The sequence below is a fragment of the Thalassophryne amazonica genome, chromosome 20 (genome assembly GCF_902500255.1).
Source record: "Thalassophryne amazonica chromosome 20, fThaAma1.1, whole genome shotgun sequence".
Classification (NCBI taxonomy): domain Eukaryota; kingdom Metazoa; phylum Chordata; class Actinopteri; order Batrachoidiformes; family Batrachoididae; genus Thalassophryne; species Thalassophryne amazonica.
In genome coordinates, this window is record NC_047122.1 from 43,623,407 (window position 1) to 43,695,495 (window position 72,089).

At 40.6% G+C, this 72,089-nt stretch overlaps 1 protein-coding gene and 1 long non-coding RNA gene across 3 annotated transcripts in view; one reads left to right on the top strand and one right to left on the bottom strand.

Moving 5' to 3' along the window:
- dtnbp1b (dystrobrevin binding protein 1b) overlaps window positions 1-11,231 on the bottom strand; it is a 70,026-nt gene extending 58,795 nt beyond the window's left edge. The window contains exon 1 of one of the 2 annotated variants that reach the window (XM_034161108.1): window positions 10,932-11,231. In XM_034161108.1, the coding sequence (XP_034016999.1) occupies window positions 10,932-10,977 (46 nt within the window). In that variant the 5' untranslated portion in view covers window positions 10,978-11,231. The remainder of the gene's footprint in view (window positions 1-10,931) is intronic. The other variant, XM_034161109.1, reaches the window with a different exon arrangement.
- A 21,344-nt stretch (window positions 11,232-32,575) lies between these two features.
- LOC117502455 lies at window positions 32,576-54,114 on the top strand. The gene is made up of 3 exons (XR_004558301.1): window positions 32,576-32,588; window positions 34,480-34,482; window positions 54,050-54,114. It is a non-coding gene; the product is annotated as an uncharacterized LOC117502455 (long non-coding RNA).
- The last annotated feature ends 17,975 nt before the right edge of the window (window positions 54,115-72,089 follow it).

Here is a 72,089-nt window from a genome sequence, read left to right on the forward strand (position 1 = left end):
GGTCAATTTCAGTTTGTACAGGGGTCAAAAGTTAAAGTTGCTCCAGTCTTTGTAAAATGTGATGCAAATTATTGGTTGCATACTTTTGATTGAGGCAGTACTGTGGAATCATTTGAGAAAAGCCTACATCATATGTTTACGTCTTTCAATGGGCTGCATTTGGCAGAGAGGGTGGGAGGGACCCAGCTGGTCAGACTTGATTAGTTTGATATGTTATTGTTACAGACTTTTTTTGGTTGGGGGGGGGGGGGGGGGGGGGGGGTACACACAACCTACTGATTGCATAGCAAGCCGACCCATCAATAAATGACTGGTGTTGCTGTCAGCTGGACAAATGTTACCTGACTCCAATTCATCATCAGGACAAGGGTTCAGGGTTCTCTTCAACAGTCTGTACAGGCAATCAAACGAAGTGTGCAGCTGCCTTTTAATCATCTCCACCCTCTCTCTCCCTAACAGTCTCTTATTTCTCCTTTTTGTTCTCTGCTTCTGAATTCTTTGCAACCTTTGATTCCAAAAGCCTTGGCTGGGAGACTGCCTCATTCCCTGCATTTCTGACGGCACAAAGATGGTTTTGGTGTGAAGACACAGAACAGTCGAGTGAGCAGTTTGAGCTTTAGGAGAGGAGACAGCACATGCTTCAGCTCTGCCAACAACACCTGTTAGCCAGGTGGACACGGTTTGGAACACAGTGGAAAGAAAGGATAATAACAGAGAAAAAGGTGTAACGGAGAGAAAGCAGGGATGAAAGTGAGTAAGCGAGTGGTGTAGGGGAAGATGAACATAAACTGAGTTTAAGTTTCTGCAACACTCCAAGATAAGAATGTGTTACATTTTCCTACCCCAGTCATGAACTCATAGATTAAAACCTCTTAAACCCTAGAGTCCCCAAATTTGGGGACTTGCCCTGTTTTGAACACTGAACACTCATAACTAACCAATGCTGACACCAACATACACTTATTATACATCAAAATGTCAAGCTGAAGTCTCTTCTACAAAAGTATCCACTTCAATCACATATCAACTAACCACAGCTGAAACGCCAAGCAAATAAAGACATAAATCAAAATTCACTTTTTGGGGGAAAAAACCTAATTAACTCCTACCAAGTATTATTTACTTTCAATTTTTTGGCATCCACAACATCCCCTAGGACCTGTCTTTTAGCTGATCCAAACTTTTGTATTTTTGACCTTGTACAAGCTGAGAAATAAATCATAATTTATGGGTATGTGATTTTGGTGAAATAGGCTCTAGGGCTTAAGGGGTTAATGTGCTTTTCTTTATCCAGTCCCACGAACTGCCGTGAGACTGGGTTGGTACAATGTAAAGAGCAAGTTAACTGGAGCATATCCAACTCCTTTTTTTCTATCTTGAGGGTGCACAATAGTTTGCTGGGTGCAAAGGGGTTGGATTTATTCTCTAAATTAGTCGTGGTTGTTTTGTGGGCATAACATGAACTAGACCAATCAGAATGTCATCCGTCATCCACGTTACAAGGTGTGGTGTACAAGGTTCACAACGCTTTGCTACTGATAAAGTCAACTGAAGTGAGAGGTTTTTGAGCGAGTTAACAGATCTGTGCCTTCATGTTTGTGCACACCAGGGGATAGAGGCCACCAAAGCACCCCGAAGTGAAACAGTAAGGTGAAGTATTCTGTTTTTCCATGAGTGTATTCACTGTTATTTCATTTAATGGTTGGTTTCAGTTCCATTTAGCCAGGTATATAACCAAGCAGGTTGTATGTACGTCACAAACCTTTTATAAGACGCGTCTGTGGATTAAATACAACAAATACACCACGCTCGGCTTTCGACCAGGCTTTTGCAGGTGTATGATGCAGTTACTTACGGCATCAACGTCATGACACCAACGTAATCTTGAACAATAAATGTTACCATCGTTCCAACACAAACAGTTTCAAAGGGTGTGAGCTCATCGCAAAAGAATGACTAAATTAAAACTCTGCATAGACACCATATGTATTTATGAGCACAGCCAGTAATGTTGCAGCAGGCCAATTAGCAAGCTAAATACAGCTTGGTTTTGTGACACTGAGGTGCACTGAAAAATGTATGCACGTGCAGATGAAAGCACTCATACGTGCAGTCTCTCAGCGACAGGAGACGCTGATAATTTCTCAGGAAAAGCAAATCTTAAAAGCTAAAATGATATGCAAGATTTTCGCTGCAGTTTCCTAAATGTCAGTTCGGATACGATTATCAAAGTGTTGTGATTTCCGTTGAGGTATCTTACATTATATTGTACAAATGCTAAACACAATAAACAGTAGGATCATTATTATGAGTGCCATTTTAAAATGTCAAACAAATGTCACCCAAATACGACGATTCAGTGATGAAGGAATGTAACACCCCATTTATAGTAATTGCAGCTTTTCTCACATTGAGCTTCATATTTGCACAGATGTTGTGAAGAAGCTATATAATCCTTCAAATCCTATATAAACCCTAAGGCCCACTGGTGATGGCAGTTAGCCCCAGATTCAGATGACCACTCCTACTGGACAGAACACCAGTCTGAGAAAGGTTACTTCCACAAGTGTGTTGTCCAAGGACATAAACAGGCAACATAAGGTCATTCAAATCTATAGGTGCAAGGACAAACTCAAGCTTCAGAGAAAGCACATTAAACAAAAACATGCAGAGATTGGGCAGCTTCACCTGCATCAGCAGACACAAACCCAAGTTAGGGTTGTTTGATATAAAGCAATGCAAATTAAATCACACATCATCCAATGTTGCCAGATCTAAAAAAAAGACAAACTCTAGGGTTCCCGCTTCCATGACTAAAGAGAGGTCTGTCTGATATAACATGCTGTAATTTACTCCAGTTGAAGGGTTTTTGTACACACAGAGGTTTTTTAGTGGGTTTGTGTTTTTCCCTGCTAGTGAGCAACGTTGCAGACGTTTCAAATCAAGTTAACCGCAAGCTGTCACAAACTCCTGATGCTTGTCTGAGCCCATCAGTATTAAACTGTGTGGAAGGAGCTTCCTCGAAATGTGACCCTGTGTGACAGCAACCACACGAAACCAACCTCAATGATATTGTAAGCTGTTTTATTGCGTTGCCTTTCAGCAAAATGCACTGAGCTGGTGAAATTCCTGCTGATCAGCAGGAATTATATTTACGACTTTTACTGTGAAATGACAGAACAGAAAAAAAAAATATTTCCTTTGTGTTGTACTCGAGTGTGAACGGAGCTCGTCTCTGTCTTATCTTCTGCAGTTCTCAAGCAAACGCCACAAGAATCAACAAAACCCACTTTCATACGAGAGTTTTAAAGGCTAATTTCAGATGTGATTTTAGCCACAGAGGACAGCGGAGGAGCTTCTTACTGTGCCATATTTCAAAAGTCCAGGCACACTCATTAATGCAGAATAAAACATCTGGAGCGCTTTGATTGACATGCAATTAAAGTTTCATATGAACCCAGATACACCAAACAGGAGCAGAGAAGAGGAGATTAAGGAACACATGAGGCACCAGCAGATACATGCAGCAACCAACCAGGCCCAAAAACAGACATGAGAGAGGAAAGGTGAGGTGAGCCATCATTTGGTGGGAAAAGTGATGGCACACCGCATCCATCTCAGTGGCAGATGCCTGCTGTTGCACCTTCACAGAGGACACAAACCAACAGAGTGAGCGAGCCGCTTGACACCAACACCGTCAGACTGGGAAAAATAAAATAATAATCAATAATGCATCTGATCATTTTAAGCAAATATCTATTGTTTTAGAATGCAGGCTTTCAAACTGAAGTTGACAAACATCAGCAGTGGAAACAAATTAAATTTTTTGGTGGGGCCGAAGTGGTCCACTCACACGTCTTCAACCGCTTACTCCAATTAAGGGTCGCGGGTGAGCTGGAGCCTTTCCCAGCAGTCACTGGGCGTGAGGTGGGGTACTCCCTGGACAGGATGCCAGTCTGTCGCAGGGCCACATATAGACAAACAAACACATTCACACCCGCACGCACACCTACGGAGAATTTAAAGTTTCCAGTCCACCTAACCTGCGTGTCTTTGGATGTGGGAAGAAGCCGGAGCACCCGGAGAGAACTCACACAAACATAGGGAGAACACGCAAACTCCACACAAAAAGGCAGCAGGTGGGAATTGAATCCATGACCTTCTTGCTGTGAGACAACAGTACTAACCACTAATCCACTGTGCTGCCCGAAGTGGCAAGTCAGTGATGAAAACTTTAAATTTCGCCATTAGGTGGTGCATTCTGAAGCATGTTTTTGAACTTAGTATGTTTGATTTAATAATTTTTAATGCAAATATCAACAGCATAAACATTTATTTAGAAGGTTCCAGGTTCCTCTTCCAATGTGGTCCTTTACTGTATGGAGTTTCCATGTTCTCCCGTGTTGGCATGGGGTCCCCTCGTGTGCTCCAGCACCATAAACATGCAGGTTAGGTGACCTGTTGACTCTAAATTGACTGTAGGTGTAGGTGAGCGTGTATGTGTCAGCCCTGTGATAGACTGGCGGCCTGTCCAGGGTGACATATAATCAACTAGATATTGCCCCTTATTTGCCAGCCCCACCCCTTAATATTATTATTAACAAATTAACAAACTGGTCAAACTCTGTAAATGTCATTGACAAACCAAATATCTCCACTACAAGATTCTGGACTGAAACTATTTTCTTTTCGGCACATCATCATATGGCAGAGCGGGTAGCTCAGTGGCAGCTGGATTACTGGGTTGCTATCTACAACCCCTGGCAAAAATTATGGAATCACTGGCCTCGGAGGATGTTCATTCAGTTGTTTAATTTTGTAGAAAAAAAGCAGATCACAGACATGACACAAAACTAAAGTCATTTCAAATGGCAACTTTCTGGCTTTAAGAAACACTATAAGAAATCAAGAAAAAAAGATTGTGGCAGTCAGTAACGGTTACTTTTTTAGACCAAGCAGAGGAAAAAAATATGGAATCACTCAATTCTGAGGAAAAAATCATGGAATCACCCTGTAAATTTTCATCCCCAAAACTAACACCTGCATCATATCAGATCTGCTCGTTAGTCTGCATCTAAAAAGGAGTGAACACACCTTGGAGAGCTGTTGCACCAAGTGGACTGACATGAATCATGGCTCCAACACGAGAGATGTCAATTGAAACAAAGGAGAGGATTATCAAACTCTTAAAAGAGAGTAAATCATCACGCAATGTTGCAAAAGATGTTGGTTGTTCACAGTCAGCTGTGTCTAAACTCTGGACCAAATACAAACAACATGGGAAGGTTGTTAAAGGCAAACATACTGGTAGACCAAGGAAGACATCAAAGCGTCAAGACAGAAAACTTAAAGCAATATGTCTCAAAAATCAAAAAATGTACAACAAAACAAATGAGGAACGAATGGGAGGAAACTGGAGTCAACGTCTGTGACCGAACTGTAAGAAACCGCCTAAAGGAAATGGGATTTACATACAGAAAAGCTAAACGAAAGGCATCATTAACACCTAAACAGAAAAAAAACAAGGTTACAATGGGCTAAGGAAAAGCAATCGTGGACTGTGGATGACTGGATGAAAGTCATATTCAGTGATGAATCTCGAATCTGCATTGGGCAAGGTGATGATGCTGGAACTTTTGTTTGGTGCCTTTCCAATGAGATTTATAAAGATGACTGCCTGAAGAGAACATGTAAATTTCCACAGTCATTGATGATATGGGGCTGCATGTCAGGTAAAGGCACTGGGGAGATCATTACATCATCAATAAATGCACAAGTTTATGTTGCTATTTTGGACAACTGAAAGGATGTTTGGGGATGATGAAATCATTTTTCAAGATGATAATGCATCTTGCCATAGAGCAAAAACTGCAAAAACATTCCTTGCAAAAAGACACATAGGGTCAATGTCAATGAGCAGATCTGATTTGATGCAGGTGTTAATTTGGGGGATGAAAATTTACAGGGTGATTCCATAATTTTTTCCTCAGAATTGAGTGATTCCATATTTTTTTCGTCTGCTTGGTCTAAAAAAGTAACCGTTACTGACTGCCACAATCTTTTTTCTTGATTTCTTATAGTGTTTCTTAAAGCCAGAAAGTTGCTATTTGAAATGACTTTAGTTTTGTGTCATGTCTGTGATCTGCTTTTTTTCTACAAAATTAAACAACTGAATGAACATCCTCTGAGGCCGGTGATTCCATAATTTTTGCCAGGGGTTGTATATGTAAACCTGGGTTTGATTCCTGGGAACACTACCCATTTGCATCCAATTGGACAAGACACTGATTGTCTCAGTCCACCTAACTGTACATGGGTATCAGCCTTGGCTAGACAAGTAACCTGCGCCGAACTGGTGTCCCATCCAGGGGCTTTGTAGACTCTCAACCACTCCAATAATAAGCACCAGCACCAGTGGGTCTCAGGGTCAATATAGGACTTAAAGAAAGATATAGATGTCTTCATATGTTCTACTACTGTGTGAAAGTTCACTGAAATCCATAAACCAGTTTAGGAGAAGATGCGTATGCAAGACTCACGTACAGGTGGACACACAGACGAACAGACAAAGCGAGTCTGATACACACCAATCTTCAGTTTGCAGCGGGTAAAATAAAAAGAATCTACATGGTACCATAAACTATGGATCCATCTCTTTCAAGACATGTAGAGTGAAGGACTATTCATTACTCATGAAAACAATCAAAAAATGTTGCTCCTTTGTAATCTGTTCACACATTCACCTCTAATCTTCTATCATCAATGACTTTCAACTGCAAGGAACAATTTGGGAAGGAAACCAATAACTGTAGCCTGCAGCTACTTGATATTTACATTTGAAGGCACTTCTTGCTAAGATGTTAATGTGATGGATATGTGTTGACAAGGAACAAACTGGTGAAAGTATGAAACCAAGCAGCCAAGAACTCGAGCTAAACACACGAGAGTTATACAACATATTATGACCACATGAGCCGGTTATAACCACACATTAGCTATCCAACGTAGGTCACACGAAAGCCTTCCAGGCGAGTTGGGCAGTAAATGACATCCTGAAAATAACAGGAGGGAGAAAGGGGAATGAAAAGGAGAAGACAGAAGAGGAGGATGGTGCAATAATAATGAAAGCAATAAAAAGAAACCCATTTTTTTAGATGTAGGATCTGTGCCTCAGTACAAGCAGTGTGTGATTGTGTGTGTGTGTGTGTGTGGATGCATCAGATGAGTCAAAATGAGTCATCATCATGTTATCAATCACCCACTTACAGTACAGCAATCGCTCTTCTGCTGTCCGTGTGTGTCGCTCGAGGCCAGAATAAAGTCGAGCATTAAAACTGGATAGCACTCCCACACATTTGCACGCTATGACAGCGCTGTGCAGGGCCACAACAGCATGGTGCAACAAATATGCTACAGAAAGGCATGTGCACCGAAATCCATGGGACTCACTCCTCACGATCCATTTAAACACAAAACAGGACTTATTAAGACCAAAATCATTTGGCTGTTCCTGGTGTTTAATGGTTAAAACCATAAAAACTTGTGAAGTCTTTCCAGAATATCCACCAGTTTGCTGTTCATCGACAACAATGTCGGCTACAACTGGCTTTGTTTAAAGGTACTAAACCGCTCCAATACAGAAACCGCTGCCAACGCTCCAGGCACAATGCAAAAACGATCCTATTATGTTTACCATTATACTTGACTTGTTCTCTTAAAACATGCAGTTATGCAATCACATTCTTGGTATCTTCACACCTCCTCACTGCATTTTATCAGACTCCTCATTCTCTACTGTCGATATCGATTTCATCTATAGTTTAAAAAATCTTTTTTGTTATTATGCTGTTATTCTGTTTATTCTTCTCTACAAGAGTCAAGACAGAAGTCAGACTACCAGAGCAAGAATTTTAGCTGAGGAAGCTTCTGTGATTTGAAGCGAAACGTCCTCGTGTCAAGCAACCCAGTCCAGTCGAAGATTCAAGCTTCTCTACTAAGGAAACCACCTAGACAACTGAGAGCCTACACAGAAACAGAAAAAAGTATCATGGCACAAATGAAAAGAGCTCCCTCCACTGATTGCAACAGGTTTCCTATGTGTGGCTGATGTATCACAAGTTATTAGAGTGTTGTTCGTGTTAAAACGTATTTATTATTTATAGCACCATTTACCAAGCATTTTCTGTGTGTGGCTAGGTTCTGTGTTCTATCAGCCTGGAAAATTTCATGCCATTTGGTATTCCTATTAATGAGAAACCCATCATTAATTAAATAGCATCACATATGGTCAAACTGAAGATCAAGAAACTTATCAACAAAGTAAAAAAAAAAAAAAAAATTCAAGGTTTCTGGTCCAATTTTTCAGTCACACTCCAGAGAATGTTTTGACACCAATGCAGACTTTCTACATCAAAAATCCAGAGACAAATTCGTACCGGCCTATTTTGCACATTTTGCAAATTGCTAAAAACCTCTCTTGGCACAAAGAGGTGTGGGCAACACCATTGGAAAGAGATAATCCACAGATCAGAACAGTATAAAGATTTGTGATATGCACCTGATGGATCAGAATTTATTAGTTGTTTTTTTCAAAGCAGTTTTATTATTTATAGCACCCCCTAGCTTTTTGTGCTCTTCATACCACAAACCATATTCTGGTTGAAGCTGGCAAATCTGGCAGCATCCATTAATGAGAGCACATTTCGAGTTGTTTTAGCTGTTCTAAAATGAGTTTAAAATATATGAAATAATTTTTTTTAAAGAGGTGATTTGTCATCATCTTTGGTATCACAGTAAAACAGCACCTTGTGGGACTCTCAGGGAAAATCTACAGGAAATTCTGAGCATTTTGTACCTTTGAAATTCAAAGAAAATGTTCTTTACATTGCTATCTAGTGGCACAGTTCTACAAAATTTGTCACTGCAACTCTAACAGAGTAGAGAAGCTTGAATCTTCGACTGGACTGGGTTGCTTGACGTGAGGACGTTTCGCTTCAAATCGCAGAAGCTTCCTCAGCTAAAGAGCAAGAATTTTAGCTGAGGAAGCTTCTGCGATTTGAAGCAAAACGTCCTCACGTCAAGCAACCCAGTCCAGTCGAAGATTCAAGCTTCTCTACTATGGAAACCACCTGGACAACTGAGAGCCTACACAGAAACTCTAACAGAGGCCATGCATATACCTGCGTGGTTTCATGTCATTGGTGATCCCAGTAATGAGAAAATGCATCATTAAGTAAGGAGCATCCCACATGGTCAAACTCAAAGCCATGAAAATTGCAAACAGACCAACAAATTAAGGTTTCCAGTCCAATTACTGAGATTTGTGAACCAAAGAATGTTTTGACACCAATCTAGATTTTCTACATCTGAAAATCCAGAGACGAGTCCATTTGGGCCAATTTCGCACGTTTTATAATACAGTAAAACTCGCATATAATGGATTCAGGTGGATTCAGGTGGTGAATTTTGTCCGTTAAAATTGCAATTTGTTATATGTATAAAACAGATTAAATCCACTATTTTATAAAATGGACAAAATCTGTTATATGTATTAAAAACTGACAAAATCAGTTTTTCTAAGTCCGCTGCGGAGTGATACCTTAAAATACTAAAACCTGATTTATGCTTCTGCCACTCTGCAACTCCGTAGCCATGCAATGACATTGATGTGCATGTGACCCTTTTAAAGTTCTCTGTTGTGTCTTTATGCAATTTGTCACAAGAACAGTGTCTTTTTCTATATTAATTTGTCCCTCAACAAGTGGCACGTCTTTATACAATCATCAACTTCCAAACCAACGATATGGTACATACAATTTTCCTCCATGAATGCAGGTCATTTGAGCATCTTTCTCTGACTCTTTGTTGTAAAGTTGGTCATATTTACTTTTCTGACAAATGTATTTGATCCATGATTGAAATGTAATCGGCGGCCGCACTGCTTAAACTTTTAAAATATGACGGGAGAGGAAGGAGTGAAAACATAAAAGTGACAAATCACAGGTCTTGCCATGTCCGTCATTTAGCAGGTGCACGTCTGGCTCCTTGGAGGGCTCGCAGACAGGCAGAGGGCTCTGATCTAAAGCAGTTTGGTTCGTCACTCCCAGTGATATGTGTGAAACGTAACATCATATTACAGTGTAGGCAACAAGCAGCATTTTGTTAATAATCACCGGCCCTGAATTATGTCCTGCCTTGTTTAGGTACCGAGTCTGAGCACAGTTTGAAAAAACAAACAGCTGGGCTTTTAATCACGGAAATACGGTACCCTCTTTTCTCCAATCAGCTGGTGTCAGTGCTGAACTTCATTTCATACTTCTGTAACTGGGCACAACCAGACTGCTCTATCTGGTATATGTGAGGGGTTTTTAATGAAATTGCATGTGATTGGACAGGATGTTTTGTCCGATGTGGGTGAAAATCCGTTATATACGGTGTTTATTACATGGAAAACATACAAAAGCATTGGGGCTTTTGCTTTTGTCCAGTGAATGAGAATATCCGGTTTATACGATGACGGTTTAGGCGAGTTTAACTGTATTGCGAAAAAAAATTTCCAAGCATGAATGTGTGATTGTGCATGGCCTGCACCATTACAATGGGCTCACTCCACCGATCACAATGGTATAAAGCCTTTTGATCCACTGAATGACCCCATGGATCAAAGGTTATTACTGTTAACACATATTTGTTCATTATAGCACCACCTAGCATTTTTCACTGGCCATTTTTTGTATGCGGCAAGTTTTTTACGACTCTGTAAATTTCACATTTCAACTCCATCTGGTTTAGGCTGGCCAAACACTTTTTTTGCCAAGAAAAGAAAAGAAAAGAAAAACAACAAAACAAAAACCAGCACAAACACAATAGGGTCCTCCGACCATCTTTGCTGGTGCTTGGACCCTAATAAATAAAAGAAAAAAGTCACTTACAGGAGTTCCTCTGGCTTCCGTCTGTTGCACCAGGAGAGGTGGACATACCAGCAGGGTGCTTTTTGCTCTCACCAGAAAACCGATTTAGAGGAAGGGAGAGGACAACAAACAAGCCAACAAACAAAACAAGCTCAACGATAGTAGACCAAAAACTCCACCGGTCACAGCATCACCTGTGCGCCACTCATCCTCACGCGGCACACACACGCTCATCCATCCTAAAGATGCTCAGCCAAAACTCAGTGCCACATTCTCACGTAGATCAGCTCTGCAGATGCACACTTTCACTCGTGCACACACGAGGGATGTGCGTTGTCCTGCAGCTGGCAGCAGCTAAACGCACACATGCAGCGTGTGAGAGAAGCGATCGGATCGCCGCTGCACCAGTGTCTAGCTCCAGTCGCCGTGGAGACTATTGATGCTGACAGTAGAGAGCAAAGAGAATACGAGTGGAGCATACCACTCGCTGCTGAGGGGTGAGTGAGGAGGTGGGAGGATGAGGAGATGAGGGTGTGTGAGAGCGGGAGGAAAATGAGGAGCGGAGATGATTATGTGGATGATGCATGTTTCTATAACCCAGGAACACATTTGCCTCTGGCCTTTGATCACATACTAATGCCTTGTGACCCAGTCTGCAGACTTTACACACTCATTTGTTTAAACGTGGCTGGAAGGGCGAGCGAGCTATGTCACGAATGGGGATGAGTATCTAATTAAGTGGCAGTGAGCCAGCACATGTCAAGGCAATAAAACAAAATCTCGTTCATGAGGTTTCTCTAGTCGACTCTTCTCATACACACACACACACTAACGCCTAAATCCCACAGCCAAAGAAGAAACATATTAGTGCCCACGCCCACTTTGTCTGCCTACACTGCCTCAGGGAGGAAATAATAATCTTCCTCATTAGCATGATACTGTGGAGAGCATCACAGTTTCACCTAGCGCTGTCTCCTTAGCTCATGTCCTTCATCAACTCCTCCTCTTCCTCCTCCCTCTCTTCCTTGTTTGTGCCCTTTATTTTCTGGTGCATGTGAAGTGCATTTGATAATCACCATGAAAGACACAGTGCAAGCATCAACAATGAGCTGGAACTGCACAAAACAGTCTGGTTTGTGTGAAATCGGGTTTGCAAATCTGCACATTGAACAAGCAAAAGCTACAGCTACAATCAAAGTCTTGGGTTTTTCAGAGCAGACGTGCAGATTTCATTTTCACCGTCAAACAACGCACGATGCAGGAATCACAGAACAGCAGTGAGTCACTCTAGAGAGAATTTGAACCCTTAAGCTTTCATATACATACACGCACTGCTCATAATGTCAACTCCAGTCTTCATCCTAATGACACATCGCGGTTCTCAGTGCCTGAAGAGCTGTTAAAGAAACAAATACCAGCAACCACAATCAACAGCGTTTCAATGCTGTTGCATGAGTCTAACTGCAGACATTTAAACGGAGATATAATAAGCTCCTCAGTTAGCTACGGGTGATTATGATGAGCTGTGGCGGGGGGGGGGGTCAAAAGTGCATTGACAGGACTTTAGTGTCAACTCCTACAACATGGCATTATGAGATGAGATGAGCTATACTTTATTGATCTCACAGTGGAGAAATTATGTTTACACTCCAGTCACCTCAGACAGCAATTAGTCCACAATTATTACTTGTTTACCGTAATAATGACACACATCAGAATTAAAGACAACACATACACATTTGATATTGTTTATGTGCACTAAATTTGAAGAAGTCCGTTATCCGAATTGAGGCAAGTGGGTGAAGGTCTCGCAGCAACCCTGAGTTGCACCACCGTCAGCTTGGGGGGGAACGGGGACCTGCTGCAGCTAAATCCGCGCAAGGGATGACGTGAGCAGAAGCCGGAGTGGGGGGTGTGTGATGGGGGGTGGGGAGAGGGAGTGGAGCATGCTTCAGTGTTGTGAAACAGTTTATTGTCTTTGTGAGTTGAGATAAGTAACAGCCAAATGTTCAACAAGGACAAAGACATTCCTCTGGAGGAAAACAGCAGGGCAATTTGTCCTTCAGGCTGATAAGCCTGCCATGTTGTGGTTTGAGCAGTGAAAAACACTTTTTACAGCTTCACTTGAACAACCAAATCCTAATTATGAATTAAGAATATTCCCAACTATGAATTAAGAATATTCCCCGGCCTTCAAAATCTTCATCTTCATCTGCAAGGCACGCATCTGCTCCAAGATGTCATCCAATTTGCGTCTGAGTTCAAGAGTCATCGCATTCTGAGAATGCATTGCCTTGCCCACCTCGTTAATCATGACGGACAAGTGAGGGGCCGTGGTCCTTGATGCCGCCGTCTTGCAAATTTTCCGGTAGATCAGGGCAGCACATAAGCCAGAAAGTACCAGCCCTGCTACCATAAAACCAAATATGAATAAATCCTCGATGTCCTCCACAGAGAATGGCGCAAAAGCATCCAACACGCCACAACCCCCAGGAGTCGAGAACATAGCCCGCAGCATACGTTCCATCTGGGCAGGTAGGATCCCCCATTATCGGGTTACAAGAAAAACTACTAAACAGGTTCTTATCCCCGCGTTGCATAGCATGAAATGAATGAGAGCCTACGACTCCCCCTGGACGGGACGCCAGTCCTTCACAGGTTACTTCTCCAGCCAAAACTAGTGCCTGTGTGCAGCAGCTGGGTGGACTGAGACAATGCAGATGAAGTCATGTCCAAGGACACAAACAGGGAGCGTGATCAAAAATCAAATCCAGGTCTACATATTGGTAGTCCACCTATCCACTGAGCTAGCTGCACTGTGGTCATAAGTTTGTGCCTGTGAAACAAATAATTGTGATTGCTGCATAAAAATTCAATAATTCTTCATCTTTTTTTTTTTTTGCCTTCTTGCTCTCGGTTGGGACGGTCGCATTTTTCTCTCCTCCTCCCTCCCCAACTTTCCTGCTACTGTAGTGTGTTTTGTCTGTGAGGCTGCCAGCCCTGCTCCTCTGGAAAATGGCAAAATGGATCTGATCAAGTGGTCTCTGAACGCAACTGATACTATTTGTCCACAAGGCACTCGGGAGCGGAGGACCCGACCTGTCCTGCCAGGACACATGTGGCGGGTTACGTGATGGACAGCTGGTGGAGGTGGCAAGTCATGTGCCTGTACATGTTGTCTGTGGAGGACGTTGAAGATGTTTACTTATTTGGAGCTGTGGTGACCGGGTTTCTGCTGTGTGGAGCAGCCATAGCACTGGTTTACTGGAAAATTAAGAAGGTGGAGGCGGCATTAATTGGCCCGTCCAGGCTGCCCCACATGATTGATTCGATTGGAAGGGCAGTGTCAGCTCAGTCGGCGGGTGTCAACCGCACGTTGGAATCCATCTCGGGGAGAATGGCTGCACTGGAAAACCGCTTTGATCGTCAGTAAGACCACATCTCCTCTATTCAGATGTATTTGGGAGCCACTCTGAAGTTTCAGACTGTGGAATCTGCCAGGCATCTGTTAATCTGGATATCTATTTGGTTTCCAAACACCAGCTGTCCTTCAAGGCTGCTTGGATAAAATCCTCCCCCCGAAGAACACTCCTGATAGCCTCGCTCCTCGTCTCCCCCGCCTCCTTGTCTTCCCTTCCCTCCCTCCCTTCCCAGTCCTGAGATGTTGACTGTGGGACCTTGAGACCCTGGTGGACTGATTCAGGACTGGGATCCCGAACCCCCCAGGATGGACAGATAAGGCCTGTTGATGGTGCCTCAAGGGCGGCCTTTCCGGGCTGTCTGTCTGGACACTGGACACATCCAAGTCTCGGCTGTTGTCTGTTGTGTTTTTTTGTTTTTGTTATGACTGTTTTTCTGTGCTATGGGCTTTTTTTGCTCTCCAGTGGTGCTGCAGGAGTTCATCGCAGCAGCAATGGAGGTTTTTCTTTTCCCAATTCTTTCCTTGTGTGTGCCTTTATATGTGTTCATGTACCGGACCGGCTTATGTGTGTTGTTGTTTGTTAACTGTCTCATGAGGCCGGTCAAGGTTTGCTCAGCCCTGCTCGTCACCTAGGGCAGGGATATACATCTGGAGCTGGGTCCCCGGGTGCCAAAAAGGCGACCTCTGCTCCTAACTGGCAATTAGGATGGGTAAAAATGCAGTAAACACATTTCATTGTGCAGGGAACATTGTCCTATGTGCATATGACAATAAACTTCTTTTGAATCCTTGAATTGAATCCTTTGAATTTACCCCAGCACAATACAATTGCTGAGGCAAACATCAAACTCATTATAAACCACAGGATGTTCTTGAATATATCTACCAAATTATGCAATTATAAACAATTATTATACTTGGACCAAACATTGACATATAGGTTGATGTAAATATATAGTGTTGATTGGGTGTATGAAGATCTTGAGATGAAGGTATTTTAAATAGACTGACATGATTTGTTACTGTTACTGGGTTTATTAAAGGTATTCATGAAAATATTATTACTAAGTAGAATATCAAGAACAGAAACGTCTGTATTCTTCAGATTGATAGATTTATTGAATGATCAATATAATTTACAACAACCGTAAATGTTTATGTTGCCAACATTAATGAGTGAAGATCCTCAGCATGTCATTTAGGTCCTTCAGACTTTTTTCAGTAAAATGGTTCTGGGGAGCATTAGCATGGCTAAAACCCGTCAACTTCTGTGAAGCTTCACCCTCCATAAATAAAATCCACACTCCATAAAAAACAAAACAATTTATAGAATCCCTCTTATTGAGCGGACAGTATGATCCTTCTGTTCCTCTGTAGATGACCCATGATCATAGATGAACAGTCATGACATGAATGAAGCAGTGTGCTTTTATTGTGTCCACATCTGCTGGCCCGGCATCACACACATGCCACATGTGTTGGGGAGCTGACACTCTGGCACGCCACATGTGTGTTGCTCAGTGACACCACACTCATGGGGCACTTAGACACTTTTCACAGACAGGTCGAATGTGGTTGTTTGCTGTTTACTCTTGTGCAGGGAGCATGAATAGCCCCACCTTTTCTAAGTGCCCAGTGTACGGTGTTAGATGTTTGTGTGTGGTACTGGGAGTGTGGGCAACACCTGCCGAGAGAGGGATGGAATGGGCACTCGCATGGCATTTCCTGTCTTTCGCCCGCTTGTGTGTGTGAATGGTTGTGGCAACAGGTGTACGAGGCATTTCAGGCGGCTCTGATTTTTCATGAATGGCATGCAATTCCTCCTTCGTGTGGCAGTCAGCTTCAATCGGGTTATATATGAAGGGGCCCTAAATTTTACATATAGAATATTAGTATTTAAAAACACAGTCATAGAAACATGGGAGTTCGAGGAGGTTTAACAGTATTGATATTTGACAATAAAACAGTGATAAAACATAGCTGGATAAATATAATTTTGCACTTTACGATTCGTTCAATAAATATTCAATACACTGCCAATGTGAGTAAGTGCAAGTGAACATATGGAAGTGTACACAGTGCAGTGTATACATTTTTAGTTTGCTCAATATTGCTGCTACAATATTAAATACTATCTCTCTCACTTCCCACTTGTCACATAAAAGAATCTAGCAGAAACTGCTCTGCATATGGAGTGCAGCATGACTGATTCATATTATGTTGTTGCAATAAATCGGCAGTATTCATCACCTAAATGTCATAAACCTACAAAATGTATGTCTTCATGTTGAAATATCAAACAAATAAATGCATACATATATATCTACATGGCTTGAAGCTGTACAGCCTTTCAAATAAAAAAAAAAAGACTAGATTTAGTTTCTACTGAAATCTCAGCATTATAAAATCAGTTTATTTTTAGAAACATGTTGCAAAATTACAGCTCTTTTTAATCAAGAGAATATATTTACCTGAGGGGAATATTGTATTTTCCTTTAAACGATGGCTTCAGGAGGAAGTGCGTGTGCGCCTGCATGAGGTTTTCAAATTACATGAAGTTACGTGATGCAAGTACACGAGGCATGCTAACATCCGTAAGATGTCTTGTAAATCACTTCAGACGTGTTATCTGTTTTCAGAAACAGCATTTTTTTAGATAGCAACAAGCTGACACCACCGTGCATCTCTACTCTGATTTGGCTGTTACATGTGCTTCCCTGCATCCCTTGCACACGTGATCGATGACATCACTATCTTTGCTCTCATAGGCTGCAAGGGTCACTATGGAACGTAGTTCAAGGTTGTCTGTTCTTTTGAAATTGTCCACTTCATGAATTTTTATCATATTGGCACTGTTATATTAGGAATCTCTTATTTAAAGGCTAATAAATAAAATTATAGTGGTGCAAAAGAAAGATCTTTTATGACATAAAAAAAGAAACCCAAAGGCTCAGTTACAAATCACTACTCACAATAAACTTTGTACTGTTACTAAACAATAATGGTTTTTAAACTTCAATTGAAAATGTCAAAATATTGAAGTTTGAATGCAAATTTTTATTAGCTGCCAATCAACACTGGTAATTAATGAGATTTTATTATTATTATTATTATTTTAGCAGTTTGTATATTATCCAAGAGTCAGTATAAAAATAAGCAAGCAGCGATAGATGCATATGCCTACAAATACAATGACAACCACCAAACCAAGGCGCAATGCAAACCATCTCTCTGGCTGCATTTACAGGTCATACGTCTGCATAATTTTGACATATTCACATATTTGTTACCTGTGCATTAGTGGTTACTGTTAAACCCAATTTGCATTTAACACTGAAAGCACTGACGGATGGAAATAAGAGCAAAGACACAAAACTACAGTTGCCTTGGAAACTGACAGTCTGCAAGCCATTTTTATGTAATCCTTGTGATGTGCCAGATTCTCCAAGCTGTCCACAAACTTTTCAACTCATGTGCTTTTCATTCAAAAGCCTCCAAAATGCCGCGATAGAACAGTTCAGAACAGTTGTCTTTTTCACATAATAAACCAGGAAGCTGGTCTTATCTACCCTTTGATTGGGGCATGAAAAACACAAAATAGGTAGTGCAATGATCCAACTAAATACAGAAAACACATAAGGATGAAAATATTTTTGTTTTTCCATGTATATGTCTATTCTGAACCTTGAAACCTTCCCAAATTTCGCTCCACTTGGTGTAACACCAGCAAGATAAAAGATACAGCTCAGTCTCCTCCAGCTGTATCTCCTCCAGACCCCTCAGTCTACTTAATATTTTAAATGTAAGGTCAGGTGTCAAACTGGATCAATCCTCCTTCAACAGGACTAAAAAAGAGCCAGAGCTTCAGGATTCTTTATTGCTGAGAGACGTTTTCAACACTGTGCCTACATTGGATTAAAAAAGAAAGAAAGAAAAAAGTAGTTTGAACAATCTAAACAAAATGAGCAGTAATATACTTTCTCAAGCAGGACAACTGGTCAGAGCGTGATGGTATGCAAGCTGTTCATTCTGCTGGTTTAAAATAAAAACAATTCAGGACTCACTGCCTTTATGACTGGGAATTCAGCATTTTGGTTCTCCAGACTGCTGGGAAAATGAGGCTGCAGAAAGTGGATGACGCTGTCAAGGTTCTCGAACAAAGCACCTAGCAACCCTATTAGATCTGCTGAATAAAAAGAACTAAACCAGTGATTGCACTGGGATGTACTGTGCATGTGTGTTCGTATCAGAGGTGTAAAACTCCGGCTTCAGAAAGTAAAAGTCCAGCCACATATTTGTTCCATCTTCCTAATAAACCAGCTGACTGTAATCAGTTCAGCTCTTCGGGCAGGTGGATGAGTTAACCCCTTAACGCCTGAATTTATATAGTTGTATATAAAAAATGTTTTGTGTGTGTTTTTGCCTTTAAGTAGATGGTAAATAATGTTGAGATTATTAATTACACTTTTGCACAAAAAATAAATAGTAATTTTGGTATTTTGGTAATAATTTATGTTATAATGTTATAATAATAATAATGGTATGTTGCAAATTTGCGACAACAAGCATACTGATCAATTTGGTATGTTGCATATTTGAGTCAGATATTGTAGCATATATGCGACAATAGGCGTTAAGGGGTTAATTATTGAGATCACCTGTTTTAGGTGCACAAGGTAGAAGCAACACATGGGAGGGTTTTTACTTTCTGAAGCCGGAGTTTTACACCTCTGGTTTGTGTGTTACAGAAGATGATGCACATGCTTCTAGGATGCTCCGGCTTATTATTTTTCAAGTGCATTCTCCACACACTTTATTATTATCAGTAACATATGTTAAAATAGGGTTCTATTAATGCCATTGCCAGTGTCCATCTTTTTGATTTACTTTGTCTCATTGTGAGCTCAGCACCTGCACAACCAAGAATAGAATGCTGGGTGCACTGGCCATCTGGCAAAACGCAAAAGCAGAGAAAATGACACCACGTTCTGCAGGTGCAGTAAAGCAAGTGGGGTTTTTTCTTCTTCAGCAAAGCAAAACTCTAATTTGAGTGGCATCATCCACTCATCCAGACCCTCACCTAAGAAGGTCAAGCTTGCCGATACAAGCTGGCTCAGCGAGGTAGCCGACCCCGGCGCTTTGTCACAGACTGATGTTCAGAAGCGTGGGAGAGCTACAGTGTCAGGCCGTTCTCCCACACTGATGGAGCCAATTGCAGGGACTCGGGGACCTGTACAAACTGTCCTCCATGTGCTTCTCTTGGAGAATGTTCATGACTAAACCCTAGAGTAGCTCCAGAGGGATTATGCCTGACAGCTGACCTAAAAATATGTGGAGGAGCTGCAGGAAAAGCACACACTTGAATGACTGGCTGTGACCCGGGCCTGGATATGTGGCTTGAAAATGGATGGCTGTAGTCTGATCTGTCAAAATGGAATCATGTCATATTAAGATCAATGTTCATGATAGGCTTGGTTGAATTCCAGTTAGCAGATTTTGAAAATGTTAATGCATGTGGACAGATGTATAACAAGAGCAAACACATATTTCTAACATCTGCCAATCCCGATCCGGATCACCTCCAAAATTCAGTGGAGTTTTCCATGTGCTAATATCTATCTGTGGTGCAAATTTAGTGAGAATCCGTGAAGTAGTTTTGATGTAATCCTTCAAAGCCTATATAAAGTGAAATCTTGAACCAGAATCCAGATCCGGATACAGATCACCTCCAAAATTTGATGGAGTCATCCATGCCTTGATATGAACCAGTGGTGAAAATTTGGTGAGAATCCATGAAGTAGTTTTGACGTTATCCTTCAAAGTGTCTATAAAGTGAAACTTGATTCAGAATCTGGATCCAGATCCAGATCACCTCTAAAATTTAATGGAGTCTTCCATGCTCTAATATCTATCTGTGTTGAAAATTTCATCAAAATCTGTGCAGTAGTTTTGATGTAATCCTGCTACCAGTAATCCTTCAAAGCCTATATAAAGTGAAACTTGATTCCAAATCTACATCCAGATCCAGATCACCTCCAAAATTTAATGGGTCTTCCATGGCCTAATATCTATCTGTGGTAGAAATTTCATCAAAACGCATGCAGTAGTTTTGACGTAATCCTGCCATCAGACAGACAGATGATTTTATTACGTCCTTGGCAGACGTAATTATAGATGCGAAGCAGATGGAGCTGTGATTTCATGAGTTCTACCCAGACATGCATTAATTTTCTCTGACTCTGCTCTTATTTGCACCTCTCACCAGCAGGCGCAAGCAAACTTAATGCTGTTGTGTTTCTAAATGTCTTCAAGACAAGCTGATGAAAGTCATCTTGCACAAAAGTGGGAAGCTGTTGCCAGGCAACTCGACACCTCAAGCAATATTCTTTATTTTCCTTCCCTAACCCCCCCCCCCCCATTGGCTCATACTTTCTTCTTCACGACTAAATAACAGCACTTTTAACCTGGTTCTCACTGACGGAGTATCTTATTGCCAGTGAACTTAAACACAAATGCTCACAGCGGAGATGCCTAGAAGGTTGGCAGAGACTGTAAAGCTCAGATCCAGGTAACGGTGGGTGGAAAAAGCGACTGGAGACCAATAAAAGAAGAAGTAAAAACTGAGAAAAAGCTGCAGGAGAAAATTATGTTTAGTTAAAAAAAACCCCAAATATAATATTTTTGACTTCATATAATACAAATATAAGATACCCAGTGACAACTCTCTAGTGCTGCTTTTTGTGTTGCATCACCAGTTACACAGCTTTACGGTGGAGTGACAGAGAGAAGGATTTACTTAAACAGAAGATGTGAAATTTCAGGTACAGTTTGTCAGCAGGTGTACTGGAGAGTCTGGGTCAGATCTGATTTATTTTCTTATTTGAAAATCCTTCTCCGTTTGACTCCAGCATGAAGCTGTAGAACTGTTATTACAACATACAAAACAACATGCAGTGTGCAAAGTTGCATCTACAGACGCCTGTACTACCTTCATAGTTGTCATGTGTGACTTGGTAGCTTCCCTCACCCACCTCCTTCTTGCACAGTCACTCGGTTTTTGAAAATGACCCACTCCATACTGATTTGTCATGTATTGCCACATGTTTGTATTTCTTAATATTTGATATACAGTACCAGTAGTCAAACGTGCATTCGACTGGTACTGTAAGTCTAAGACATATTCAGTGACTTCGAAATGACTGTGTATTCCCCAACTTGTGTAACGAAAACAGGATGCAAAAGTCAATATTTGCATTAACTTGCTCCTTCCCAAGTTAATGCAGGAGGAGTAACAGGAAGACAGAGGACAGGAAGGAGAGGAACAGTAGGAGCCAGTAAACCAGTATTGATCACTATGTCTGGTAGATTATGTATTTATAATGTAAACTGTTTTTTCTTTTTTACTTTCATTTTTGATACTCTGTGTGCTTCTTACCTTGTGTGCTGCTATGCAGTGCTGCTGGAACCTCAGTTTCCCTGAGGGAGTCTTCCCAAGGGATCAATAAAGTTCTGTCTAATCTAATCTAATCTTTACAATAATCCCTATATTTAGTTTGACTGGTTAATTTCAGACAGTGTAAATGGAGGGATTCACCGTGTATAAAAATGACTGTAATTCGTTAACATTTACACAATATTTATGTTGAAGCCTTTGAAATGTTGGTTTGGCACAAGATGACCTTCCTGAGGTGACACCAAATATGAATTGTATATCAATTACAACTATACTAATGCGGCAGCACGGTGGATTAGTGGTTAGCACTCAGTGGCGGTTCTACACTGAATTACTCCCCGAGCGAGACCCCCTCCGAGCGCACTCCACCCCCCAAAAAAACTGACAAAATTTTGCACAAACAGCCACTTTTTCATATTTTACTTTTATTTTAAATATTTTAGAAGTGCCCTTGAAATTGCAATTGAAATTGACATCAAAAGACAGCAGGGTACAATATAATTCTTATACAAGACATCCATGAATTGCAAAATCAAATAAATATGCCCTCACATGCTAAATGTCTGTCATTAGATGTTATATTAATCTGTCTTTTATGGAGGAATGATTAGCGGTTTTATTAAGGTACATATTTGTCTCAACATTTTGCTAAATATTTAGCTTGATGTTTGTAAAACCACCTAAAACAGTTCTGCATTTTTAAAGTTGAAAAGTGGTCTCACCATTTTCTTACTTATTTCTATCTGTTGTCAACCGTCAGTCATATTGACTATGATGTAGCACCAGAAGGATCATCTTGTTTGACTGTGTGGATAGATTTACATCCTGTGTGACATTTCTGACATATGCAGACAGATACCTGTTGTAGATGCCAGTGATTCTATAGTGCTCACTTTCCTTCTGGCTCTGGTTTCATCGTTACAGTTTCTGATGACAGTCCATCCATTTCTGAGTCCTTGTGGTGTTTGTTCCTGAATCTTTTTTGTTTTTTCCTGTTTGTAAGTGACCGTTATCTGATCTCACAGCCGTCATATCACAAGTGATGACATAGAAAGCAGAATGAAATCAGAATGAAATCAGAACTGAATCTGATCTCTGAGCACATACACAAAGGAAGGTAACAGGACAAACACATAAATTAAACTTGACGTGGTCAGTCGGCTCATAAAACAGTAAGGAACTCAAATCTCACATCAAATAATTTGATTTGGCACATTCACACTCTGCTATATTCACTTAATCTAGTTTGGTAAACCGGTCCAATATACCTCAGTTGTTTAAATATTAAACAAAATATACTGTAAAATACAATACAATTAATTGTATATTTTGTTAAGTTAGCTATATATTTTGTTAAACAACCAGATTATGTGGTGAGGGTTAACAAAAAATTTGATTAAGCACATACAGCAGTGTTCAGAATAATAGTAGTGCTATTTGACTAAAAAGATTAATCCAGGTTTTGAGTATATTTCTTATTGTTACATGGGAAACAAGGTACCAGTAGATTCAGTAGATTCTCACAAATCCAACAAGACCAAGCATTCATGATATGCACACTCTTAAGGCTATGAAATTGGGCTATTAGTAAAAAAAAGTAGAAAAGGGGGTGTTCACAATAATAGTAGTGTGGCATTCAGTCAGTGAGTTCATCAGTTTTGTGGAACAAACAGGTGTGAATCAGGTGTCCCCTATTTAAGGATGAAGCCAGCACCTGTTGAACATGCTTTTCTCTTTGAAAGCCTGAGGAAAATGGAACGTTCAAGACATTGTTCAGAAGAACAGCGTAGTTTGATTAAAAAGTTGATTGGAGAGGGGAAAACTTATACACAGGCGCAAAAAAATTATAGGCTGTTCATCTACAATGATCTCCAATGCTTTAAAATGGACAAAAAAAACTAGAGACGTGTGGAAGAAAATGGAAAACAATGATCAAAATGGATAGAAGAATAACCACAGTGGCAAAGGCTCACCCATTGATCAGCTCCAGGATGATCAAAGACAGTCTGGAGTTACCTGTAAGTGCTGTGACAGTTAGAAGCTGTTAGAAGACAGTTAGAAGACGCCTGTGTGAAGCTAATTTATTTGCAAGAATCCCCTGCAAAGTCCCTCTGTTAAATAAAAGACAAGTGCAGAAGAGGTTACAATTTGCCAAAGAACACATCAACTGGCCTAAAGAGAAATGGAGGAATATTTTGTGGACTGATGAGAGTAAAATTGTTCTTTTTGGGTCCAAGGGCCGCAGACAGTTTGTGAGATGACCCCCAAACTCTGAATTCAAGCCACAGTTCACAGTGAAGAAAGTGAAGCATGGTGGTGCATGGTGTATCAGTTTGGATATGACAAAATACTTGAAGAGGTCATGTTGCCTTATGCTGAAGAGGACATGTCCTTGAAATGGGTGTTTCAACAAGACAATGACCCCAAGCACACTAGTAAACCAGCAAAATCTTGGTTCCAAACCAACAAAATTAATGCCTCGCAGATGTGAAGAAATCTTGAAAAACTGTGGTTATACAACTAAATACTAGTTTAGTGATTCGCAGGATTGATAAAAAAGCAGTTTGAACATAATAGTTTTGAGTTTGTAGAGTCAACAGCAGATGCTACTATTATTGTGAACACACCGTTTTTTACTTTTTTTTACTAATAGCCCAATTTCATAGCCTTAAGAGTGTGTATATCATGAATGCTTGGTCTTGTTGGATTTGTGAGAATCTACTGAATCTACTGGTACCTTGTTTCCCATGTAACAATAAAAAATATACTCAAAACCTGGATTAATCTTTTTAGTCACATAGCACTACTATTATTCTGAACACTACTGTATATATTGTAATTTGTTAAAGTGTACACTGCATCATGCAGGCACACAAAAAACAAGGTCAGATTCAAGTCACTTCAGCTCACAATGTGAACACAGCTCAATTTTTAAACCCTCAATAAACAGGCTCTCCTGCAAACTTTTTTCCAAGAGTGGGCAGTTTGTCCTCTCTGGTGAAATTCGAACCCGTTCTTACACTCTGTCTGTTCATTTTCAAACGCCTGTTCTGAGTGCAGAGTTCTGGTTCTGTGCTGCATCCTAAGTGGACTTTGCCACCGGACAGCAGGATCCTGCTGAGCGGAACAGCAGAGAAACGGGAGCACTGCAGGATAATCGGTCCAGAGTCAAAGAGAAGCAGAGCGCCTGTCCCAGGGGACAACCTCAGAAAAGAACCGCTGAACCTTTTACACTGGTTCTGTTCTGTGCAGCTCAGCAAGCAGGGGTGCCTACAGCTGCAGGGAGGGGGCACCAATTTACTAATTCCCACACAGTGATATGATCACAGTTTTGAGGCGCAGGTGATTATTATTATTATTTTTGTGTGTGTTTGTGCCGCCCCGTGTGTGTCATGAAAAAAAATGCGCCAGGCAGCTGCCCGGTTCGCCCGCATCAAAAACTGTTGCCTCACAGCAAGAAGGTCATGGGTTCGATTCCCACCTATGGCCTTTCTGTGTAGAGTTTGTTTGTCCCCGTGTTTGCGTGAGTTCTCTCCTGGTGTTCCGGTTTCCTCCCACATCCAAAGACATGCAGGTTAGGTGGATTGGAAACTTTAAATTGTCTGTAGGTGTGCGTGTGGATGTGTTTGTTTGTTTACACGTGGCCCTGCAACAAACTGGCATCCTATTCAGGGTGTACCCCACCTCATGCTCTATGACTGCTGGGATAGGCTCCAGCTCCCTGCAACCCTTTCAGCTAGGGTTAGGGTTAGGGCTGCGTATTGTGGCGTATCATCTATGCCGAGCTGAGCAGCTCTACGCCCACTTTTAGCAGCTCTACGTCGAGTTTTTTCTCCCTACGCAGAAGTATGTTGAGGGCTACGCGCGTAGGACGGAAGAAATTAAACATGTTTAATTTTCTTTGGAGTAGAGCACACAGTTTTAAGCAGGTCTGTGCAGCACAGCGTTACTGTACAAAACCAAAAAGTGAGTGCGTGAATCCAGAGGAATCAGCTGGACAAGAGGATCACGCAGCTGCAGCACCTCTGTGTGCTCAGAACAGGGATTCGAACCTCAACTCAGAAATCCAGAAACACAACAGAAACAGCAGGTGGGTCACTCTCTCTCTCTTTCCCTCTCTCTCTGTGTCTGATCAAACCTGAATAAGCACTGTGACTTTAAAATAAAAGTGCAGTCGCTGCATGTCGGTGTGCTCATCAGACGCCCTGATTGAGCAGGACTGATCAAATCAGCGGACCTGATCGGAACAACCGGAGTTTTAAAAGTTTAAAGAGTCACAGCGCTTTATTCACAGCAGCCTTTACCACAGCCAGACTCAGCAGCATCTGTGCACAATGAAAATGATCCACCAAGACAAAAATAATAATAATAATAAAAAAAAATCATAACTAGAAGCACTCGGAGAGCGCAAACCTCCGCCAAGGCCATAGGGTCACTGATGTCACATGGAATACCCTTTGGCAAAGACACTTATTCCACATCGTTTCACGCATCTACCATCATGTTTCAGATTCAGTGGTTAACCCTCTGGGGTCTGAGGGCATTTTTTGGACAGTTCACCCTCCTGGCATAAATGTTTTATTATTGCTGTTAACAGCTCTCCCTGCATCCCACAATCAAGTTTTATGTCTCTTTTTTCAGGACAACCAGTACTTTCAAAATATATATGCTATAGTTATGTTTATAAGTGTAATAAAGGTTTACAATCAGAAATAAGAAAGGAAAAAGTAAAGCGGAAAATAATTTTCCACACACATTTATTCAAAACACACAGCAAACTATAATAAACTAGTTACACATCACTCCTAAAAACAATCTTTGGTGTGTCACGTGAGGTGAATCTGCCCTACGATTGGATTCTGCGGTATTGTATCACTTCCTGTTCCGGTGCACAGCGGTGTTTTTCTGTATCTGTTAGCTGTTTAATCTGCGCGGTTAGATTGATCTAGTTATCTAGATTACGATTTGTTTCCCAGTGTAATCTTTACGTGCCTTAACTAAAGCACTCCTTCTGCTGAATCACCTCTAAATTATTTACACATTATTCACTTTGCGTGTTTTTAGGAATCCGCTAGCTTAGCGTAGCTACTAGCTCTTAGCCGATTTAGCATGGCGGCTTCTCCTGTCTCTCCCACACTTTTCTGCTCTGGGTGTGAAATGTTTAGTTATTCCTCAGCCTCCTTTAGCAGTAACGGTACTTGTAATAAGTGTAGCTTATTCATAGCTTTGGAGGCCAGGCTGGGCGAATTGGAGACTCGGCTCCGCACCGTGGAAAATTCTACAGCTAGCCAGGCCCCTGTAGTCGGTGCGGACCAAGGTAGCTTAGCCGCCGTTAGTTACCCCCTGGCAGATCCCGAGCAGCCGGGAAAGCAGGCCGACTGGGTGACTGTGAGGAGGAAGCGTAGTTCTAAACAGAAGCCCCGTGTACACCGCCAACCCGTCCACATTTCTAACCGTTTTTCCCCACTCGACGACACACCCGCCGAGGATCAAACTCTGGTTATTGGCGACTCTGTTTTGAGAAATGTGAAGTTAGCGACACCAGCAACCATAGTCAATTGTCTTCCGGGGGCCAGAGCAGGCGACATTGAAGGAAATTTGAAACTGCTGGCTAAGGCTAAGCGTAAATTTGGTAAGATTGTAATTCACGTCGGCAGTAATGACACCCGGTTACGCCAATCGGAGGTCACTAAAATTAACATTAAATCGGTGTGTAACTTTGCAAAAACAATGTCGGACTCTGTAGTTTTCTCTGGGCCCCTCCCCAATCGGACCGGGAGTGACATGTTTAGCCGCATGTTCTCCTTGAATTGCTGGCTGTCTGAGTGGTGTCCAAAAAATGAGGTGGGCTTCATAGATAATTGGTAAAGCTTCTGGGGAAAACCTGGTCTTGTTAGGAGAGACGGCATCCATCCCACTTTGGATGGAGCAGCTCTCATTTCAAGAAATCTGGCCAATTTTCTTAAATCCTCCAAACCGTGACTATCCAGGGTTGGGACCAGGAAGCAGAGTTGTAGTCTTACACACCTCTCTGCAGCTTCTCTCCCCCTGCCATCCCCTCATTACCCCATCCCCATAGAGACGGTGTCTGCTCCCAGACCACCAATAACCAGCAAAAATCTATTTAAGCATAAAAATTCAAAAAGAAAAAATAATATAGCACCTTCAACTGCACCACAGACTAAAACAGTTAAATGTGGTCTATTAAACATTAGGTCTCTCTCTTCTAAGTCCCTGTTGGTAAATGATATAATAATTGATCAACATATTGATTTATTCTGCCTTACAGAAACCTGGTTACAGCAGGATGAATATGTTAGTTTAAATGAGTCAACACCCCCGAGTCACACTAACTGTCAGAATGCTCGTAGCACGGGCCGGGGCGGAGGATTATCAGCAATCGTCCATTCCAGCTTATTAATTAATCAAAAACCCAGACAGAGCTTTAATTCATTTGAAAGCTTGACTCTTAGTCTTGTCCATCCAAATTGGAAGTCCCAAAAACCAGTTTTATTTGTTATTGTCTATCGTCCACCTGGTCGTTACTGTGAGTTTCTCTGTGAATTTTCAGACCTTTTGTCTGACTTAGTGCTTAGCTCAGATAAGATAATTATAGTGGGCGATTTTAACATCCACACAGATGCTGAGAATGACAGCCTCAACACTGCATTTAATATATTATTAGACTCTATTGGCTTTGCTCAAAAAGTAAATGAGTCCACCCACCACTTTAATCATATCTTAGATCTTGTTCTGAGTTATGGTATGGAAATAGAAGACTTAACAGTATTCCCTGAAAACTCCCTTCTGTCTGATCATTTCTTAATAACATTTACATTTACTCTGATGGACTACCCAGCAGTGGGGAATAAGTTTCATTACACTAGAAGTCTTTCAGAAAGCGCTGTAACTAGGTTTAAGGATATGATTCCTTCTTTATGTTCTCTAATGCCATATACCAACACAGTGCAGAGTAGCTACCTAAACTCTGTAAGTGAGATAGAGTATCTCGTCAATAGTTTTACATCCTCATTGAAGACAACTTTGGATGCTGTAGCTCCTCTGAAAAAGAGAGCTTTAAATCAGAAGTGCCTGACTCCGTGGTATAACTCACAAACTCGTAGCTTAAAGCAGATAACCCGTAAGTTGGAGAGGAAATGGCGTCTCACTAATTTAGAAGATCTTCACTTAGCCTGGAAAAAGAGTCTGTTGCTCTATAAAAAAGCCCTCTGTAAAGCTAGGACATCTTTCTACTCATCACTAATTGAAGAAAATAAGAACAACCCCAGGTTTCTTTTCAGCACTGTAGCCAGGCTGACAAAGAGTCAGAGCTCTATTGAGCTGAGTATTCCATTAACTTTAACTAGTAATGACTTCATGACTTTCTTTGCTAACAAAATTTTAACTATTAGAGAAAAAATTACTCATAACCATCCCAAAAACTTATCGTTGTCTTTGTCATAGTACAGAAACAGCATTAGTGAAGGTTACAAATGATCTTCTTATGGCCTTGGACAGTGGACTCATCTCTGTGCTTGTTCTGTTAGACCTCAGTGCTGCTTTTGATACTGTTGACCATAAAATTTTATTACAGAGATTAGAGCATGCCATAGGTATTAAAGGCACTGCGCTGCGGTGGTTTGAATCATATTTGTCTAATAGATTACAATTTGTTCATGTAAATGGGGAATCTTCTTCACAGACTAAAGTTAATTATGGAGTTCCACAAGGTTCTGTGCTAGGACCAATTTTATTCACTTTATACATGCTTCCCTTAGGCAGTATTATTAGACGGTATTGCTTAAATTTTCATTGTTACGCAGATGATACCCAGCTTTATCTATCCATGAAGCCAGAGGACACACACCAATTAGCTAAACTGCAGGATTGTCTTACAGACATAAAGACATGGATGACCTCTAATTTCCTGCTTTTAAACTCAGATAAAACTGAAGTTATTGTACTTGGCCCCACAAATCTTAGAAACATGGTGTCTAACCAGATCCTTACTCTGGATGACATTACCCTGACCTCTAGTAATACTGTGAGAAATCTTGGAGTCATTTTCGATCAGGATATGTCATTCAAAGCGCATATTAAACAAATATGTAGGACTGCTTTTTTGCATTCACGCAATATCTCTAAAATCAGAAAGGTCTTGTCTCAGAGTAATGCTGAAAAACTAATTCATGCATTTATTTCCTCTAGGCTGGACTATTGTAATTCATTATTATCAGGTTGTCCTAAAAGTTCCCTAAAAAGCCTTCAGTTAATTCAAAATGCTGCAGCTAGAGTACTAACGGGGACTAGAAGGAGAGAGCATATCTCACCCATATTGGCCTCTCTTCATTGGCTTCCTGTTAATTCTAGAATAGAATTTAAAATTCTTCTTCTTACTTATAAGGTTTTGAATAATCAGGTCCCATCTTATCTTAGGGACCTCATAGTACCATATCACCCCAATAGAGCGCTTCGCTCTCAGACTGCAGGCTTACTTGTAGTTCCTAGGGTTTGTAAGAGTAGAATGGGAGGCAGAGCCTTCAGCTTTCAGGCTCCTCTCCTGTGGAACCAGCTCCCAATTCAGATCAGGGAGACAGACACCCTCTCTACTTTTAAGATTAGGCTTAAAACTTTCCTTTTTGCTAAAGCTTATAGTTAGGGCTGGATCAGGTGACCCTGAACCATCCCTTAGTTATGCTGCTATAGACGTAGACTGCTGGGGGGTTCCCATGATGCACTGTTTCTTTCTCTTTTTGCTCTGTATGCACCACTCTGCATTTAATCATTAGTGATCGATCTCTGCTCCCCTCCACAGCATGTCTTTTTCCTGGTTCTCTCCCTCAGCCCCAACCAGTCCCAGCAGAAGACTGCCCCTCCCTGAGCCTGGTTCTGCTGGAGGTTTCTTCCTGTTAAAAGGGAGTTTTTCCTTCCCACTGTAGCCAAGTGCTTGCTCACAGGGGGTCGTTTTGACCGTTGGGGTTTTACATAATTATTGTATGGCCTTGCCTTACAATATAAAGCGCCTTGGGGCAACTGTTTGTTGTGATTTGGCGCTATATAAAAAATTGATTGATTGATTGATTGATTTTGGAAAACCATGTGACGGTGAACCAATTCCGACTGGACACTCACAATTGCTCACGTCATCACACAGCTTCTATGAGGAGTACAAAGATGGTGGATGGTGGCTCGAAGTCTGCAGCGTTAACTTTTCAGCAATGAAAGCAAGTTTCTATCTCATATCATTAAAAAGTTATTTATAATTTAGTAAAACTTGGTCTCTGCCGTCATATATGATGGCGTCGGCCCCAGAGGGTTAAACCCTTAGATCTTAGCAAATGTATTTATAAAGAGAAACTGCATGAACTACACAAGTTTTTTTTAATTTTCTAATAAGTTTATTCAATGAGAAGAAACAAATGCTAAATTATTGTTGTGTCATAACTTAATTTTTGTTCAGCCTTTGTGACCTGTCTTCATGAAGTTAGATGCAAAAATGTTGAAATTGGTCCTATCCCGCAATGATGAAGAATCCTTAAAAAAATTACTGGATCCAGATCGTGTTCCGGATCATTACCAAAATTTAATGACTTCTAGGTTAGGCCAAGATACACCCCTGGTAAAAATTTCACTGAAATCCGTTGAGGATTTTTTGAGTAATCCTGCTAACAACCAAACCAAACAAACTAACCAACAAATAAACAGACGTGACCGAAAACATAACCTCCTTGGCAGAGGTAATAATAATGTTAAATGACTCTGTTTCTGAGCTGCACTGTTGTGAAAGTGTCGTGACACGGACCCACAACAGGGGGCGTTAATGAACGGACAATGGATAAGCCAAAAGTAACAATTTAATGTTGTGAATCGCACAACGACGTACAGACAATAACAATATGGTGGACTGTCAATTATACACAAAGTGACGTGTGGGCAGGCTCGATGATAGAAGACGCCTGGCGAGAGAAGAGCCGGATCCCACACAGCTTCCACTGCCAACGGAGCTGAAGAACACCGGAGCCGCCAAGCCCTGCGCCCCAGGTGGCCGCTGTCTTCAGCAGTCAGACCCGGTACTACTGGCAGAGAACAGAGACAGTCCTGATGAGTGTGAGGTCACACACTCAGTAATCCCACAGTCTGTACACAATTAGGAGGGAGAACCTCCACCTCCAGTCACACACTCGTGCAGCTCCTGTCTAACCACTTATCTGGTTGGGGTGTGAAGCGAAGCAGTCGCTGATCACACCAAACGCCAATCCCACAGATAAGGCAACACCCACAGGAAAACGGCTGCAAAGAAGTTCAGATTATTAGTCAGTTTAAATTCAGCAGAGAAGTTACCTGGATGGTAGCTGATTTCTCGGCGAGGAGGTGGAGTCGCAGTCCGGCCTTTATGGAGATGGTGATGAGTTGGCTGAGTGACAGCTGGTGCTGATGAAGAGTGACGGCTGTCACTCCCAGTGGCTCCGGTGCCCTCTCATGCTTGAAGCCCGCACACCAAGCAGGGCGCCATCTGGTGGTGGTGGGCCAGCAGTACCTCCTCTTCAGCGGCCCACACAACATGCAGCACACCGTGCAGTAGAGAACAAAGCACACTTCCACAGATGCAGAAAATGGCAGCTTTGGCTACTTAACTGTAAAAACCTCATGATACAGTCCACTGTTTTCCAAGTGAAGTGATGTGTTCTGCACAGCCGGCAGGAGAGAACTGGTTTTAAATAGCGGCAACACGCGACTGTGTGCACACATTAAAAAGCGAACACACGCAGCTGCAAGCAGATGTATGAACACAGAAAAAGGCTGAGTACGCGCACATTTCGGGCGTATTTAAATGAAACACAATGCCGCAATACGCAGTTTTACGAATACGCCAGTGTGAAAGGGGCTTAAGAGGTTGAAGATGAGTGTAATGGCACACGATCGTAAACAGTACCTTCCCCAATGACACATATGTTTCCTTAAGTTTAACGTTTGTGATGAACCATCTCTTTAGGTAAAAGTTAAGGTTTTTAATGGTTCCTTCATTCATAGATTTCACAATATACTGTATATTATTAATTTTATTTTCTTTTTATGTCTGGAGAAGACTCAAAGCTGTGTTTTTCATAATTTTTATTTAAAAACACTTAATTTTTTGGCATTTTATGTTGTTTTTATATTGGATTTGTTTTTAATTTATAAAATAAATATTTTTAATCGCAAAATGTTTGAATATAAAATTGAAAAATTGGTGTTAGAAGGTTAATTTATTATTTTGTGGTATGTTAACCAAGATTAAATAGAAAATAATCAATAAATGAACCAGTTATAAAACTTGCAGTTGTAGCCTTTATGCATTAGCATTTACATGTACACGTGGCCGTCTGTATACCCGTGTGTTTCACAGAGTTACACAGAATACACAGAAGTTAACAGATGCTGCCTTCGGATGTCAAACATTTTAGCTTCCATCATCATCTTGTCTGGAAACTTTTATGTCAACACATCCATTCTAGCCAGTCCTGGGGCACTGGGGATAAGACGGAGCAGCTAGAATGGCACATTGTACAACATCTGCAGCAGTTTCTGCCAGTCAGATTTCTGTCAAAAGCAGAAGAGCGGCAGGCAGACTGCAAAAAAACAAGACAGAGACCCTGAACCTGTTCACCGGTATCTGATGCATATGGAAACATTCTGATGCATATGGAAACATTGATGGGAGTTGTGCAGTGTGCACAGCATCCCAAAACCCAGGAACACATATATGCCGAAACAAAACCCCAGACACAATCTTCTATTCTTACATAACCAGACAGGCTGACTAAGAATATTTTTATCTAGAGCAACAGTCTGCAGGAGCAAATGCAGCTAAATACACAGTTAACACATAACGCTTTGGTAATGTTATATATTGGTTATATTTTGTTTATGGTCATTAGAAACATTTCTAGAAAGTTTTCCTATGACAAGTCATGTTTATAAAAAAGGAAATTTGACAAATACATTAATTCCCCAGACAGCAAATGGATCCGGGCTGGATGTAGTCCAACATCTGGTACCAATCGTGAAAACAGATCCGGTCCAGACAATTTTTGCAACCTGGCCCAGATCCGGCACGGCTCCACTTTACATTTCTGGAACAGGTCCGGACCAGATCTGACCTGGATCCGCAAAAGACCAACTTTTTACAGCTCATATCTGGCACGGATCTGGGACAGATGTGGTCTGATGTAACACAGTTTAATCAAATCAAATCAAATCAGTTTTATTTATATAGCGCCAAATCACAACAAACAGTCATAAAAGCCATACAATAATTACAGAAAAATCCCAACGGTCAAAATGACCCCCTATGAGCAAGCACATGGTGACAGTGGGAAGGAAAACTCCCTTTTAACAGGAAGAAACCTACAGCAGAACCAGGCTCAGGGAGGGGCAGTCTTCTGCTGGGACTGGTTGGGGCTGAGGGGAGAGAATCAGCAAAAAGACATGCTGTGGAAGAGAGCAGAGATCAATCACCAATGATTAAAAACAGAGTGGTGCATACAGAGCAAAAAGAGGTGAATAAAAAGAAACACTGGGTGCATCATGGGAAACCCCCCAGCAGTCTAAGTCTATAGCAGCATAACTAAGGAATGGTTCAGGGTCACCTGATCCAGCCCTAACTATAAGCTTTTTCAAAAAGGACAGTTTTAAGCTTAATCTTAAAAGTAGAGAGGGTGTCTGCCTCCCTAATCCGAATTGGGAGCTGGTTTACCACTGTGTTTCATCACCTTTCCTTCTAACAACACTCAATAAGTGTTTTGGAACTGAGGACACTCATGATTGGGTATAAAAGGAGCATTCCAAAAAGTCTCAGCCGTTCACAAGCAAAGACGGGGTGAGGATCACCACTTTGTGAACAACTGCATGAAAAAATAGTCTAGTTTAAGAACAATGCTTCTCAACATTCAATTGCAAGGAATTTATGGATTCCATCATCTACAGTCCATAATATAATCTAGAAAATTCAGAGAATCTGGAGAACTTGCTACACATAAGTCCACATTTCAAATTGTTTTTGGAAATCATTGATGTTGTGTCCTCCAGACAAAAGAGGAAAAAGACCATCCAGATTGTTACCAGCGCAAAGTTCAAAAGCCAGCATCTGTGATGGTATAGGGGTGTGTTAGTGCCCATGTCATGGGCAACTTACACATCTGTTATGGCACCATCAATGCTGAAAGGTACATCCAGGCATGCTGCCATCCAAGCAACATCTTTTTCAGGGACATCCCTGCTTATTTCAGCAAGACAATGCCAATCCACATTCTGCCCATGTTACAACAGCGTGGCTTCGTAGTAAAAGAGTGCGGGTACTAGACTGGCCTGCCTGCAGTCCAGACCTGTCGCTCACTGAAAATGTGTGGCGCATTATAAAGCGCAAAATATGACAACGGAGACCCCGGACTGTTGAACAACTGAAGTCGTACATCAAGCAAGAATGGGAAATAATTCCACCTCCAAAGCTTCATCAATTAGTGTCCTCAGTTCCCAAACGCTTATTGCGTGTTGTTAGAAGGAAAGGTGATGTAACACAGTGGTAAACATACCACTGTCCCACCTTTTTTGAAACGTGTTGCAGGCATCCATTTCAAAATGAGCAACTATTTACACAAAAACAATAAAGTTTATCAGTTTGAACATTAAATATCTTGTCTTTGTGACGTATTCAATTGAATATAGGTTGAAGAGGATTTGCAAATCATTTTATTTTGTTTTTATTTGCATTTTACACAACGTCCCAACTTCACTGGAATTAGGGTTGTTCTTCTAATCTCAATTTCTTTCCTAGTCCAAAGTCTTTGAATCAGTAACTGTTGGCAACTTGTTCTGGAATCAAACACTTGGATGAAACAAGACATTACTCGATTTTGTATAATGTTATGGGAATGTTCTGGGAATGCTTGCATGAAAAACAGTGGAAACTGTCTGAAATGAAACAGTCAGAAACAGTACATTTTCAAATAGACAATGTGTATGGCAAAACTGCATTCTGCTGAAGTTCATGGTTCACTTTTGTTAGCATGAATATAATGTGGGGGACATATATTTTGGCATAACATTTCTGGAATGTTCTAGGAACATTTTTATATATCTTTCCTTCATAGAGGTTAATTAAAATTCAGGATCAAGTTTTAATTGAAAAGTCTATGTGGAGAAGTATCTGTGAGCAATTCATTTGCTGCATGGTAGTGTGTTATTTATCAAGCATCGATTGTAGTCCTGGATATTTGTTAAACTGAACCAATTCAATTTGCCTGTTTGAATGAAAAATATGAAAGTTAATATTTGATTGTGAGACTGTGCTAGGGACCTTATTATTGTATAACATTCTGGGGAAGTTTTTGAGACTTGTATTGTATGAACGCTTAAACTGTTATTATAATTATTGCTTTGCAATTTTAAAGTTGTAATAATTGCAATTTCTAAGTTACAGCATATACAGGACGATGTCACTGAACAAGAAGATAAATTTGATTATTTTAGATGATAATATAATAAAATCTGTTTGTGGTAGAATTCATATATATATATATATATATAAGTCCCTTCGGCTGCTCCCTTGTTTTCATCAAATCCAAGGTGGACTTCATGTTGAAGTGGCATAGGTTTTACGCCGAATTCCCTACTGAAACCAAGTGCACTAAGTGTGTGTGTGTGCTTAGTTTCAATGTGGAAGGTTCTGGGTTCAAACCTCACCCATTCCACATTTCTCCATGCAATGTGGAGTTACATCAGGAAGGGCATTCAGTGTCAGACTTGTGCCAAATCAACATGCAGACCCACCTTGGATCTGCTGTGGTGACCCCTAATGAAAACAAGGGAGCAGCCGAAGGGTCTTACTTTACTTTTATACAGTCCAAGCACAAACATTGTGCTAATGTTAATGTCAAACATTGTGGGAAGCCAAAAGAAACTTTCCTTAGAAATGTTCTGAGAACTTTACAGCTAACGTTCTGATAACATTTGACAAACGTTCTTACAACATTTTCGGAACTTTATTTTGTTACCTCGGTAAATACAATCCCACATATACAAAAAAGTTAATAGAAATAGAAAAACTCAGACATACACACACTTGTTAAAGTTGTCATAGACAGAGTGAGCGTGTCTGGAGTCTACCCATGGGGCCATCTGTTCCTGTCACGGCCATTTCCAGGAGTCACAAACTCAGGAATCATTACAGATGCAGATATGAGTCCCATGTTAATGCCCCGTCTTTGTTATTTCGGGGAAGTGGAGATACACTCAACAAAAATATAAACGCAACACTTTTGGTTTTGCTCCCATTTTGTATGAGATGAACTCAAAGATGTAAAACTTTTTCCACATACACAATATCACCATGTCCCTCAAATATTGTTCACAAACCAGTCTAAATCTGTGATAGTGAGCACTTCTCCTTTGCTGAGATAATCCATCCCACCTCACAGGTGTGCCATATCAAGATGCTGATTAGACACCATGATTAGTGCACAGGTGTGCCTTAGACTGCCCACAATAAAAGGCCACTCTGAAAGGTGCAGTTTTATCACACAGCACAATGCCACAGATGTCGCAAGATTTGAGGGAGCGTGCAATTGGCATGCTGACAGCAGGAATGTCAACCAGAGCTGTTGCTCGTGTATTGAATGTTCATTTCTCTACCATAAGCCGTCTCCAAAGGCGTTTCAGAGAATTTGGCAGTACATCCAACCAGCCTCACAACCGCAGACCACTTGTAACCACACCAGCCCAGGACCTCCACATCCAGCATGTTCACCTCCAAGATCGTCTGAGACCAGCCACTCGGACAGCTGCTGAAACAATCGGTTTGCATAACCAAAGAATTTCTGCACAAACTGTCAGAAACCGTCTCAGGGAAGCTCATCTGCATGCTCGTCGTCCTCATCAGGGTCTCGACCTGAGTCCAGTTCGTCGTCGTAACCGACTTGAGTGGGCAAATGCTCACATTCGCTGGCGTTTGGCACGTTGGAGAGGTGTTCTCTTCACGGATGAATCCCGGTTCACACTGTTCAGGGCAGAGATGGCAGACAGCGTGTGTGGCGTCGTGTGGGTGAGCGGTTTTCTGATGTCAATGTTGTGGATCGAGTGGCCCATGGTGGCGGTGGGGTTATGGTATGGGCAGGCGTCTGTTATGGACGAAGAACACAGGTGCATTTTATTGATGGCATTTTAAATGCACAGAGATACCGTGATGAGATCCTGAGGCCCATTGTTGTGCCATACATCCAAGAACATCACCTCATGTTGCAGCAGGATAATGCATGGCCCCATGTTGCAAGGATCTGTACACAATTCTTGGAAGCTGAAAATGTCCCAGTTCTTGCATGGCCGGCATACTCACCGGACATGTCACCCACTGAGCATGTTTGGGATGCTCTGGACCGGCGTATACGACAGCGTGTACCAGTTCCTGCCAATATCCAGCAACTTCGCACAGCCATTGAAGAGGAGTGGCCCAACATTCCACAGGCCACAATTGACAACCTGATCAACTCTATATGAAGGAGATGTGTTGCACTGCATGAGGCAAATGGTGGTCACACCAGATACTGACTGGTATCCCCCCAATAAAACAAAACTGCACCTTTCACAGTGGCCTTTTATTGTGGACAGTCTAAGGCACACCTGTGCACTAATCATGGTGTCTAATCAGCATCTTGGTATGGTACACCTGTGAGGTGGGATGGATTATCTCAGCAAAGGAGAAGTGCTCACTATCACAGATTTAGACTGGTTTGTGAACAATATTTGAGGGACATGGTGATATTGTGTATGTGGAAAAAGTTTTACATCTTTGAGTTCATCTCATACAAAATGGGAGCAAAACCAAAAGTGTTGCGTTTATATTTTGTTGAGTGTATTTTGAGCATCACACTCTGTTCAATGAAGTTACATTTTGTGGAGCCATTTCAGAACAGTAGGTAGGCAATGTCATTTTTTTGGGGAAAAAAATGTGTTTTTAGGCATTCATTTAAAAAATGTTAAAATTCTATAATTAAAAACTGAGCATTAAAGCGTATTAGATACTACTTCATATAGGCTACTGAACACAAACAAAACCACTCATATCCCTCCTGCTTTCAGCATAAAGAAGGAAGGTTGTACACATAACAATGTGTTGTGATGCTGAGGGCCCGATCTTGAGATTTTACTATGGTCCAAATAGGATATGTCAAAGCAAACACTGATATATTGAGGCTAGTTTTCATAATCTGAGTGCAAAACCGGAGTGCTGGGCACCAAGTCACTGTATTAATACTCCACATTATGCAAGGGTGCGTTGTGGGTGTTTTAGAGGTCTTTCATAACATTAACCACTCAATGTGTCTGTCACCTGTCATCACCCTTAAAGAGGAGTGTACAAGATGCACATGACTATAGTGTTGAACAAATGCATGGGGGGGTTATGATGCGAAAATGGCAACCCAGTCTCAGGTTTTTTGTGCCCCCGTCACGAAAAGTACCCAATTTTCGGAGCGTTTTTTATTTTGCTATTTATAATCCTCCTATTCTCCGAACTGTAACCATAACCATAGTGTAATTGTCTACCCTCCCCTAACCCTAACCATAACCCACCCCTCCCCCTCAGAACCCCACATTTCGTGTCCCGTCACTAAATGAATCTATGCCCCCGTTATGAAACACGCCCCATTTTTGTGAATGCTGTGCTTTTTAATAGCAGTTACTTGTTGGTTTGTCATAGTTAGGGCTGGATCAGGTGACCCTGAACCATCCCTTAGTTATGCTGCTATAGACGTAGACTGCTGGGGGGTTCCCATGATGCACTGTTTCTTTCTCTTTTTGCTCTGTATGCACCACTCTGCATTTAATCATTAGTGATCGATCTCTGCTCCCCTCCACAGCATGTCTTTTTCCTGGTTCTCTCCCTCAGCCCCAACCAGTCCCAGCAGAAGACTGCCCCTCCCTGAGCCTGGTTCTGCTGGAGGTTTCTTCCTGTTAAAAGGGAGTTTTTCCTTCCCACTGTAGCCAAGTGCTTGCTCACAGGGGGTCGTTTTGACCGTTGGGGTTTTACATAATTATTGTATGGCCTTGCCTTACAATATAAAGCGCCTTGGGGCAACTGTTTGTTGTGATTTGGCGCTATATAAAAAAAAAAAATTGATTGATTGATTGATTGATTAATTGCCACGCACACTGAGCTTTCTTTTTCTGTTGTAGTCCAGCAGTTAAGGGATAGAATCATGCACTTTTTTACAAAAGCGCCAAACTTTGTCCAGGGACTCTTTAGGTTATATTAAGTCATGTCAAAGCGGGAGACATTTGATTTTAGCCCTGTATCCTGCTTTTTTTAAAAGGGTGTTTGCATGGTTATAATACAGTGTATATTTTGCTATTCATATGACAATACGATCATATGGTTATTATGTAGGGGGCCAGTGATCAAGACTGGACCTTGTTAAGCTGTAGAGAATGGCTACTGCAACTAGTGCAAAGCTATACTGAGCTTATGTGATCATGTATCGTCCGTCGTGCGGCATCATACGTCGTCGTACATCCTTATACATTAGCAGGGTGGTATGTTTCAAAATGGAAAGAGGCTAAATTGTAACATTAATTTACCATTATTTTTTAAGAGTGTCAACTATGTTTAAGTGCATTTGTAGCATACTTTCTTTTTCTATGCATGAAAACAGCTTTCAGTCACTTTAAGTAAATTAAATATAGAGTTATGATTTTATGTTATGGAAGATATAGCATAAGGTAAACTGAGTGTTTTAAATTGTAAACTAAATGGTTATGGCCATAAAAACAAAATTGATTTCTTGTAATTAATAAAAAAGCATTTCTTTCCATTCAAACACTGTTGTTATTTTAGAGTGTAAATATGTTAGAGTGCATGAGTAGCATCTTTCCTTTGCCCTATGCTCGCAAACAGCTATATTGCATAGGTATATTGATATTCACAATGAGTTAGACAATATTTAGTCACTTTCCCTAGATTAACGCACACTGAAGTACATTCGAAGCATCCCTACTTAGCCTTAATACATTTTTCATAACCTTCAAGTTTATATTATAAACTTAAATAGACATTTGGATAAGAGTTTGTCATGAATTATATGCTGTAGAAGGCTGAAAATGGTTATTCTCTTAAACCCAAGTTTTTAGAGTGTAGACGTTTATGGATTCAGTGTCTCCCGATCTTATATACTTCAGGACACTATAAGGTACCTCTGATAAAGTTTTGGCACTTTTGTAAAAAAGTGCATGATTCCCCTAAAATTTGTCCCTTAGCCGCCGGACTATTATATGTCTGGAGTGTGTGAGTGTGGAGTGTTTGCAATGTGTTTCTGTAGCAAAGCAAGGGCTGTTACACATCCTACTTATGCATTATCAGCAGAGATGTTTTTGTTTCAAATGATGTTTAACATCTGGCTACCCTGTTAAAAATTCACACATCCGCACAGCACAAGTGGCAGAAGACGTTGATAGTTGTACCACTCTTGTACGAGGTCTGTCCGTAAAGTATAGGTCCTTTTTATTTTTTTCTAAAACTATATGGATTTCATTCATATGTTTTTACGTCAGACATGCTTGAATCCTCGTGCGCATGCGTGAGTTTTTCCACGCCTGTTGGTGACGTCATTCGCCTGTGAGCACTCCTTGTGGGAGGAGTCGTCCAGCCCTTCGTCGGAATTCCTTTGTCTGAGAAGTTGCTGAGAGACTGGCGCTTTGTTTGATCAAAATTTTTTCTAAACCTGTGAGATACATCGAAGTGGACATGGTTCGAAAAATTAAGCTGGTCTTCAGTGAAAATTTTAACAGCTGATGAGAGATTTTGAGGTGATTCTGTCGCTTTAAGGACTTTTCACGGTGCGAGACGTCGCACAGCGCTCTCAGGCAGCGTCATCAGCCTGTTTCAAGCTTAAAACCTCCACATTTCAGGCTCTATTGATCCAGGACGTCGTGAGAGAACAGAGATGTTTCAGAAGAAGTTGGTTTCAGCATTTTATCCGGATATTCCACTGTTAAAGGAGATTTTTTTAATGAAAGATGTGCAGGCGGATTGCAGCGTCGGCTCGCAGCCGCCGCGACGCTCCGCCACAGGAAAAACACCTCTGTTGGAAGCCTTAAGGACAAGTTGGAACATCTCCAGCTGATAAACAATTTCTCATATACTCACTCCACTGAAAGCCATCAAAAGCCGCCTGGATTTTACAAATGGTTATCAACACGGAGGTGTTTTTCCTGTGCCGCCGCGCCGCGTCGGCTGTGTCCCGACGCGCGGACCCGTCCGCACGTCTTTCATTAAAAAAATCTCCTTTAACAGTGGAATATCCGGATAAAATGCTGAAACCGACTTCTTCTGAAACATCTCTGTTCTCTCACGACGTCCTGGATCAATAGAGCCTGAAATGTGGAGGTTTTAAGCTTGAAACAGGCTGATGACGCTGCCTGAGAGCGCTGAGCGACGTCTCGCACCGTGAAAAGTCCTTAAAGCGACAGAATCACCTCAAAATCTCTCATCAGCTGTTAAAATTTTCACTGAAAACCAGCTTAATTTTTCGAACCGTGTCCACTTCGATGTGTCTCACAGGTTTAGAAAAAATTTTGATCAAACAAAGCGCCAGTCTCTCAGCAACTTCTCAGACAAAGGAATTCCGACGAGGGGCTGGACGACTCCTCCCACAAGGAGTGCTCACAGGCGAATGACGTCACCGACAGGCATGGAAAAACTCACGCATGCACACGAGGGTTCAAGCATGTCTGACGTAAAAACATATGAATGAAATCCATATAGTTTTTGAAAAAAATAAAAAGGACCTATACTTTACGGACAGCCCTCGTATATGCTGATTAGTCAGCTATGTTCTGGTGTTGGTTTACCAGCTCTAAATTTTTCTTCTACATGCAAATTTTTTCACTCTGTTTTCTGCAAATGAGGTAAGACTTGAACGATAAATGAATCACAACAACAAGCAATAATTAGGAACTGTGATACAAAAGCGCACAGATGTCCATGCTAAATTTGTTCAGTTGCCTCCTTCTTAAAATAACTATTAAAAAACGTGGATATATTTTGCCTTTTTTATGCATCTTATGTCCAACAGCTGACAGAATAGTGTGGAGGTTATGGCATTGCTAAAATAAATAAGAAGTTTTCATACTATAATGCAATTTGGTGATAAGATAATTGTTGGGTCAAGACAGCAGAGCAAATTTCAGTCTCAAAATTATTCGCTTCGAAGTCTTTGTATATTTTAAACACATTCTCACCCCATGAGGTCACACAAGGCTGACTGGAATAAAAGTCAGAATTCTGGCTGCCATTCCTTATTTGTTCATCAATCATTATCACATCAGTGGAGACAGGCGCTCAACTGCAACTTCTAGTTTTAAATGTCTCAACTTATGAATGTGATGTGGTTTGTTTTCCTGGTTTTGTCATCACCTCACTTTCTCGTTACAAAAAGAAAGAAAGAAAAACCCACTTACCATTTTGATGCTTCTATATTTTTCAAAATATACCAATCTTACACATTTACTTATGTTTTTGCCTGTTTGTTTGTTTGTGAACAGCCTGGAGGCCACAATTTTTCATATATTATGTTGGTTTGTTTTTTTTTCTTACTGAAGATTCATATTCTGATAGGCAGTGGTGGGCACAGATAACCAAAAAATTAACTTCGATAACAGATAATCAGATAACTGAAAAGTTATCTTTGATAAAGATAAAACAATAGACCACTCAAAAATGTATCGGAAGTTACAGATAACTGATAAATTCCAGTATTGTCTCTGGTACATTTGCAACTACTAATAAACTGAATTTGAGTTTTAACGCCACGATCGCTTCTGGGAGAATCAAAAGCAACAACAGACCCAATGAGCCCACGTTTTTATCTTTGAGCATCCTGCCCCCTGCTGGAAGCTCTTGTTTACTACACAGCTTCCAGCACAGAAGCAAGCTGAGAGCAGCCACAAAGCCAGCTCTTTACCAATCACAACACTCCGGTGAGGCGAAGGTCTTGGAACATAAAGTCATGCTGACTTATGGTTTGGTGTGAATACTGATAGAATAACTCCATTAATGTCAATTCTGTCATTTGTACAAAGTTAAAATATAACATATATCTTTTAATGTTGAATAATGCACTAATTCTGAGGTTTTGTAACAAACACAGACAGATCGCAAAGGATTCTGGGTAAAAGGTGCCTCTGCTAAACACTGATTGGTTCAGTCATTCATTATGTAAACCAACACGTTAATGTGACGTGTGTCATGTGTTGGTGTTTACAGATAAATGTGCATTTGTAAAATATTCCATTTTTTATTTGTAAAAACAGGCATTTTTACGGAGCCCTGGAAGTGTCATCGCAAAATGTTTTGCATGTGGAGAGAATGTGCGCTCATTTTATTAGTGCCGTGCACGTTTTATGATGTTGTGCACGTGTTTTATTATACAATTCACACATTTTATTATACGAGGTCTGTTAGAAAAGTATCCAACCTTTTTTTTTTTTTGCAAAAACCTGATGGATTTGAATCACATGTGCTTGCATGAGCCAACCTTGAACCTTCGTGTGCATGCGTGAATTTGTCCACGCCTGTCGATTGCGTCATTTGCTGGCAAGCAGCATTTGTGTGAGGTCATGTGTTGTGCTCTTGATGGATTTTCAATGCAAGGAAAATGGTGGAACGACATTTTCAGCGCTACTGCATCAGATTTTGCCAGAAACTGGGCGACAGCCAGGTAGAAACCATTCGGAAGATTCAGACGGCTTTCGGTGGCTTTTCAGTCATGTGACTATCCAAGAAATTGTGGAAGAGGTGGGCATCATTTTTCAGAGTCCAGCATGTCCTGTGAGACTTCAACACGAAGGTGCTTTTGCTCAAAAAGGACAAATGCATTTCAGACACTCTGCTCAGGCTCCACGGACAACAGCATTAAACTCTAGTGCCTAAAACTCTTGTGAATATATTCTCTGGGTTTATAGACGCTGTTATTGTATTTGCATTTGTTAAATTCCACGCATCTTAAATGTATCAGACACGGATTATCTGGAATTTTGTTTTGGCAAGTTTTCAAGGCCTCTACTGCCATCTACTGGCCAGTAGTGTTCATGGCAGTTCATGGCAGTATTCGTCCTGAAGCTGAGCAGGCACTATATGATATTTTTAATCACTGTACTCGGTTTCAGTTCAAACTGTACAACAGAACCGCACGGTGTAAAAGTACAGAGTGCCCAATTTATCTCACACACATTGTACGTTCAAAAATGACACGTCGAAGTTGTGTTTCCAGAAGCAAAACATAAGCTTTTTTTCAAACTTAATTTACAAAAACTCTCGATGGGAGACATCAAAGTTTAAAAACAAAACAACAACAACAAAAAAACATTACAAGACAGCTCTGTGGTGTTTGTATATGCACAGTGTGAGCAGTTGGACGCTTGTTGCTCTTCAGCAGCAGGATACCCTCATGACGGCCGACCAGAATAATATCAAACAGGTTTGATTTTCATCTGACCATACAATTGGTGATCAGGAGGTGGTCGTGAGACGTTAAAAGCAGCTTGTTAGTCCATGTACACTACACGATGCAGGCCGTGCGATTAACCTGAAAGTCGGTCCAAAAAAGTCTCGCACAAATGAAAAATCATCTGAAAAAGGGCCAAAACTTGCACAATGTAAAGCCAACATTTATGTGTCAAGACAATATTGAGTGCACGTTTTACAACATCAGAAAACGTGCGCACATCATAAAACGTGTGCACGGCACTAATAAAATGAGCGCACATTCTCTCCACATGCAAAACATTTTGCGATGACACTTCCAGGGCTCCGTAAAAATGGCTGTTTTTACAAATAAAAAATGGAATATTTTACAAAAGCACATTTATCTGTAAACACCAACACATGACACACGTCACATTAATGTGTTGGTTTACATAATGAATGACTGAACCAATCAGTGTTTAGCAGAGGCACTTTTACGCAGAATCCTTTGCGATCTGTCTGTTTGTTACAAAACCTCAGAATTAGTGCATTATTCAACATTAAAAGATATATGTTATATTTTAACTTTGTACAAATGACAGAATTTATCATTAATATAAATTCTGTCATTATAGCATTATTCTATCAGTATTCACACCAAACCATAAGTCAGCATGACTTTATTTTCCAAGACCTCTGCCTGACTGGAGCATTGTGATTGGTAGAGAGCTGGCTTTGTGGCTGCTCTCAGCTTGCTTCTGTGCTGGAAGCTGTGTAGTAAACAAGAGCTTCCAGCAGGGGGCAGGATGTTCAAACATAAAAGTACGGGCTCGTTGTTTGGGTCGGTTGTCGCTTTTAGTGCTTCCAAAAGCGATCGTGATGTTAAAACTCAAAATCAGCTTGTTAGTAGTTGCAAATGTCCCAGAGACAATACTGGAATTTATCAGTTATCTGTAACTTCCAATACATTTACAACACTACAAAAAAAAAACTTAAATTCAAGTGCATGAACTAAATACATCCTCCTAACATTTAATCACATCTAATTTAGTTCATGAAAAGCCACTTCGAACAGGACTTTGACCTTGAAAATTTTTTCCAAGGTAAAAAATTATGCAATTGGAAACTAGTGTTGTGCTCTACGAGCATGGTACTCTACTTTGTTTGGTTCTTTGCTCAAGGCAGTGCCAAACCTGTGCCATTACCCTTGCTATGGGTTCATGTATTGTTGATACCCTTGTTTAATTAAATTTTATTATTACTATTCTTTTTTTATATCTCATGCTAAAAGGAACTCTTAATATGAATGACATATTAGAGCTGGCACGATGTTCTTCTGCTCTCAGCAGCCAAGCGGCTCCTCCCCCAATGAAAAGCCTTCTCTTTGGATGTGAATAATGTTGGAAAGCTGACCTCTGCCCCAGACCTTACACGTAACAACCCACTCCAGACCTACTGTCTGCTTCCCAGCTTTTCTTCCTCATTCTCTGCACTAATAAAACAGAATGTGTTCAACCTACCGATAAATTATGTTTTCAGGTCAAAATGCTGTGTAGAAATACTAAAAGAAGTAAGTACTATGTAGGCTGAATGGTGCTTATACCTAGGTGATATGCATAGAGTGAAACAAATGAAAGTCAAAAACTTCTCTGTGGATTGGATGCCAGTCCATTACAGGTTGCTTTCCCCGTCTAGGTTTGTATCTCTTTACAGCTGGATGGACTGGAACAATGCAGATAAAGAGTCCCATCCAAAGACACAGACACCAAGTCTATCTTAGTATTGGCTGTATATATGCTGAGCTATTAGGTATAAGGTTGGGGGGGGTGTTCACTGACCAAGCTATATAGTATGAACCTATTCACAAACTTTTGTTTGACATCATTCTTGACTGTTTATTGATGCTACATGTTGCTCAGATTTAATGGAATTGTTAATTTGCTAAAACAAAACAACAACGACAACATCATCAACAAACAAGCAAAAGCAGATGTGTGCCCTCCAATAGATAGTAGAGCGAGTGGAGAAGACATCCTTGACGTCTTTCACGGGCATCCCTCCCAGTCACTGCTTCAGATATGTCGATGACACATGGGTTAAAATCAAGCAACAGGAGGTTGAGGACTTTACAGAACACATCAACTCGGTGGACTCCAATATCAAGTTCACACGTGAGGATGCCAGAAACAACCATTTAGCCTTCTTGGACTGTGATGTTACGATTGGAGAGAACAGGCAGCTCCAGACAGGGGTTTACAGAAAACCAACTCACACTTACCAATATCTGCTCTTTGGCTCAAACCACCCCCTTGAACACAAGCTCGGGGTGATCAGGACTCTTCAACACAGAGCCCTACAGGTGCCCACAACTGCAGAGGGAAGGGCTAAAGAACAACAACTTGTCCAGAAAGCCCTCACAGTATGTGGGTACCCACGATGGTCCCTGGACAAAGTGCAGAAGTCCCAGGGAACAAAGAGACCAGATAGACAGGAGACAGAGACAAGAAGAAGAGGAGTGTGTCTCCCTTATTTAGCAGGAGTAGGGGAAAAACTACAGAGGATCTTCAGACAGCACAAAATCCCAGTTTACTTTAAACCGGTTAACACCTTGAGACAGAAATTAGTTCACCCTAAGGACAGGATCCCTAGTTACAAACAGAGCAATGTAGTGTATTCTATCAGATGTCAGGAAAACTGTAACGAACACTACATAGGTGAGACTAAGCAACCTTTACACAAAAGGCTATACCAGCACCGCAGAGAGGGCGCCAGTGGACCTCAGTCTGCAGTTCATCTCCACCTGAAAGACACTAACCACACGTTTGAGGACAAGGAAGTTAAAATCTTAGCCAGAGAGAAGAAATGGTTTAGGAGAGGGGTCAAGGAGGCATTCTATGTGAAACAGTTGAAACCCAGCCTTAACCGGGGAGGGGGGTCTGAGACACGCTTTGTCCCCTGTTTACAATGGGGTACTCAGGTCAAAGCAGTTTCATTCTTTTGTTCATGGTAATGAGTCATTCACGTCATCAGGAGAGTCGTCAAGGAAGCCGGCAGGAGAGGCGTCCGTCCCATCATTAGGAGGGACAGCTGCCCTGTCATTAGGAGGGTGCTAACTAGAGCACAATAGGTGCTAATTAGAGCTATTGTTTAGTCACTAGCCTACAGCATTCTGCCTCTCAGTAGGAGGGGTCTGGTTAGGTTTAAAACTCCAGCTTTTGTGGCTTCTGTTTATTCTTCTCTACAAGAGTCAAGACAGAAGTCAGACTACCAGAGCAAGAATTTTAGCTGAGGAAGCTTCTGCGATTTGAAGCGAAACGTCCTCGCGTCAAGCAACCCAGTCCAGTCGAAGATTCAAGCTTCTCTACTATGGAAACCACCTGGACAACTGAGAGCCTACACAGAAACCTCCAATAGATGGAAGGCACTATATAAATGTAGCCCATTTTTAACAAGATCCTAAACAAATAATTATCAAATTAACAGATGTTGAAAGAGTGAGAATATATATACAGATGAACAGTTTAATCGGATCATTAAAACGGATAACAAATTATCAATAATCCATTTCAACAGCAGAAGTCTATATGCAAACTTTAACAACATTAAAGAATATTTAAGTCAGTTTAAAAAAATATTTAACATAATTGCTATATCAGAAACATGGATCAATGAAGATAAAGGAATGGATTTTGAACTGGATGGATATGAATTTAATTGTGTAAACAGAAAGAATAAGAGTGGAGGAGGAGTGGCTGTGTATGTGGATAAGAACATGGATTATAAAATAGTAGACAATATGACAACTGTGATTGATAACTTATTAGAATGTATAACTATTGAAATATGTGAAGAAAAAAGCAAAAATGTATTAGTCAGCTGTATATATAGAGCACCAGGATCTAGTATTGAAACATTCACTGACTGTATGGGAAAAATGTTCTCAAAAACTAATCAAAAAACTGTGTTCATTTGTGGTGACTTAAATATTGATCTGCTCAATCCAAATAAGCATAAAATAACAGATGAATTTATCAGTATAATGTACAGTATGAGTTTATATCCAAAAATCACCAGGCCAAGCAGAATTACATCCCATAGTGCTAACTTAATTGATAATATATTCAGCAATGATATTGAGAATAACACTGTGAGTGGATTATTAATCAATGACATTAGTGATCATCTACCAGTTTTCATCGTTTATAATAGAAACCATCGGCGGAATCAGCCAGAGGAGAAAATAAAATACAGGCGAGTGCGGACAGAGGAAAACATGAACACACTAAAGAAGGATTTACAGGAGCAAAACTGGGAAAAGGTATACAGTGAAAGTGATGTTGATAGTGCATATGAAACTTTTTTACAAATATTTACATCATTATATGATAAAAATTGTCCAATTAAACAAGACTACAGAAAACAAAAAATCCAAGCTCCACCATGGATGACGAAAGGGTTACGAAATGCATGTAATAAGAAAAATACACTGTATAGAGAATTCATAAAACTAAAGACTAAAGAGGCAGAAAATAGATATAAGAAATACAAAAATAGATTAACTAATATTATACGGGTATGTAGGAAGGAATATTATAGTAACATTATATAATAACAAAAACAATATTAAAGGAATATGGGATATATTAAATAGCATTATCAAAAATGGTAATAAAAAACAGAGTTACCCTCAGTATTTCATTGATAATAATGTCAAGAAGGAAAATAAGGATGAGGTAGTCAACGGTTTTAATAATTTTTTTGTAAATATTGGACCAAGCTTGGCAGAAAAAAATCCCGATTCCCAACCTGAGGATTGGGATAATAATCTCATAGAAAGAAATCCCTGTTCAATGTTCCTCACAGCAGTGGATGGAAAAGAAATTATAGACATTGTGAATAATTGTAAATATAAAACATCTACCGATTTAAATGAAATTGATATGGTGGTGGTAAAACAGGTCATTGATTGTAGAACCATTAACATACATCTGTAACTTATCATTTCAAACCGGTAAATTTCCCAATCAAATGAAAATAGCTAAGGTTGTGCCGCTGTATAAGACTGGGGATAGACACCACTTCACAAATTATAGACCTGTTTCTTTGCTTCCACAATTTTCCAAATTATTAGAAAAGTTATTCAATAATAGATTAGACAAATTCATAAATAAACATAAATTACTTACTGATAGTCAATATGGATTCAGAGCACATAGTTCAACATCACTTGCATTAATAGAATCAGTTGAGATTACAAACGCCATAGACCACAAATTACATTCAGTTGGAATATTTATAGACCTTAAAAAGGCTTTTGATACAATCAATCATGACATATTAATCAATAAACTTGAACAGTATGGGATTAGGGGGTTGGTGTTGCACTGGGTGAGAAGCTACTTAAGTAACAGAAAACAGTTTGTGAAGTTGGGGGAATATACATCATCATGCTTGGACAATGCTTGTGGCGTCCCACAGGGGTCAGTATTGGGTCCAAAACTGTTTCTAATTTATATAAATGATATTGTCAATGTTTCCAAAATATTAAAATTAGTATTATTTGCAGATGACACAAGCATTTTTTGTTCAGGGGGGGATTTGCAGGATTTACTGAGGAGGATCAGTATAGAAATGGGAAAATTGAAAATATGGTTTGACAGAAACAAATTATCATTAAACTTAAGTAAAACAAAATACATGTTATTAGGCTATTGTAATACAAACATACAGGTTCAGTTACAAGTTGAGGGGGTAGATATTGAAAGGGTACATGAAAATAAGTTTCTGGGGGTGATAATAGATGATAAGATAAACTGGAAGATTCATATAAAACATATACAAAGTAAACTGTCAAGAAGCATTTCAGTTCTAAACAAAGCGAAACATATTCTGGACCACAACTCACTCCGCATTCTTTACTGCTCACTGGTTTTACCATATTTACAGTACTGTGCAGAGGTATGGGGTAATACTTATAAAGGTACCACACAACCACTATCAGTAATGCAGAAAAGAGCTATAAGAATTATTCATAATACTGGCTATAGAGATCATACAAATCCACTATTTTTACAATCCAAAATCTTAAAATTCACAGACTTGGTTCATTTTCAAACAGTACAAATTGTGTATAAAGCAATAAACAATTTACTTCCAGCAAATATTAAAAATATGTTTTTTAACAGATCAGGGGATTACAGTCTGAGGGGGAAATTTAAATTAAAGCATCAGTGGGCACGAACAACATTAAAAGGTTTCTGTATTTCTGTCTGTGGGGTGAGGATGTGGAACAGATTGGGAGTGGGGCTCAAGCAATGTCCAAGCATGAACCAGTTCAAACAGCGGTACAAAAATATGGTTTTTTCTAGGTATAGGGAGGAGGAAGGGTAATGAGGGTTAGGGTGTTTTTGTTTTTTGCTTCGGCTTGTAAATATATAGTATTTTGTATGTAAGTAGGTATGTGTAGGTGTATATTTATGTTTGTGTATATATATGTGTATATATATGTATATATGTATATGTGTATATATGTGTATGTATGTTGATATATATATATATATATATATATATATATATATATATATATATATATAGATAGATAGATAGATAGATAGATAGATAGATAGATAGATAGATAGATAGATATAGATATAGATATATAGATATAGATATCGGTTTAGGTGTGTAGGCATCTATGTGTATATGTGGCAAAGGGTATTACTGGTTGTGGGGAAGAAGGGGTAGGGATAAATAAGCTGATGCTTCACCCTACCCCTTTTCGGACATGTTGGGTACACAGTAGGAACTTTTTTGTTGTTGTCTTTACTGATCTATCTTGTAATTGTTGTTGTATCAAATGTTCGAAATAAACAGAAATTTATGTTACTCTGCAGATGTCCCCAATGGCAGGAGAGACAATTGTGGAACTATGCAGTGTGAATATAAAACGCAGTGAATGACTGGCTTTGCAGCGTTGTCATTCAGGCAAAGTTGCATGTAGCTCAATCAAAAAGGGGATTAGAGACTGATCAGCTTTCTTGATTCAATGCAACTTCACTGCGTGTGTGTGCATAATTGCTCATTTTTCAGCCTAATATTGTCACAATAATCATTCTTGACATGCGAGATTGATGTTAGCACTTCCACAAATCATGGCTGGAATTATACTGAACAAATATGAAAAGTTTCATTCAGCCCCACACAGAATTCAGCATTATGCAACTTGTCAAACGCAGCGGTGAAGACATTTGAAGTGGAGCAGCTGCAGCAGTTCCTGCTTGATATTTAAATGAATTTGAGAATTCCTGAAGCACAGTGCGATCGCCAAACATTGCAAGAAAGGAATGAATGTGGCACGGCATGCAATGTAGGCTGACTTTATGCGCAGTGAGGTTGTCTGGGGACACAGTGAGGCTGATATGGAAGCATGAAAACAAAAAGCTTTGGTGACATTACGATGGTGCGCTTGTCTGCTGCACAGAACGATAACTGGTCCACAGTGCCTCATTCAACAGTTATTATTACACTCTGTTTCAGAAGACACTCATTCTTATGTTTTATTGCTGGACTTTATGAAATTTCATACCTGTTATTCATTCACTGTTAGACAAGTAAATGGTGACCTAAAAGTTATCGGTAAAAATTTACAGACCACTTGGGAAATTCTAACAAAGCAAACAATAAGCTCGCTCTTATGGTAGGCGAATGTACACACCGGAAATGGCACAAAAAAATCTACCCAGTGGAGAAAAAGCCACAAACCGGACAACATTGTCGTAAAAAGCCACAAACCGATGGTAGACAAAGCCATGAACTGGAAATGGCAAGAAATGATTCGATCCACCGACATCAATAGCCTTTTTGCTTAACGATTCCCTTATTGGTCCTTCAGAGCGGCTGTTGTTTTTGAGGGTGTTTGTCGGGAAAATGATCATTTCTCTACGTTGATTACAGACCCTGCAGCGGCTCTGTAATCAACCGCCTCTGCAGTGGCTGTTCTTGAAGCTTGAGCCAACAAAGCAGTGCTCCAACCCACTGCTTTGTCAGCTCATTGCTTTTCAGAAGCAGCAAATCCGCTTCTTAACACCTCTGAAAGCCATTTAAAGACGTCAATCTTGAGTCACTTTGTGCGGATTAAAGTCAGCAACTAGGACTTTTGTCTTGTTTCAGTCAAGAAACAAGAGTCGTCCTCTGTTCCGTTCACACAGCTCCAAATGCTGCGCCACTCTGTGCCGAGTCACGTTAGAGTCCAGCCGGAATTAATAGCTTCAAAGCGAATCGTCATTTTAAATCAAATGACACCTCTTTCCAAACACTGTAATACAAACAATAAACTACAATCGACTAAAACATGTTTTTCCTCCCAAAATTAGACGTCCTGTGTTCTTTATGAATTACATTGATGCTGACGTGCAGCACAGCACAGCTGTAAGAGGTCAGTTCAGATGTTTGGAAAGACATTCATGCCATTAATGTCTAAAAGGAAATGCTTTTGACAAAAACTACAGATTTTGCTTATTTCTATTTATGTCCAGAGATCAGGGATCCACCATGTAGCATTTATTATGTCCAGAGTTTAAGGATCCAGTGACCAATTTCATATTTATTTAATTTAAGACTCAATAAAATGTTGACATAGAAAACCTGTAAAGCCTACTTTTAGTGCACAGAAAATTCACAAGTGGTATTGACAAGGGAATCGATAAGGAATCGGATCGATAAGCGGAATCGATAATGGCATAGATAGATAAAATCTTATCAATACCCATCCCTAGACCTACATGACATGGTGAGATGCTGAAGAGCTTTGCTTGTTCATGTCCATGATATATACATATTATGCACTGACTGACCAGTTTTACGTGGTACACCCTGATAGTAGCAGGCTGGATCTACTTTTGCCTTCAGAAATGCCTTAATTTTTCATGGCACAGATTCGACAAGATGCTGAAGACATTCCTCAGAGATTTTGGCCCACAATGACATGATACCATCACACAGTTACAACACCATTACACCACCACCACCACTGGTATGAATTGTTGATACAAGACAGAATCTTGATTCTACCACCTGGATGTTGCAGCAGAACACAAGAGTCACTGTACCAGGAAACACGCTTGCATTCTTCCATTGTCCAGTTTTGGTAAGGTCGCGCTAACTGCAGCCTCGATCCTTATCTGACAGGAGTGACATTCAGTGTAGTCTTCTGCTGCTTCAGAGTTCAACATGTGCTTTCAGACCTTGGTTGCAATGAGTAGATGTGGATTTGAATAAATGTTGCCTTTTCACCATTTCAAATCAGTGTGGTCATTCTTTTCTGGGCAAAAATACCTTTTTGATGGCAGAGATCAGAGACTTGCCTCTCAATGCATGTTTTCACAGTATTTTCTGTAGATCCTAATGATGGTTGTAAATCAAAATCCCAGTAGATTAGCAGTTTCTCAAATACTGAAACCAGTCCATCCAGCACTAACAATCATACCAAGTTCAATGCCACTTAAATCACTTACATCTCCATTCTGATAGTTGGTTAGAACCAGTGGTGGGTACAGCTAACCAAAACATTAGCTTCAATAACCGCTAATCAGCTAACTGAAAAGTTAACTTTTATAGCGCTAAAGCAATAAACCACTAAAAAAAATTTAGCGTAAGCTACAGCTAACCGCTAGCTGTCAGTATTGTCTCCAGTACACTCTCAGCTACTGACAAGCCGGTTTTGAGTTTAAGCACAGCCAATGCTTCTGATTAGAATCAAAGGCGACCACAAACCCAACACAACCAACGAGCCAGCCCTTCAGTCTTTGTGCGCCCTGCCCACTGCTATAAAAAGATTCATTTCCCTTCATAGCATACAACGGTCCAGCCGCGAGGCCAAAGTCCTCAACAGGAAAGCAGGTTGGACTTATTGTTTTGATTCATAAACCAAATTAATCTGGATAGTTTAACTACATTGATGTCAAGTCTGTCATTTGTACAAAGTGAAAATATAACACATATCTTTTCATTTTAAAATAATGCACTAATTCTGAAGTTTTGAACACTAACACTGCCATCCAGTAGATGGTAGTGTTCTATGCATTTTGACCCATCTACTGGATGGCAGTTTGAATGACACCCGGTTATATCACACAGTTGTTGCTGAATCACAACTTAAACAGAAATTTCAGTCTTGCAAATGCCTTTAACAAATGAAAAAATGACATATTTTACAAATACACATTCATTTGTAAAAACCAACACACCCGTTAACTCTTTTTTTTTTTTTTTTTTTACATATAATGAATCAACCAATCAGTGATCGGAGGCGCAGTTTACCAATAATACATTTTGGCATCTGTGTGTTAATGTTCAAAACCTCAGAATTAGTGCATTATTTTAAAATTAAAAGATATGTATTATAGTTTCACTTTGTACAAATGACAGACTTGACATTAATGTAGTTAAACTATCCGGATTAATTTGGTTTATAAATCAAAACCATAAGTCAAACCTGCTTTCCTTTTGAGGACTACCGCTGTATGCTGTGAAGACAAGTGAGTTTTGTTTTTTGTTTTTTTCTGTACCAGCCGGCCAGGCACCTTCTGCTGGGGTAGAGTTGACCTCAGCTCCTCTCAGCTGTCTGCTGCAAAATACACAGCGAACAGTGTTTTTCACCATCACCAACTATGTAAAAAATGTAAGCGGACAAAATTAGCAGAACTAAATTTAGTGGAAGCTAATTGGTCCGCTGATGGTTTTTGAAGTTAGCTGAAAAGCTAATCTGCTAACAAAAAAGTTAGCTTTGCTAATTACCAGTTAGCAGTTAGGGCAGAACTGTGCCCACTACTGTTTAGAACTTCAGCAGCGCTTCGTCATCACGTCTACATACCTAAATGCATTGAATTTCAGCCACATGATTGCCTGATATTTGCTTTATTGACCAGCTGAACAGGTTCAGACCAATCCCTGTTGAAGGTGCACTTTAGTCAGATCACTTAACCTCAATCAACAGAAGTGCTCAGGAGCAGAGAATTGCAGGGAGTTCTGAGGTGTGGATTTTATGCAATTGGTGGATCTGGGGGGAAAATAATTAAATGGCTATGTTACAACTTGCCAGGTAAAAGTGTAACCCTCTGGGGCCTGGGGTATAATTTTGACTACTTTTGGTTTTACCTTCATAATTTACCTTTAAAAACTGTTTACTTTGGCTTGTTTTGTGTCAGTTTATTCAATACAACCTCACCTATGTGACTTTACAATTTTTTATTTCATTCTGACATACTGTATTAATACAATGAACCTAAATTCACACAAAAACATCAAATCTGAGTAGAAAGTTTTTTTTTTTTCACTGTGAAAACCACAAATATGTTTAACAAACCATTTTTATAACTTAGAATGCAAATATAAATTTTAAAAACATATGTACAAATGTAGAAAACGACAAAATTATATACAAATATTTACATTAAAATGCAGGAAATGTTTCAGGCGTTAGATAAGATAATGGACAGCACCTTATGTTTTAGTTACTAAGTAGTGTTACTAATTATTTTGTCCATGATTGTGGTAACAAGAAATAAGGAACTGTCAACTGCCAACATTGCTTTTACTTCAGAGAGAGCTCCAGTGCTGGAAAAGCTTCTGGATGGCACACAAATATTGGCTGACAAAGGAACAGCAACTACCACAGAACTTGGTGGAGACATTACCACTTGCTGATGTGGACATCTTTCCCAACATCCGCAAGTTGGTGCTGGTGGGATGTGTATCTCCTGTGGGGTTCTATGAAGCAGAAAGGGCTTTCTCTGCCCTCTGACATGATGGTAATGTCACAGAATGCAAGAAGGGAATAGAAAAAAAAAAAATAGATATACAAAAAAGCTTTTGTGCTTTTATGGGGTGGGGGGGATCAGATCCCCAGATTCATGTCTTTGGATTACTGAGGCTTTATAGTCACAGGCAGCATATTTTCACTCAATCCTATTGGTGTCGACAGCTCCATGGGACCTTTCTTCTAATACAATCCCTCTAGACTGCGTGGAGAAGCCGTATAAAGATTCCCTCAGTCAGATGGGATAAAGTCGGAGTTCAAAGCCAGAGGGATCAGGATAAGGAAGGTGCACATCTTTGCTTTCACATTCTTTGTGTATATACAAGGGAGATGGAGAGAATGCCTCACTCAAACAGACTCGCAACAGTGTGAGCGAGCAATGTGACGAAGCAGAAAGAGAGAAAGAAGGAGGCTGAAGATCAGCCTTCAGGCTGTGTGGGTGAACAGACCCCAACTTAACCTGAGAGGGTCTGTCACAGCGTATTCCACTGGGACCGACCTGCCACAGCCTGAATCAAAAGTTCTGCATGCACCTTGCAGCCAAGGTCTACACGTGCACACACACACCTCTGTCCACACTGTGAAACAATGTGCAGAAGAAAACAATGGGCAGTACTGAAAACAATAAGGAATGCACATTCTTAAAAAAAGTACGTACAAACATATATGACTGCTGCCGTCTCATGCAAACTAAAAATTAAGAAGACTGACCCCAAGATTAAGTGACAATGTATCGATTTTCCAACTACTCTATTTGATTTTATCATTTACTTTAAAAGTGTGGCAAACATGCTGCTTCTCACTGTGTCTTGTGGGATTCTACACTCACTTTTTACATTATACTTTCAGGGACCCGTGCTGCAGTGGTTCAGGTCCTATTTAACAGACAGGCACTTCTCTGTTTTCATCAATGGCCACTCCTCTTCTACAGCCCAACTGTCTTCTGGTGTCCCGCAAGGCTCCATTTTGGGCCCAGTTCTGTTCTCTCTTTACATGCTGCCTCTGGGTTCAATCATCTACAGCCATAATGGGAGCCAAACTCCCTTCTGTCTGATCATTTCTTAATAACATTTACATTTACTCTGATGGACTACCCAGCAGTGGGGAATAAGTTTCATTACACTAGAAGTCTTTCAGAAAGCGCTGCAACTAGGTTTAAGGATATGATTCCTTCTTTATGTTCTCTAATGCCATATTCCAACACAGTGCAGAGTAGCTACCTAAACTCTGTGAGTGAGATAGAGTATCTTGTCAATAGTTTTACATCCTCATTGAAGACAACTTTGGATGCTGTAGCTCCTCTGAAAAAGAGAGCCTTAAATCAGAAGTGCCTGACTCCGTGGTATAACTCACAAACTCGCAGCTTAAAGCAGATAACCTGTAAGTTGGAGAGGAAATGGCATCTCACTAATTTAGAAGATCTTCACTTAGCCTGGAAAAAGAGTCTGTTGCTCTATAAAAAAAGCCCTCCGTAAAGCTAGGACATCTTACTACTCATCACTAATTGAAGAAAATAAGAACAACCCCAGGTTTCTTTTCAGCACTGTAGCCAGGCTGACAAAGAGTCAGAGCTCTATTGAGCTGAGTATTCCTTTAACTAGTAATGACTTCATGACTTTCTTTGCTAATAAAATTTTAACTATTATCTTTGTTAGTTGGCTATGTACCACAGGCTTTTAAGGTGGCAGTAATTAAACCATTACTTAAAAAGCCATCACTTGACCCAGCTATCTTAGCTAATTATAGGCCAATCTCCAACCTTCCTTTTCTCTCAAAAATTCTTGAAAGGGTAGTTGTAAAACAGCTAACTGATCATCTGCAGAGGAATGGTCTATTTGAAGAGTTTCAGTCAGGTTTTAGAATTCATCATAGTACAGAAACAGCATTAGTGAAGGTTACAAATGATCTTCTTATGGCCTCGGACAGTGGACTCATCTCTGTGCTTGTTCTGTTAGATCTCAGTGCTGCTTTTGATACTGTTGACCATAAAATTTTATTACAGAGATTAGAGCATGCCATAGGTATTAAAGGCACTGCGCTGCGGTGGTTTGAATCATATTTGTCTAATAGATTACAATTTGTTCATGTAAATGGGGAATCTTCTTCACAGACTAAAGTTAATTATGGAGTTCCACAAGGTTCTGTGCTAGGACCAATTTTATTCACTTTATACATGCTTCCCTTAGGCAGTATTATTAGACGGTATTGCTTAAATTTTCATTGTTACGCAGATGATACCCAGCTTTATCTATCCATGAAGCCAGAGGACACACACCAATTAGCTAAACTGCAGGATTGTCTTACAGACATAAAGACATGGATGACCTCTAATTTCCTGCTTTTAAACTCAGATAAAACTGAAGTTATTGTACTTGGCCCCACAAATCTTAGAAACATGGTGTCTAACCAGATCCTTACTCTGGATGGCATTACCCTGACCTCTAGTAATACTGTGAGAAATCTTGGAGTCATTTTTGATCAGGATATGTCATTCAAAGTGCATATTAAACAAATATGTAGGACTGCTTTTTTGCATTTACGCAATATCTCTAAAATCAGAAAGGTCTTGTCTCAGAGTGATGCTGAAAAACTAATTCATGCATTTATTTCCTCTAGGCTGGACTATTGTAATTCATTATTATCAGGTTGTCCTAAAAGTTCCCTAAAAAGCCTTCAGTTAATTCAAAATGCTGCAGCTAGAGTACTGACGGGGACTAGAAGGAGAGAGCATATCTCACCCATATTGGCCTCTCTTCATTGGCTTCCTGTTAATTCTAGAATAGAATTTAAAATTCTTCTTCTTACTTATAAGGTTTTGAATAATCAGGTCCCATCTTATCTTAGGGACCTCGTAGTACCATATTACCCCAATAGAGCGCTTCGCTCTCAGACTGCAGGCTTACTTGTAGTTCCTAGGGTTTGTAAGAGTAGAATGGGAGGCAGAGCCTTCAGCTTTCAGGCTCCTCTCCTGTGGAACCAGCTCCCAATTCAGATCAGGGAGACAGACACCCTCTCTACTTTTAAGATTAGGCTTAAAACTTTCCTTTTTGCTAAAGCTTATAGTTAGGGCTGGATCAGGTGACCCTGAACCATCCCTTAGTTATGCTGCTATAGACGTAGATTAGAGAAAAAATTACTCATAACCTGTTATGTGCAGATACGAGTTGAGGAGCGGGACCAGCGTCTGACTGAACCCAGCGCTAAAATAACCAGAAAGCGGTTCCAAAAACAAAACAAATTTATTTTCCTTCTGTGCAATAACTGTGTACAACATAAATGTGCAGTTATCTGGCGAGGTGAAGGACGGCGCGCTCTCCAGTGCCCAAATGGATCGAAGCCCAACGCTTCTGGACCCAGACTCACCGCCGAACACCCCCCAGGTGGACACGACAAACTGACTCTGTGAAGGATGGAAAAGGTGAGGTAAGTCAACAGCTACAACAAATATCCTTCAAAGGCACACACTATCAGCAACACATTCAGATCTGAATTTAAGCTTTATGTAAATGAGCAGCCTCTCACAACAGGTGGAGGATCATCATTCCGTACGCCACGGCAGTGAGAAGCGAGCTGCACAATTCTCATCAATGTTCAAATATACTGCGTAACAAAATACCAAATTACTGTTAACACTTATTCAGACAATCATCACCTCTGATGTGTGCTGACAGCATGTGTCCCTCACCCGTCCTCCTTCACAGGCATGATGTGTCAAACCCAGGCGCGGTCCTCAGCGTCTCACAAACGAACGTCACAAGGTCGAGTTCCCGGCAATTCTGCTTGAACCACTCATGGCTTAAATGCAGAACGCCATCTCATTATCTGCTTCAGCTGAAAGTCTTTAAGTTTACACGTAAACATCCTCCACAGGTGCAGCTAATAATGCTGATGAGGGTGAAGGACTCTTCTGCCAGCACCTTCTCCACAGACAAAAACCAGTTTGCATACCACCTGGAGAGCAAAGAAAAGAAAACAACACAAAAACATCCAGCCAAACCCCCCAACACACAACATAACCATCCCAAAGACATATCGTTATCTTTGACTGCTTTCAGTGATGGCGGTATTTGGTTAGACTCTTTCTCTCCGATTGTTCTGTCTGAGTTATTTTCAATAGTTACTTCCTCCAAACCATCAACATGTCTATTAGACCCCATTCCTACCAGGCTGCTCAAGGAAGCCCTACCATTAATTAATGCTTCGATCTTAAATATGATCAATCTATCTTTATTAGTTGGCTATGTACCACAGGCTTTTAAGGTGGCAGTAATTAAACCATTACTTAAAAAGCCATCACTTGACCCAGCTATCTTAGCTAATTATAGGCCAATCTCCAACCTTCCTTTTCTCTCAAAAATTCTTGAAAGGGTAGTTGTAAAACAGCTAACTGATCATCTGCAGAGGAATGGTCTATTTGAAGAGTTTCAATCAGGTTTTAGAATTCATCATAGTACAGAAGCAGCATTAGTGAAGGTTACAAATGATCTTCTTATGGCCTCAGACAGTGGACTCATCTCTGTGCTTGTTCTGTTAGACCTCAGTGCTGCTTTTGATACTGTTGACCATAAAATTTCATTACAGAGATTAGAGCATGCCATAGGTATTAAAGGCACTGCGCTGCGGTGGTTTGAATCATATTTATCTAATAGATTACAATTTGTTCATGTAAATGGGGAATCTTCTTCACAGACTAAGGTTAATTATGGAGTTCCACAAAGTTCTGTGCTAGGACCAATTTTATTCACTTTATACATGTTTCCCTTAGGCAGTATTATTAGACAGCATTGCTTAAATTTTCATTGTTACGCAGATGATACCCAGCTTTATCTATCCATGAAGCCAGAGGACACACACCAATTAGCTAAACTGCAGAATTGTCTTAGAGACATAAAGACTGAAGTTATTGTACTTGGCCCCACAAATCTTAGAAACATGGTGTCTAACCAGATCCTTACTCTGGATGGCATTACCCTGACCTCTAGTAATACTGTGAGAAATCTTGGAGTCATTTTTGATCAGGATATGTCATTCAATGCGCATATTAAACAAATATGTATGACTGCTTTTTTTTGCATTTGTGCAATATCTCTAAAATTAGAAAGGTCTTGTCTCAGAGTGATGCTGAAAAACTAATTCATGCATTTATTTCCTCTAGGCTGGACTATTGTAATTCATTATTATCAGGTTGTCCTAAAAGTTCCCTGAAAAGCCTTCAGTTAATTCAAAATGCTGCAGCTAGAGTACTGACAGGGACTAGAAGGAGAGAGCATATCTCACCCATATTGGCCTCTCTTCATTGGCTTCCTGTTAATTCTAGAATAGAATTTAAAATTCTTCTTCTTACTTATAAGGTTTTGAATAATCAGGTCCCATCTTATCTTAGGGACCTCATAGTACCATACCACCCCAATAGAGCGCTTCGCTCTCAGACTGCAGGCTTACTTGTAGTTCCTAGGGTTTGTAAGAGTAGAATGGGAGGCAGAGCCTTCAGCTTTCAGGCTCCTCTCCTGTGGAACCAGCTCCCAATTCAGATCAGGGAGACAGACACCCTCTCTACTTTTAAGATTAAGCTTAAAACTTTCCTTTTTGCTAAAGCTTATAGTTAGGGCTGGATCAGGTGACCCTGAACCATCCCTTAGTTATGCTGCTATAGACTTAGACTGCTGGGGGGTTCCCATGATGCACTGAGTGTTTCTTTCTCTTTTTGTTCTGTATGCACCACTCTGCATTTAATCATTAGTGATTGATCTCTGCTCCCCTCCACAGCATGTCTTTTTCCTGGTTCTCTCCCTCAGCCCCAACCAGTCCCAGCAGAAGACTGCCCCTCCCTGAGCCTGGTTCTGCTGGAGGTTTCTTCCTGTTAAAAGGGAGTTTTTCCTTCCCACTGTCGCCAAGTGCTTGCTCACAGGGGGTCGTTTTGACCGTTGGGGTTTTTCCGTAATTATTGTATGGCTTTTGCCTTACAATATAAAGCGCCTTGGGGCAACTGTTTGTTGTGATTTGGCGCTATATAAATAAAATAGATTTGATTTGATTTGATAATGTGTCTTTTCATATGTATGCCGATGATCTTCAAATCTATCTACCAGTCTCACCAGATTCTCCAGATGCATCTCAGGCTATCAACACCTGTATGGATGACATCAAGCACTGGCTCACACAGAATTTCCTGAGTCTAAATGAATCCAAAATGGAATTCTGTCTTTTTGGCAGCACAAGCCCACTTGCCGTTGTCTCAAACGGTCACTCACTTCCTCACCATAACACCGTAATCAGAAACTTGGGAGTTCACTTGGACACTGACCTAAATCTCCATAAACAAATTGACTCTGTTGTTAAGACAAGCTTCTTTCAGCTCCGCATTCTCACAAAAGTGAAACCCTTCCTCAGTTGTTGTGACCTGGAGAAAGCAATCCACGCATTCATCAGCTCACGCTTGGACTACTGCAATGCTCTGTACATTGGACTCAGTCAAACATCCTTACACAGATTACAACTGGTACAGAATGCTGCTGCCCGGCTCCTCACAAATTCTCTTAAACATCACCATATCACACCTGTTCTGCGCTCTCTCCACTGGCTGCTAGTGAAATGCAGAATCCAATACAAACTTCTCCTGTTCATTTTCTGCTCCATCCACAGCCTCGCACCTGTGTATCTATGTGAGATTCTGACCCTTCACCAGCCCAGCAGATTTCTACGATCTGCACAGCTCTACTTGTTGGAGCAGCCCAGGTCTCGAAGCAAACAGTGGGGTGATCGTGCTTTCGCAGTAGCAGGTCCTAAACTTTGGAACTCGCTGCCCCTCGACTTGCGTGCCATCTCGGATCTGCCCCTTTTTAAAACAAAACTCAAAATGTATTTGTTTGGATGTGCTTTTGATACTTAGTCTTGTTTAGACTTGGGAATAAAATGTATCTGTGTTCTTCTTTTTAACTATATTTTAAATACGATTTTTATATATACAGCGCTTTGGTCAACTTAGGTTGTTGTAAAGCGCTTAACAAATAAAATTTCATTGATTGACTGATTTGGTTGATTATCAGGACAGATACAGTACGTTATAAAACCCTGCTTCCCAACCTGAGGTCCGGGAACCCCGAGGGGTCACCAAGGATTCCAAGGGGTGTGAGGTTTCGCCTACTCTAGAAGCATGTGTGACCTAATAACTCACTTACTGGAAAATCAAGAAGTAATTATAAACATGAGGAAAAAAGAGAAATTAACAGTACTACACATAAACTTTCTTTTTTTACTTTCACTTTTGATACTCTGTGTGCTTCTTACCCTTTGTGCTGCTATACAATGCTGCTGGGACCTCAATTTCCCTGAGGGAGTCTTCCCAAGGGATTAATAAATCTAAATCCATCTAATTTAATGTAATGTAATGTCCCTGAAGGAAAATCAAACTACTAACTACTACTATTACTGTAGAATTGACATTTTAACAACCAAGATAATGAAACAAACTTTCTGCAAGAGCTGTATACTTACTATAAAAGTTACTGTGACATGAATAGTTATAGGGAGAAATAACTTGCTATTTTAATGCAAAGAGTAAATTTAATTACAGATTTTATAATTTTTTTAAAGAATTGAAATAAAATTGTGGTCAAAAATTGACACACTCAGACAAGAATGTCATGACAATATTGGACTTTCAGTGATTTCTTTGAAGTGTTATTTTTCTTGAGCAGATTGTAAAGGATCTTTTGAAATTGTGTACTCGATTTGGGATCCATGTCAGCTTTAAACAGGTCAGTATCTCCATCTAGTGGTTTAAATCTAAAGAAAGCAGGAAACCTGAAAGATGACAATCCACTTCTGAGATGTGTAACCATGTACAGTGCAGATTTTCTTGCCAACAGTGGCCTCAGCAGTTTGTTTCAGTGAAAAGCAGTCTTCATTTTCATTCAATGCTCAACTCTCAAAAAAATTTTTTTAAAGTTGTATAGAGAATGTACTTTAAAAAAAAAATTCAATTATGTTTTATGGTATGTACCTGCAAAAAAGGACAAGCTCAGCAAAGGTCAGTTTAAATGTATAATTACACTGAATATGATGATGTAGCCTCAGTACACTGCAATTAAATACAATTTTATTATAATGTAAAAACACTATTTCACTACTAGAGGGAAACTCTTGCTTACCAAATTAAGCACATCCAGCTGCATTAAGAGTGAAGACATCATGACAGTGCTTTACCATTTCTGCAAGCCAAAGACTCAGATTCAAATTTGCTCTTTCGTGTCCATCGATGATGAGGGCAGTTTAGTTTTATAGTTATTCTGCTTTCATGTGTTATCATTTACGGTAATTATGGTACATACAACTTCTGCTCCTGTATATTGCATGAGCGCCCCCTCAAGTCATAATTTCGAGCAGGAAACTGAGATATCAGCCTTCAAATGCAGTGGAGATAAGGACAGATTCGGGCTACCTCTGAATACTTGAACTAGCTTATTATATAGCAAGCAAAGAGCAGTACGTCACAATCAGTAGGGTATCTGAATACAGCAGCATAGCCTGTTTATGAAAGAGCATATGATACAATAATCCTACTTCCGGGGGCAGCCCCATTATCATTATTCATATTAAATCTTGCTAAAACTTACCGACACAACCTCTTCCATTTGCCTTGTCTTCCCTTGTCCACTGGGAACTGAAAAAAAACTGCACTTTTTGTGACTGCTTCGGTGACTGCAGCCAAAAACAAAACAGTACACCATCTTTCCGTGTGAAGTGATGCTGTCTTTGTGTTGTGTAACGGCAGGCTGTCCCCAGAAGTGGTCAAATCCCAGAATATCACGTAGGGGCTCAAGTATTGCAACGGTAACCTATACTTATTGATCAGGTAGACGGGCGGCCAGCTCTAGGAAGAGCCCTGGTGGATCCGAACTTCTTCCATTTATGGATGATGGAGGCCACTGAGCTCACTGGGACCTTCAAATCAGCAGAAATATTTCTGTACTCTTCCCCAGATTTGTGCCTTGAGACAATCCTGTCTCAGACGCATAAGACAATTCCTTTGACTTCATGCTTGGTTTGTCCTCTGACATGCACTGTCAACTGTGGGACCTTATATGTAGACAGGCGTGTGTCTTTCCAAATCATGTCCAATCAACTGAATATACTGCTGGTGGACTCCAATTAAGCTGTAGAAACATCTCAAGGATGATCAGTGGAAGCAGGATGAACCTGAGCAAAATTTTGAGCTTCATGGCAAAGGCTGCGAATACATATATATATATATACGAGGTCTATTAGAAAAGTATCCGACCTTATTATTTTTTTCAAAAACCATATGGATTTGAATCACATGTGATTACATCAGACATGCTTGAACCCTCGTGGGCATGCAAGAGTTTTTTCACGCCTGTCAGTTACGTCATTCGCCTGTGGGCAGTCTTTGAGTGAGGAGTCGCCCACCCTCTCGTCGATTTTTTTATTGTTTAGGAATGGCTCAGACTGCTGCTTTGTTTGATCAAAATTTTTTCAAAAGTGTAAGGCACAACTGAGTGGACACCATTTGATAAATTCAGCTGGTTTTCGGTAAAAAAAATTTACGGCTGATGAGAGATTTTGGTCTGGTAGTGTCGTTGTAAGGACGACCCACGGCGCCTGACGGCGATCTGCGCTTCGAGGCAGCAGCGTCTCGCCGTTTCAAGTTGAAAACTTCCACATTTCAGGCTCTGTTGACCCAGTAAGTTGTCAGAGAACAAAGAACTTTCAGAAGAAGTCGGCATGAGGAGTTTATTCGGACATTCCATTGTTAACGGACATTTTGTAATGAAAGAACGTGCGGGCAGAGTCGCATGTCGGGCCGGACCCGACCGCGGGGGGTTGCGACAGGAAAAACACCTCCGTTGGAAACCTTAACGGGCAAGTTGGAACATGCCCAAGCTGTTAAACAGTTTCTTGTTACTCACTTGTTGAAAGCCATCAAAAGCCGCCTGAATTTTACAAATGGTTTTCAACACGGAGGTGTTTTTCCTGTCGTGGCGCACACAGATTCGCTGAGTCATCACAGAAATGACTCGGCGAATTTGCGCGGACGTCTTTCATTAAAAAATGTCCTTAAACAGTGGAATGTCTGCATAAAGTTCTCATGCCGGCCTCTTCTGAATCTTCTCTGTTCTCTCACGACGTCCTGGGTGAATTAAGCCTTAAATTAGGATGTTTTCAGGTCGAAACAGGCCGACGACGTCGCCTGGAAGCGCTGCACGATGTCCCGCTCCGTGGGAAGTCCTTACACCGACAGAAACACCCCATAATCTCTCATCAGCTGTTAAACTTTTCACCGAAAACCAGCTTAATTTCTCAAATAGTGTCCACTCGGATATTCCTCACAGGTCCAGAAAAAATTTTGATAAAGCAACACGCACCGTATCGAGCAGCGTGTGAAACAAAGGAATTCAGCCGAGAGGGCGGGACCACATCTCACTCAAGGCCTGCCCACAGGGAAATGACATCACCGACACGCATGAAAAAACTCACGCATGCGCACGAGAGCTCAAGCATGATTGGTGTAGTCGCACGTCATTCAAATCCATATAGTTAAAAAAAAAATAAAAGGGTCGGTTTATTATCTAATAGACCTTGTGTATATATATATATATATATATATATATATAGAGAGAGAGAGAGAGAGAGAGAGAGAGAGAGAGAGAGAGAGAGAGAGTGAGGAAAATAAGTATTTGAACACCCTGCAATTTTGCAAGTTCTCCCACTTAGACATCATGGAGGGGTCTGAAATTTTCATCTTAGGTGCATGCCCACTGTGAGAGACATAATCTAAAAAAACCCGAAAAAAATCCGGAAATCACAATGTATGATTTTTTTAATAATTTATTTGTATGTTACTGCTGCAAATAAGTATTTCAACACCTGTGAAAATCAATATTAATATTTGGTACAGTAGCCTTTGTTTGCAATTACAGACGTCAAATGTTTCCTGTAGTTTTTTACCAGGTTAGCACACACTGCAGCAGGGATTTTGGTCCACTCCTCCATACAGATCTTCTCTAGATCAGCCAGGTTACTGGGCTGTCGCTGAGAAACACGCAGTTTGAGCTCCCTCCAAAGATTTTCTATTGGGTTTAGGTCTGGAGACTGGCTAGGCCACTCCAGAACCTTGATTTGCTTCTTACGGAGCCACTCCTTGGTTATCTTGGCATGATGCTTCCACCCCCATGCTTCATAGTAGGGACGGTGTTTTTGGGATGGTTCTCAGCATTCTTCTTCCTCCAAACACGGCGAGTGGAATTAAGACCAAAACGTTCTATTTTGGTCTCATCTGACCACATAACTTTCTCCCATGACTCCTCTGGATCATCCAAATGGTCATGGGCAAACTTAAAACGGGCCTGGATGTGTGCTGATTTAAGCAGGGGAACCCTCCGTGCCATGCATGATTTTAACCCATGACGTCTTAGTGTTTCACCCACAGTAACCTTGGCAACAGTGGTGCCAGCTCTCTTCAGGTTATTGATCAGCTCCTCCCGTGCAGTTTTGGGCTGATTCCTCACCTTTCTTAGGATCATTGATACACCACGAGGTGGGATCTTGCATGGAGCCCCAGTCCGAGGGAGAATGACAGTTGATCTTTTTTCACCAAGCTGCTTGGCAGTTGCTCCGTAGCCCTTTTCAGCCTTGTGGAGGTCTACAATTTTGTCTCTGGTGTCTTTGGACAGCTCTTTGGTCTTAGCCATGTTAGTAGTTGGAGTCTTACTGATTGTGTGGGGTGGACAGGTGTCTTTATGCAGCTAAAGACCTCAAATAGGTGCTTCTAATTTGGAATAATAAGTGGAGTGGAGGTGGACTTTTTAGAGGCGGACTAACAGGTCTTTGAGGGCCAGAATTTCTGCTGATTGGCAGGTGTTCAAATACTTATTTGCAGCAGTAACATACAAATAAATTATTAAAAAATCATACATTGTGATTTCCTGATTTTTTTTTTAGATTATGTCTCTCACAGTGGACATGCACCTAACATGAAAATCCAATCCAATGCACTTTATTTATAAAGCACATTTAAACAGACTCAAGTCTCCAAAGTGCTGCAAAGCAAAAGTATAGACACGCAAAATAGTAATAATAACAATAATAACAGTAAAATAGATATGATAAAATAATACATAAATAAATAAAACCATGATAAAACAATACATTTCAATAAAATAAAAATAAAATAAGACACAAGGACCGTACAACTCACGCGGTGTTAAAAGCCAAAGAATAAAATTTCAGACCCCTCCATGATTTCTAAGTGGGAGAACTTGCAAAATCGCAGGGTGTTCAAATACTTATTTTCCTCACTGTGTATATATAAACAAAAATCTAAAAAGAAAAAAACCTTTTTTCACAGTGTGGGTATTGTGTGTAGAATACTGAGGGGAAAAATAAATTAATCCATTTTGGAATAATGCTGTAACATAACAAAATGTTGCAATGTATGTATTTTTATATGTATGTATGTATGTATACTAGCGTGTTGCCCGTGGGATCCACAGGCTCTAGAATGGGTAGTGTTTATAAAATAAGCAGCTGACATTTTGCGGAATATGGCGTAAAACCTGTGCCACTTCAACATGAAGATCCACCTTGGATTTGCTGTGGCGACCCCGAGTGCAAACAAGGGAGCAGCCAAAGGGACTTTTATATATCATTGTCTGAATTCTACCACAAACAGATTTCATTATATTATCATCTAAAATAATCAAATTTAGCTTATTCTTGAGTGACGTCTTCCTATATATGCTGTCATTTTTAAATTGCAATTATTACAATTTAAAAATTGCAAAGCAATGAGTATAATAACAATTTAAGTGTTCATACTATACAAAAGTCTCAAAAACATCCCCAGAATGTTATACAATAAAAAAGGTCTCTAGCACAGTCTCACATTCTAAAATTAACCTTCATATTTTTCATTCAAACAGGCATATTGAATGTATGTATGTATACTAGCGTGTTGCTTGTGGGGATCCACAGGCTCTAGATTGGGTCGTGTTTATAAAAAAGGTAGCTGACATTTTTCAATGGTGGTAATAAATTAAGCAAAATTTCTATGATGAGTTGGAATGGAGTGCGAGTCCAGAATGTTTTTAAAAACCTTTGACTTTAGCCCTCATCAGTTTTAACAAGAGGAACTCAACCCTTTTATTTCCTGTTAATTATGTAATTTTTTATGGTAATTTTGTTGTATGGCTGGGGGGCCTGGCTGCCTTTTTGTTTCTGTCTTTTGTTTTTCCTTCCAGGTGGCTTGCATTTGGGACTGAGTGGCTGTGTAGCTGAGTTTATCAGGACCTCACCCTGATCACCTGAGGCTGATCACCTGCGGCTCGTCAGGACTCACAGCTGTGGTGCATCTTCATGGATTGGAACATGGTGGCATTTAAGACTGGAGTACACAGTGTGTATTTGCCAGAGACTCGACTTTGTGACCAGACGGGTGAGATCGTCGTCTCGGGAGCCATCTCATCATCAGTGGATGCAGAGAACGTCCAGGTTTGATGCATGGTCTGTGAAAGAGGAGAGGGTGAGGTCTCACGCTCGTCAGCACACTTCCTGAGGTACGTTAGATTTTGTGACTAACATTTATACAGTCAGTAAATGTGGTGTCCCTCACACCTTATTATATTGAGCTGTATGTTGGTCGTTTAAATCAGCTTCCACTGCAGTGAGTTTGTGAACTGGATGTTCCATGCCTGCAGGGTGGGAAGCTGATTAGTAATTAAGCCAGGAAGTGTTTGCTGTTTGTGCACCTTTGAGCGTTCTCTCTGTGTGTTGAGTGTGGACTCACATAATGATTCCTTCTTTCACAGACTCGGTTTGTCGCGGCTACCTGGGGGGTGTCGGCGGGGTCCTTGGGTCCGAACCAGTTCTGGCTCCGGACCGTTAGCGCTGCTGGGAGCGCACCGCAATCCACCACGCCAGACCGCGCACTTTTATATTTTTCACAGCACTGTTATGTTTATTAAACTCTGTTATCCTTTGTACCGTGCTCTGCTTATTTCATACTGGGTCCTTCAAACGCTGGTCGGTTCTCCGGGCTGCGTCCGACACAACAGTAGTCTCTGGCCAAACATCACGGACCCAGCGGTAGCAGAGACGGTAACGCGCCGGGAAGGCGGCAGCAGACGTTCAGAAGTTATCCGGATCAGTTGCGGGTGCTCTCCGCCCGGATGGTGCGCGTTGGAGAACCCATTACTGAATACTGACTTGAGCGCTCATGCAGCCGTGTTTCCTGTGTTTGTGCCTTATCCGTGGGTCGTGGTGGAGTGTGACTGGCGACGGCTTCGCGTCACACTTCGACCGGATAAGAGGTTTGAACGGGAGCTGCAGGAGTGGGTCTGTAATGGGTGAACGCGCACGGCGGAGCTCTGTGGCACGGGTCGCGGTGCTTCCTGTGTTACAGTCGTAGCCCCGTTTCCCTGGGTAATGATAGCTACTGCGTCTGTTGTGTCAGCTCCGGTGTTATTTAGTTGAATCACATTTTTGGTTGTGTGTTGCTCACAGGAAAAGCAGCATGAATTATTTTCTGTCACCAAAGGGGGTTTTTCATTTTTAGCACTCTGGCTCCCTCTGTTGGTGACTGAGTCACATTACCGTCAAGCTCTTAAGTTGGAACAGGTGTGTTCCATTTGTTTGAGCTTGACGGTATAAATCACTTATTTGTTTTGTGTTAGTTCATTTTGTGTGGGTGTTTTTTGAGTTGGTTTTTGTGTGGGATTTTTTTTTTACACTATTAGTGTCTGGGGTCGTGTCCCTGCAGTTCTGTCTGGCAAAAAAAGAAAAAGGACCCAAGCAACTTTATGTTAGTCTGTTAGTCTTTCTTTTTATTTCTTTCAGTTTCACCTCCCAGGGTTTGATGGGATGGTCCCCTGGGGGGTCATGGGGGGGTAATTGGGTTGTTTTTTCTTTTTTTTTGTTTTGTTTTTTGTTATGCCCTCTCTTCTCCTCTGACTCCAGCCAGGTGAGCCGTAGAGTCGGCGTTG